The sequence below is a fragment of the Coenobita brevimanus genome, chromosome 54, assembly GCF_032717465.1.
Source record: "Coenobita brevimanus isolate Jiangsu-jjx chromosome 54, ASM3271746v2, whole genome shotgun sequence".
Classification (NCBI taxonomy): Eukaryota; Metazoa; Arthropoda; class Malacostraca; order Decapoda; family Coenobitidae; genus Coenobita; species Coenobita brevimanus.
The window spans coordinates 6,608,125-6,680,213 of NC_137007.1; the positions used below are offsets into that span (position 1 = coordinate 6,608,125).

Below are 72,089 nucleotides of genomic sequence, written 5' to 3' on the forward strand. Positions count from 1 at the left end.
AGCTGACTCCTGCTCCTCAACCCAAGACTCAGAGGGAGTCCCCAGCCTGGAGGAGTACTGGAGAGGCCCCGTGACTTCCCCCGGCCTCTTCTCCCTGCAACCAGCTCTGGGGAGGACCCACCTGACAGACCCCGACGTAGGCCAGTGCCTCAGCCCCTACCTGACGGCGCCACCAAGCACCGGGGACCGCAGCCCTCGGGAACCTCAGACTGCCCCCAGGACCCCCGGGCGGGATCTCCCTACACCCCGATGCCGGAGATCTTAGTCCTCCGTCAGGCGCCTAAGCGAGAAGTTCAGGCAGTAGTTCGGCCCCAGCCCTGAAAGCTCAGGGCTCTTCACCACCTGCAGCCCCGAACGAGAGAGGACGCCCCTGCGCATGATCTCGTGGCCTCTGGATGCAGAGGCCCCCGGCGGAACCCAGCCTCGTCAATAGTAAGGCTGTGACACCTCTGCCACCCTTGTACCTGACCGCCACGACGCCCAGAACAGAAAAGAGTGACAGTAATAGCACAGTGTCTGTGACTCAGTGACATGAAGGCAGAGCAATGAACTAACCACATCACGGAAGTCAGTAAGAAAGCACCAGTGATAATATCGAATTGGTGGAGTAAGTAAAAGCGACAGTGCAACCTTGAACACGGCCACGCAGTGAGATACGGGTCTATTATAGTGAATACGCTACCATCTGATAACACCTAATACTAAAACCGTACACAGACCCCAGTGCTAAAGTAACACTTACCAACAGTCAAGCAATACCAGCTACTCCACGAATATATAAAACTTAGACTTCCTATAACTAATCATACATAAACCTCTGCCCCAAGTGCTACTCATTTTGACCCGAGCAGTATCCTGCGCGATACTGATAACCCATAACTAGACGTAAGAGTTGTAATTGTCCAGTGTATCTGTATCCGTGAGTCTACCCGTTCCACTATACAACTTAGTAATACACGTGTAAGGTTGTTGCCTTAAGTTTTTGTGTCCTGCCTCTCTCCTATTTGTCCATGCTTCGGTCTAGAAAGAGAGCCCCGCCACACACTAGGCGTTTACGGGACGGGAAGCCGACCTCTAAAACACCAAGCACTACACAGGTAATGATATCAGCCAGGATAAAAGCATTGATGTTGTATGATAATTTGATAATGATAAGTCTGGATATACGCGTTAAGATTGTGTGATAATGGTAACGATAACAGTAAAGGATTTTCGTACAGTTACTGTGTTATATTTTAGCGTTAATAATACGTAGTCCCATATGAGCCTATCTGTCGAGTAACGTCGAACAAGCCAATCTGAGGTTAGACAACATTTCTTTTTGCCTTTGGAGCTCCTCCATGGATCATCGTCATAAAAAATGAGGTGCTCCATTGAGGAATTCCGAAGGCATCAAATGTCTAAAATTCATCATTATATCCCCCATTATCTCGGTTTCAAAATTGGCGCATTCGTTGTTACATCATGGGGCGCTCATATGTGAAGTGCGAGGGTCCGAAGGGAGACTGCCTGTTACTTTTTTTTTTTCCTTTTCCCCCGGATGATTGACCGACATACGCCATTGGTGGCATTATATGACCGACATCACCCCCCCCCCTTAGGAATTCGAACCGATGCTCTAATTACTTACCTTTCATCGTGACCGGCGTCTTCGGGCCGTATTCTATGATGCTTTGGTAACACAAACTTCTTGGCAATTTATTCTGCGCACCACATCTCAGTATCCCCTCCCATGTCATTAATGCAAACTACGTCGATATTACAATGATAAAAATAATATCCATAATAATTTTAAGGTGTAATAATCAAAATAACTGAGGAACAGGTTCTACGAAGCCTCCTGGCGCAGGCACTTTGTTCAGTCCTATATATGTACAGTATCTATCTATCTATCTATATATATATTTATTTATTTATTTATTACAGCAAAACATAGGCAATGGTAGGTGGATGTTGAAGTGGAATGAGACCAATTTTTGGTTTACCTATCTATCCGTCTGTCTGCCTATCTAGCAACCTGTCTGTCTGTATTTATAAATATCTCCGTATAAAAGTTCTTGCTGACAGGTGACAAAAGGGTGATGACTGCAGTGGGACGGAACGATGCTTTCTTTCTTTTTTTCCTTTTTTTGTCTGTCCCTCTCGCGCTCTGTCACCGTGTATCTGTTTATTGTATAAGGCATCTGTTGGCAGGTGGTAAGACTGTGTTGATGGCAATGGGACGAAACGAGATCTTTTGGGCCTATCTGTCTACAGTATAAGGTACTTGGTGATAGGTGATAGTAGGGTAGTGATGACAGTGGAATGGAACGAGGCCTTCCTTTTGGTCTCATTTATCGCTCTGTCAGTTAATCAGTTTAGCTATCTGTCTACCAATCTATCTACCTACCTCCCTACTTACTATGTAAGGCACTTGGCAGGAAATAAGATTGTGGTGATGACAGTGAGTTTCCACGATGCCTTACAATTCCTGGAGAAGGTGGATGTGGTGGATGGGCGAAATCAACTGACGAAAGACCCTCTGGCATGCATCAACGCTCTCATACGCGGCTTCTCCGAGCATGTGCCCTTCCAGGTGAGGTCATACTCCCAGCAAGTCATACCATCAAACAGTTCATAATAGATAATTGTTAATATTTCCACAGAGGTCATACTTCCTATTAGGCCCATGCCATAGTTGCATAATGCATATACTGTACGTAGGTCATACGCCCAGTCTGCACATTTCCTGGCAGATCACACTTACTTGCATCCCACTTCCAGGCAGATTACACTTCATCCAGACAGATCACACTTCCTGATATAACAGTTCTAACAGATCATACTCTCAAGTAGATCAGTCTTTTATGAGAAATAAATTTGTTTCATGGTAACAAGAAGAAATAAGAGAAGTCGCCATCGTGTTCAAGGGTATTTATCTTTCCAAAAGCTGGTCAAGAAAACAGAAGAAACATATACAAAAGTAGCACGTGGTGGAACTTAGGAACCATTCAGTATATGCTCTACAATAGGTGTGGTGTGGTGTGGGAAGGTGATGCCGTGTGGCGCGGTGTGACTTCCCTGAATTGCTAAAAGGCAAAAGGACAGGACCGCACCTGAAGAGGCTCTTGGAGGGGTACATGTGCCGTGGGTTGGAAACAGTGAGTTAAAATGAAACACAGAACAACCGGACGGGTAAAGCCTGGGTGTTGGTGTGTGAGGGACGGTGAGCGTGATCAGGTGTGGATCCTGAGCATGATGGGGATTTGTGAGGACGAGTGGAGCTCTTATCGGGTTTTGGGTGAGTGGCGAATGTTGAATGTGTTTTGGCACAATGCTTTAACTCTTCACCGCAAGGAAAGGTAGGATATGGTGTCTCTTTAGAACTGAGATATGCCTCTGACGGCAGTAAGAATAAAAACAAAAGAGCCTTTAAGGTTAGACTGTTAAAGGTGTTACTGGAGGTGGCTGAATACATTTCATCGAACAGAAACATGAATAAATCAGACAGTAATCTTGATGCTGTTGGGAGGAAGGAGGAGGGGGAAGTATTCTGAGTGACGGGAGCCTTAGTAGCGATGTATTTCGCACATAATACGGTTTTACCCTCGTAACTGTTACTGGGAAACCAATGTCGATCATAAAAACATATAATTAATATGAAAAAGAACATCAAGGTGAAATGTGGATAATAAATCACAAATAAAAAGGAGCTCCTTATGCCCTTAATGTGTAACTTGTGACAGACGGTGAGCCTGATGGCGACGCGTGCGGGTGAGCGCAAAGTACCCAACCTGCAGGAGGTGGTGGAGGCGGGGCTGAGTCTAGAGGGAGGACTGTGCTTCTCACTCAACGCCTTCATGTGTTTACTGCTGAAGGGACTCGGGCTGCACGCTGATATACTACAAGGTTAGATGGGTAGCATGTTAATGATTTAGTAGAAGTAGGTGAGGGCGCCCATCATCCACTCACTCATTGTAGGGATGCCTTATAGTCTCTACACAGAGTGACAAGCCAAATGGTTTCCTGTATCCAGGAAACCATTTAGTACGCTGGGTGGTAACCATATAACCGAGGTGTCTGGCTGGGTTAAATATCCCCCAGATTCCCCTATCTAAAATCACTTAATCATGGCAGACGTTTCGGAGAGCCTCGGAGAGCCCAATATCTGTCCAGAGCCCCAACCAAATGGGCAGATTCACATGACCATGCGGAATGTGAGAGGTGCAAATGAGGAGAGCAAGAGGGTGGAAGTGGTGAACGTGTTCAAGAGTACGAGATATGCCGTGATGGCATTGTGTGAAACAAAGATGAAAGAGTATGAAGTGGAGGAGTAGGAGGGTGTGAAATGTGTAAAATGGGACATGAATGGGCGAGGAAGATGCAAGGAAGGAGCTGCTTTGTTGATGAATGAGTTGTGGCAGAGTGGAATGAGAGATTACAAATGGGTCAGCTCGAGATGTATGTATGTCAAGTTCAAGTCTGAGAAGGTGAAAGTGGCAGTGATTGTAGCGTATGCATCGTGTGATGACAGGAGTGAGAGACAGAGAGAGAGAGTAAGACAGGTTTTGGGAAGAACTGGATGAAGCAGTGGGAGAAATGCCCAGGAGCTATGAAGTGATCGTAATGGGCGATATGACTGGAAGAGTAGGCACTGGTCCTGAGGATGACATAATGGGTTGTAATGGAGTACCAGGAGAAAATGATATTGGGAAGCAACTGAAGGATATGTCAGGAAAGGAGGTTGTGTATTTGTAACTCGTATTTCAAACACAAAGATGCACATACATATACATGGTATAGAGGGAACGGGGATCGTGTTGAAAGGAGCCTGATTGATTACGTCGATGCTGGTGACGGTTGCAGATGCGAGGGCCGTGAGAGGATGATAAGGAGGTCTGTCAGATCATATGATTGTGGTATGCAAGATCAAGCTGAAAGGAGTAAGGTGGACCAGGAGAAGAGCAGCCAGGGAGAAAGACTGAAAGTCGAGAAGCTGAGGATCAAAGAAATGCCAGATGAATACAGGACCAAAAGTAGGAAAGGAGTTGAAATAAGTGAATTGAAATGAAAGGGATCTGGACAGCCTGTGGAATGCATATACGGATTGCATAGTTAGGAATGCTAAAGCGGTGTGTGGTGTGGCAGAAGTAACAACAAAGAAGAAAGGTGCGGCATGGTGGAATGAAGAGGTTAAGAGAGCAGTGGAGGAAAAGAGGAAGAAGTGGCTAGAGTGGTTACAGAACAGGTGTTCAGTTGAAATAAGAATTGAATGTACTGAGAGCAAGATGCTCGTTCCCTGCCCCAGCCGGGATTTGAACCTGGGTCCGTTAGGACCGCACGCCACGTCTCTACCGGTTGAGCCTAGCCTAACTCAGAAAAACACCTTCCTGCTGCACATGCATAGCTCCTAACACCCTATTCACACCAATAAAGGACATTAAAGAGTGAAATGAGGTAAGTATAGTATGGAAAAAAGTACAGTATGAAACGGACGGGAAAAAAAATCGGTTTTATTTTTTATTTTTTGGGGTTTTCGGACCATTTTGGGAATATAGGATCCCAGGACGATTATGTCCGGGTAGTGGGGATGTTCGGATATTGGGCGTCCGGATATTAGAGTGATTACTGTATCTATCTATCTATCTATATATCTATATCTATCTATATCTATATCTATATATCTATATCTATATCTATATATCTATATCTATATATATATCTATATCTATCTATCTATATATATATATATATATATATATATATATACATACAGGATGGATGTAGATGAGAAGATTCGGAGAAATATACTGAGGTGGTTTGGAGATGTGGAGAGAATGGAGAATGAAAGACTAAGAGGGTGTATTTAGGTGTGGTGCAGGGAGGGGAAGACCAAGGATGAGGTGGAAGGATGGAGTTGAGAGGTACATGAGGGAGGGGGGGAGTGAGTTTGGGGTAGAGTAGTCAAATGTTGGGTGACAGAGCGTCTTGGAGTGGTTTTGTCTGCGGCTACCCTTTGTGGGATTAGGGAGTCTTGGCTATAGATAGATAGGTAGGTAGGTGGGGGTGCCCATCATTCACTCAGTGCCGGGATTCCTTATGGTCTTTACACAAGCCAAATGGTTTCCTGTACCCAGGAAACCATTTACCACGCTGGGTGGTAATCACATAACGGGTTTTTGTCCGGATGGGCAGATTCATACGGCCATGTGGAATGTGAGAGGTGTGAATGTGGAGAGCAAGATGGTGAGAGTGGTGAATGTGTTAAAGAGTGTGAGATATACTGTGATGCCATTGTGTGAAACCAAGATGAAAGGGCATGAAGTGGAGAGGGAGGGTGTGAAATGTGTAAGCTCGGGCATGAATGGGGGAGGATGATGGATGGAAGGAGTTGCCTTGTTGATGAATGAGAGATTAGAAATGTGTCACCTTGAGATGTTTTGTATGTCAAGTTCAAGTTTGAGAAAGTGAAAGTGGCAGTCATTGTAGCGCATACAGCATGTGATGACAGGAGTGAGAGAGAAAGACATGTTTTGGGATGAGCTGGATGAAGCAATGGGAGAAATGCCCAGGAGCTATAAAGTGATCGTAATAGATGAAGAGTAGGCACTGCTCTTGAGGATGACATAATGGATTGCAATGGAGGACCAGGAGAAAATGATAATGGGAAGCAACTGAAGGACATGTGTTGGGAAAGGAGGTTGTGCATTTGTTACTCGTATTTCAAACACAGAGATGCACATAAATATACATGGTATAGAGGGAACGGAGATTGTGTTGAAAGGAGCCTCATTGATTATGTGCACGTAGAGAAGTTGATGCTGGGAATGGTTGCTGATACAAGGGCCGTGATAGGATGATATGGAGGTCTGTCAGATCATACGATTGTGGTATGCAAGATCAAGGTGAGAGGAGTGGAGTGGACCAGGAGAGAGAGGAGCAGTCATTTGAGATGCTGAGGATCAAAGAAGTTGCAGATGAATACAGGACCAAAGTAGAGGAGTTGGAACCAGTGAACTGGAATGAAATTGATCTGGACAGCCAGTGAAATGCATATAGTGACTGCTTAGTTACGAATGCTAAGGCAGTGTGTGGTGTGGCAAGAGTAACAACAAAGAAGAAAGGTATGGCATGATGGGATGAAGAGGTTAAGAGAGCAGTGGAGAAAAGAGGAAGAAGTGGCTAGAGTGCGTACAGAACAGGGGTTCGGTTGAAATAAGAACTGAATATATTGAGAGGAAGAAGCACGTAAAGAGACTAGTGAAGAGGAAAAAGGAGGAGGTAAATGATGATCTAGGAAGAAAAATGAACGCAAATTACTCTGAAACTTAAAAGTCATTCTGGAAAGAGGTGCGGAAATGAAGAAGTGACAACGGAAAGAAATGTGAATGTGTGAAGGATGTACATGGTAGATTATTAACCCAGGGGGATGAAGTAAGGACCAGATGGAAAGAATATTTTGTAAGCCTGATGATTGGTAATAGAGAAAGCAAAGTGGCTGTAAACATGATTGATTTTGGGGGTGTGCAGAGAAGGAATGCAGTGCTGAAACATGACAATCGTACAGGTGAAGAACTCCTTGAAGTGGCTGAAAAAAGGGAAAACAACTGGGGTTGATGAGGTGTATGCAGAGATGCTTAAGTGTATGGAGAGAGTGGAATGAAGCGCATGTTGGAGATATGTAAGAAGGCATTGAAGAGTGAAACTGTGGCAGTAGAGTGGAAAAGGCAGTGATTGTACCCCAGTACAGAAATAAAAGTGAGCGAGATGAGTGCAAGAATTATCGTGGCATAAGTGTATTGAGTGTTGTAGGGAAGGTAAATGGAAGAATTATTATAGAGAAGGTAAGAGAGATACCAGAAGTCCTAGTGAGTGATGGACAGGGTGGCTTTAAGAGTGGCAGAGGAAGTGTGGACCAAATATTTGCAGTAAGACATTGTGGAGGAGGCTTGTGAGAAGAACAATAAGGTGTTAATGGCATTTATGGATCTGTAAAAAGCTTACAACAAAGTAGACAGAGAAGGATTGTGGAAAGTTTTGCGCATGTACGGTGTGGATGGTAACCTGCTAGGTGCCGTCAAGAGTGAGGCATGTGTAAGGGTAAATGGGCATCTAAATGAATGGTTCACGATCAGTGTGACAGTGCAACAAGGTTGTGTGATGTCCCCATGGTTGATCAACATATATACAGTATGGATGGACTGATGAGAGAAGTAAAAACACGAGCAGTGGAGAGAGGGATGACGGTGGTAATGAATGGTGATGGATGGAACATCTCAAATTTGTTGTATTCTTTTGATGCAGTGTTACCTGCAAATACCGGACAAGAACCTGGTAGACTAGTGTAGTTTTGCTGAAATCTGTGAGCTTCGTGCCTTGAGAGTAAATGTAGAAGACAGTAAAGTAATGGTAATTGAGACAGAAGGTAACTTCACTGTGTGATGTTACAGTGAATGGAGAGAGAGACTGAAATTGGTGAGAGAGTTCAAATACCTAGGTACAGTGATAGAAAAGAGGAAAATGTGCGCAAGAAGTGGAAAGTAGAGTGACACAAGGAAGAAAAGTAGCTGGTGCTATGAAGGCCTTGATAAGAAACAAAGGCTTGAGTGTTGCAGCTGCGCGAGGCTTACATGAAGGAGTGTTTGTGCCAACTCTAATATATGGACATATGGATGTGACACTATGGTGTGGCATGAAAATGAAAAGTCAGAGAGTGAGAGCAGTGGAGGTGGGACAGCTGAGGAATGTGTGCGGAGTACAGAGTGGATAGGATACGAAACAATGAGATTTGTGAAAGATACAGAGTGAGGAAGTCCGTGGATACGGAGTGAGGATGTCTGTGGACGCCAGAATCGAAGAGAGCGTACTGAGATGGTTTGGTCATGTGGAGAGAATGGATAACAATAGAGTGGTGAAAAAAGGTATATCTGAGCGAATTTGAAGGAGAGAGGAGGCGAGGTAGGCCAAGGAGAAGGTGGTATATGGTGGATTAGTGTGTAAGGAAGAGAAGTATGGAAGTTGGTGAGGCTCGGGGACTGACGAGATCGAGCTGGCTGGATGAATGCTGTGAGAAAAAGTGCATGATCAGGGATTTGGCACCCTTTTTAACGTGACAGCGTTTGGATTGACTCTATCGGATACGTTTATGTGAAGCTACAGAATGTGGTGAATGTTTCTGGCGTATCAGATAGAACCAGGATCCCGGGGGCTTGAATGATGAGTGACTGGAAGCATGGCCCACTGGACTGGGCAAACTTGGTCTGTCTGGACGTTGCTGCTCACCCTGCCCTAGGGTGGGAAAGGAGGTCTGGATGATGATGATGATGATTACTACCACCACCTTCGCTGCCGCCACTGCTGCTGCTGCTGCTAGCATTAGTATTATTATTGATACTCCTCACCCTGCCCGGGGAGCGCGGTAGCTCAGTGGAAGGGTGTCGGGCTTGTAATCATGAGATTGCGAGTTCGCGCCCCGCCCGGTGGCTCCCGTGCTGGGAGGGGTAGCGCTCTCCTGTAACCCTAGCAGGGCTATATGATCTGATGAGGTCTAGCTCGGGGATTAATCCCTCACCCTGCCCTAGGGTGGGAAAGGAGGTCCGGATGATGATGATGATGATGATGACTACTACCACCACCACCATCACTACTATTACTACTGCTGTTGCTGCTATCATTAGAATTATTATTTGTCGGGTACATAAAACGTGAAGACGGACTGAATAGGCAGGCTGCCAGGGATCAGTCAGCGTTGAGAGTCGTGATTAGGCGACCAGGGTCGACGCATGCAAACATGATAGAACCTTAATGAACGATACGATTATTATTATTATTATTATTATTATTATTATTATTATTATTACGGGTGTTTTGTTGTTAATATGATGATGATGATGATAATGATGATTGTTGTTTTTGTTAAGACGATGATGATGATTTAGATGAAACTGACAATAATTATGGTGCTGCTGATAGATTACCACTTTCCACAGGGACTCACCTAGTCTCCAGCAATCCCAACACCCACCCAGTTATTCTTCTCAAGGATCTCAGGTAAGGCTCCCCCCTCTCTCTCTCTCTCTCTCTCTCTCTCTCTCTCTCAATAACGGAGTGTGTGAATAACGTTCATCATCGTTGCTATTCACTCCGGTACATTTTCTATACTGCCTTGAAAATATAATACTAAATCCCCCCCCCACTTTTTTTTCTTACGATCATTATCCTTGCTCATCACACCAGTATATCTTTTACAGTTTCTCCTTGTAATACTCATAAGCACATGAATCTATAAATGCAAACCTTTACATATGTTCATGATTTCCGAGCGTGCATTGATCATCTTTGCCTCACCACCCACAGGTGTACCCACTAATGTTTAATAATATTCAGCTTAATCATGCATCATCCTTGAACATGCTTGGGGTTTCATTTACTCGGGACTTGTCTTGGAAAGGTCATATTACATCTCTTGTAAAATCTGCTTCCAAGAGATTGGGTGTGCTAAGCCGACTCCATTCCTTCTTTACCCCTACACAATTATTGACTCTATACACGGGTTTTATCCACCCCTGTGTGGAATTCAATTCTCATGTGTGGGGAGGTTCCCCACATACAGCTCTTCTCAGTAAGGTGGAGTCAAAGGCCTTTCGTCTTATTAACTCTCCTCCTCTTAATGACTCCCTTCAACCTCTGTCTCTTCGCCGCACTGTTGCATCTTTATCTCCTTTCTATCGATACTTCAATGGTCACTGCTCCTCTGAACTGTTTGGATGCATTCCTCCACCTCTACGACGGGCGCGTAGCACCCGTCGAGGAGCAAACTCTCATCCCTTTTCTGTCCGACTCTCTAATGCAAGAGTTAACCGTTACTCCCAGTCCTTCATTTATGCAACAGGTCAACTCTGGAACTGTCCCTCGGTCTGTATTTCCTGCTTCCTATGATCTCCAGTCTTTCAAACGCAGTGTGTCCAGGCCTCTCGAAATGGTCGGATCTTGAATTTGGCTCTCTCTTGCATTTTGTTTTTCTCTTGGAAGGAACAGTTTGCGGGCTCGTTGCTTTTGGTTTCTTCTTCCATTAAAAAAAAAAAAAAAAAAAAAAAGAGACTATTACGGTAGTTTCTCGCGGCCTATTATCTCCATTTGAGGAAAACCCCTAACAAGATAGGGGTTAATGGTCTGCGTAGTGAATAGAGGTGGAAGTGAGGAGAGGAGGCGTAAAACAAATGACACTGCACAATCACTGTATCGGCACGCACCTCCAGCACGACACTAACCTTCGTCTCCGGGTATTTAAGGTTAAATGTAGAGAGCTGCAGAGCCTTCTGAAACAGTCACCGCTACTGTATATGCATCTCTTTTATGCCAAGCTAGTATACTTTGAAATGCTGGCCATCTTTTTCGGTTACCTTATACAGTTTTCTCTCCCTCAGTAGCCATTCAGTCATTTAGTCTCCCCCAGTACCGCATGGAGGCAGCAACATCGGCCACAGCGTACTATCAAACCCCACACTTTTTTTTGGTCATTTTTGAAATTTAGTTTGACGAAGATCGCGACCGGCTTCTTATTTCCCTGGCTGCTGAATTTGTCCTGTAAGGTGGCATACATTGGTCAGTGTCCATACCTTATGTTTATAACTAACAAAATTAATACCCAGTAGAAAGTGGGATGTAGCACATATATTTGTCAGTTAGGTATTAAGATTGTCTGTTTGTGTGGTGTGCGGTGACTGGTGAATGGTGACGGTGTAATGATTGAGATTGTGATGACTGGCGGAGGGGTGGTGATTGGTGACATTGTGTGATAACTTGTGAGTGTGGTGAGTGGTGATTGTGTGGTAAATGGTGACAATACGCTTTTTAATTTAACTTGGCCTAAAATTACCATCTCTCCTTCACAAATGCCGAGATGTAACAATTTATTAATCCTAGAAAATAGCGCTAGTCATGAAGAGCAAAAAAAAGGGGTTTAGAGCTGTAACGTAGCCTTTTTTCAGTCAGTGAGTTACATGAAAAAGCTGTAAAAGGAGAAAATCTGTCCCAAATTAGAATGAAAATAGTATACAGTAGTTCCTAGTTCCAATCTTTCACTAAAATACGACTTGCAAGACTCCAGGTACCATTTTGTACCGCTCAGTGAACAGAGACAAGGGGGGGGGGGAACAAACTTAAACTACGAGTGTGACCGGCTAAAAGGATGACTCACGGTGATGCAGGTTCCCCGGTGACGCGCACATCATAGACGTCGGTGGTGGGTATCCTCTGCAGGAAGCGGTGGCCCTGGCGGACCTTCCGGCGGAGTACTGCCACGTCGGAGACAAGTACCGCTTCCAGAAACAAGGCGACATCGTGCACATTGTCTTTTACATCGTCGATCACACCCAACCTAAGGTGAGATGAAAGTCAAGGTTACATTCTAAGCAACACTGGAAGTTTCATAATACAGGATGGCTAATATACAACTCTCCTTTTCCATTATGTCAGGTGTTTTCTTGTGTGTTGTGGGGACGGCTTAGTCAGCGTTATCAGTATCTAACTTGTATCATTTATTCATTTCGTACTTACACCGCCACATCCACACCCACATCAGCAGACTGAGCCGTCCCCGCAACACATAAGGGTCATCTTATAGTGAAAGGGTTAATTAGGAAAATGTGTAACCACTTTAGTCTGAAAAGTCTCTCCAAACCTGAGTACAATTGTCTGGAGGAATAAAGACATTCTTATCTATCTGACAGCTGTTATTCTGCATTACAACAGCGAAATTCCAATCTTTCAAACAACTGTTATGCTGCATTGCAGTAGCACTGAAAGGGTTAATCTCTTCACTACGATGATAATTTTTAGCATTTTATTCCTGCTTCCATACTATTTTATGCATCTTGGGAAAGACCCTTTATAATGAATGAGTTAATAAAGGTTGTATCCACCCACTGCAGTTCGAAAACTTCTAAGTTAAAGTTGTCTAGAAGTTGTTGTTGCTCAACCCAGGTCATGCCTGGCACAGCAGACCCGTCGATCGCAGGTAGGCAACTGTTCCTTTGGGACCGTCCCATAGGTTCCCTACACCAGTGATGTGTCATCGTATTAGTGTGGCATGTCCTGCGCAGTGGTCCATAATGTGGGCTATGTTGTAAGGGTCTATTTTGCAAGAGGGGCATGTCATATGATTCCACCCAACCCGAAGCAGCAGTGACATGTGACGTGATTATTAGAGGATGTCCGTCATATGCTTTAGTTGTAAATCGGCTTGTTACCGATCTTGTCATTGCTATGACAATTGCTGCATCAGAAAGGAATTGGAGTGGGTGGATGGAAAAGAGTGGACGGAATGAGCTGAGATGATGGTGAGTCGTGGGCTACCATGGAATAAGAATAGTGTATCTAGTGAATATGGGTAATGCAGGGCGTTTGATAGTCGAGGCATTTGTGATTCAGTACATCGCAGGTGGAGGGAAGTGTGTGAGGGACATGATGAAGTGTGTGAGGGTCTCTAGTAAAGACTAGCGTTGTAGATAGGACGGAAGATGAAAGTCAAAGGCGGAACCAAAAATGGGTGGGATGGTCAGAACAGGGGGGATGGGATAGGCTAAGATGGTGATGGGTGATGAGGCAGGGCGGGATGACTGTACCCTGTGAGAGGAATGAAGGGAAAGGGGCAGTGTTGTCGGTGGTCGATGTGTGTGTGGGGAGGGATGGGGCGGGAGAGGGCAGAATTAAAAAAGGTGGGAATTGCGGGGATGGTATCTAATGGACCGGTGATGCTGGACTGAGGTAATTCAAGCAATTAAAATGGGCTATGTAGGTTGGTCAGTATGGGCGTGTCAGTAGTTTAATAAAAAATATAAATCTGCAGGCAAAATAACAGGAAAAATGCAGACGCCGCTTTCATATAGCTTGCTTGCGTGGCGCAGACAAAAACATACTGTATATTCTGTACGTTGCCTGAAATGCAACATGCTATTCTCTTACGCTATGGAGGAAAATAATGTTTGAGGAAATATTCTTAAAACTGACGGTTGAGTAAAGGTAAAATTTAGTACAGTAAAAAAATACGCTTAAGCTTTTATTGGTTCTGAGAGTTGACTTTCAAGCCAGAATACGTAATAGGTCAGATCCGTTAGCGACTTCTCAACAAGTATGTTTGAGTCCTGACTCTGCCTTCATAATAATTAGTGACTTAACAAGTATGTTTGAGTGCTGACTCTGCCATCATAATAGTGACTTAAATATGTTTGAGTCCTGACCCTGCCTTCATAATATTTACATTCGAGCAGGCAGCTTGCCTCTTCGCCACGATGACAATATTTTGCATTTAATTCTCAGTACTATCATACATTTTTTTCATTACCCTATTTTGCATTTAATTTCCATTACCATCATACAAAATTTTTTCATTACCCCGCTCAAGACATGGGGTCATCTCTAAATACGGAATAAAGTCGTCTGTTGGTAGAAGAAATAAACTAAAAGTACGTCATTGCACTTAAGAGGTTCAAAGCAACTTCATAACTACTTTTCAACCTATAACAGAATGAAGAGAACGGAGAATGGTGCAACATGTTCGAGTTCAACCTCACCCCAGTTGACTTCGATGTTTTCTACCCCTACTTGGAAGCAGAGTACATGAGGGACGATGCAAGGTTTCTCAACTGCCTTCGAGCCGTCAGATTCCCGAGGGAGGGGGGTGACAGTGGAAGGCAAGTGATGGTGGCTGTAGTGAACTATAGTTTGCTTCTGGGACCGGAGGACAACGCAGAAAAGACCAAAATTAGCGAGAAGGACCTGGCGACCACAATCCAGCAACACTTCCCCAACATCCCGCCCGCCAAAGTATACCTGGCCGTTCAGAGACTGGCCACGCTGGAGAAAGCATCATCCTAGTATTGTCGAGACCAGTCGAAGCAAGTGGATGCTTCAAAAAGGTTGATGAAATAGTTCGTAACTTAAAGACTAGCTATTTACCCTTGGAAGCCCATGATGTGTTGTGTAGTTTATTCTTACTGTTTCCAGACGGTTATATTCAGCTTAGGAGATTTTCGAACTGGGAGAGTGGGATAATCTCCATTAACCCCTCCACAGCGAGGGTGTCTCCTAAGTTGAAGAAAATAGACACTGGCTGGAACAAAATTTAAAGTCCTCGGGCATATGAGGATACGGGTTTAGACAGATACAGACGATAATAAAGGTACTGGATGAGAGGGAAGATATGTGGATTCATGAAACAGATGCTACAGTTTGGACAGATGTAGATAACTGAAGGGAATTGTTTGGTGAGATGAACTTGAGGCGTAGAAGAAGGAAAAAAAAAGAGTTTAGGAGAGAGAGAGAGAGAGAGAGAGAATTTTTATAACTTTACTGCAAAGTTTCTGAAACACGGTAAAAACCACAGTAAAAAAGACGGCTGCGAACTGAAAGGAATAACATGAAATGGAAGGGGTTAGTATTGGGACTTTTTGATTTGTATATTTTCCAGCTACAGCAGCTAATCAGGGATGAATAGATATAATTTTTTTTATTTTTATTTCTGCAGATATGATTAATGACAGGGGAAAAAATGTCCTGGGTGACCCCTATCTCATCAACTAGGTTTGATACATGTGAGATCAAAAATGTTAATTATTTTGTTCACATCTATACACGGTTCGAACTTTACCCTGCAGGCACGTCTTTGTCCGGGGAGGGGGAGGGGGGAAGAGGGCATGGAGGAATGGGGGACATAGGACTCCCTTATTTTCCGCAGGGAAATGATCACTTGTAATAAAAGAACAATGTTATTAGCCAAAATATGTGCAATAAACGTTTTAAATAAATGTGATAATGGAATCACTTCTGTGGAAAGAGAGATTTGGTAGCAGGTTTGGGGGAATTTCGTAATACCTCAGCATGTAATCATGCATCCCTCTTCTCTACAGTGCTGGATCTGTCCCTACGCTGTGATCTTGACCTTTGATTGAATGTTCCCAAAATTGAATTTTATTTTTGCCTAACCTTTAAGCATTCCACCAGTTTAATTAATATTAAATAAAAACTGAGTTAATCATCTCTGTAATCCTGGCCTTTGACCTTCCTTTGTTTAAAAAAAAAAACAACAGGTTAACCCCTTGGATGATCCTCAACCAGTCCACGAAGTTTGGTTCAAATGAAATTAAATCTGCATTATTTTATTCAAACCCAGATATATGGGTCAAACTTTGCCCAGTGACACTGACATATGGCTCAATCGGTAGAGAGGTGGCCTGCAGTCCTAGCGGACCCAGGTTCGAATCCCGGCTGGGGCAGGGAACAGTTTAGGGATTTGAATTTCATTAAATCAGGCTTTACTGATCTACCAGAAGACCCGCCGACATGTCGTAAAAATACCCCCGCTAATAACAATACACCAGTTCTGTATGAGACAGCCCTAGCATGTATTCAATATGGACGGTGGGTGTTAGCGCCGAAGTGGTGACATGTAGAGGTGTATGGTATGTAGGAAGACTGCTGGGCCTTGATAGCAGGCTGTGAAGCCTATGCCCAGAGTCGGACACATAAAAAAGAAAAAAAAAATGACAGGCTGTTATCCAAATTGAATCCCTTCGTTCCTGTTTTACCCTCAGCCCATTTTCCAAGTTTGGTCTAAAATGGATACAAACTGTAAGCTGACTTTGTAAGGACAAACTTTAACCTAGCCCTGTGACCTTGATCTTTGAGCTATTGTTATCAATAGGTTTATTCATTGTCATCCTTTAACTTTTCCAGCAAGTACCAAGTTTGGCTGAAATCAGATAAAGAACAGCTTGCATTATATTGTTACACACACACACACACACAAACGCGCGGGCGCGCTCTGATCAGAACATTTTGCTTTACGAGCGCGGGTGTAAAAAGTGATGTTATTATACTGAATGAGGGTAATCATCCAGCACACTATCTGGTGACCACAAGTGTTCATGAATATCGTGGCCAAAACCCTTAACCATTCACCAAGACTAAATTCGTGAATATGTAGGTGTCATGAGATAACAACATGGCGGGGGGAGTGTGCCAGTTTAGTGAGCTTACACACTGAGTAAACAGTGTTTAAAACGGGGCTAGTGAAAACTGAGTGACTAGGCTTAACACACTGGGCGAATAGTCACACAGGTCATGTGGAAACTATATTTTGTGCACTTAAAACTGGACTAAAAGTGCTATCTGTTCATCATGAATACAGTAAAGAGCTATAACAAGATGCCGAGACAAGAATATAGAAGAGTACTACTGATATACTGTCTTATTCTGTCACTGAACTATGGGAAATGAACTACGAAAAGATGACAACCTTCGCCACAACAGTCAAAGCAGCTGAACTGATGAACTATAATAGGTGACTATAATTGCTATCTCTTGGTTAAGCAGAATTTATTTTTTTTCTATGCGAGGAAGAAGGAATCAAAGGCCAGGGACCTGCAAAATGCTCCCTTCAAGAGGAAGAAGAAAAAAAAAAGCCAAGTTCAAGATCCATTCATTTCGAGATGCCTGAACACATTGTTTGAAAGACTGAAGATCGTAGGCAGTAGGAAAAACAGACAGAGAGACGGTTCCAGAGTTGACCTATTGCATACATGAAGGACTGGGAGTGGCGGTTAACTCTTGCATTAGAGAGTTGGACAGAAAGGGATGAGAGTTTGTTGCTAGACGGGTGCTGCGTGCCCGCCGTAGTGGTGAAGGGATGTAAGCAGACAGTTCAGAGGAGCAGTGACCATTGAAGCACCGATAGGAAAGAGATGAAGATGCAACAGTGTGGCGAAGAGACAGAGACTGAAGGGAGCCAGTAAGAGGATGAGAGTTAATGAGACATAAAGCCTCTGACTCCACCTCATTGAGAAGAGCAGTGTGTGGGGAGCTTCCTCACACATGAGAGTTGTACTCTACATAGTGGGGCGAATCAAACCGTTGTATAATAGTCTGGTGTCAGAATGGTCATTTTCGGGTGAACCTCGTTCCGAGACATATACAAAGTTTTATTGCATTTCCTGATACCTTGGGATGTAACCATCAAAATAAAAAAAGTGCACCCAGCTGGCATACATGAGTGTTTCAAAATGGAGGCCGAAATCCAATATGGCCACCTACCTGAATGATGATGCTAATAAACCATGTTTAGCTATCTTTTTCAGTTTTTAATTTTCTTCATACACTAATAATATTAACTTTTCCTATCAGAACATGCACTAAACAAAATGATCACCTGTAAACTACACATTGTAACATTTTATTTTAACGATTTTTAAGTTTTTATGATCATTTTCAGGTGCTGATAGAAGAAATTCTTTTTTAGTGGTAATGCCAGTTATGCGAGGTATGCCTTGTATTACCTTAATTCTATGAGCAAACTGCCTGATGAAGTGCTTCAAGACTTCATGGACGGAGGTCTTGTATTGCGACATCAACCAGACATCTGGAATGGCATCTGGTCTGACCAGTACATTGAGACAACTTTCATGCGTTATGGCTATAGTCCAGGAGGAATTATTGGAATAACCCATCAACCAACAGCATTAAAAAGGTGGGCTCTTGGACTACATATCTGCGCTCAACTGAAAAAAGATGTTGTATCCATTCTTGATGGAAACGCACAATCCACAGTCATGACCCATAAGGAAGAAGGTCCTTCAAGGATACAAAGTGAAAAAGAACCTGTAGACAGAGAAAAAATTCAGAAGCTTCAAAGCTGCATAGATCCACTGAAAGGAAAGTGCCATCCACCTGGACATATTAATGTGGTTACAGGTAGGATATGTGCAGAGCATGTCAGTGTTGACAGGGCTGTTGAATTGGGAGCAGCTATGATGAAAACATTTGAGGAAGGATGGCCACAGAGTTTTCACAAGCCACTCACAAGACCAATTGTGCTCATGTCAACTTCAAGAAAAAAAAAAAATAAAGTGGACAATATATCTGTGTATGATACCACATTGATCTATTCAACAGTGCTTTGTCTTCACACCTCGAGGAACATCAACATGAGAGATGTTCTCTCTTATGAGTTGGCTGCATTTCCACCCTCAATATTCCAGGAAAAGACAGGTACTATAAGGCTGTCACCTTCTAAAGCCACCCTGAAAGCCAAAATCCAAGTGGAAGTATCTGATCGCAGAACGGTCCCAGCTGATGCTATAATACTTGATGGGTGTGCAATTCTCTGGGTTGTCAAATGGCCAAGCAAAGGTGTCATAGAAGATTATATACCGAAGTTTGTGCAGTACATATGTCATTGTCTTTTAGCAGCAAACACACGTCTGGTCTTTGACAGATATCACAGTGGAAGCATAAAAGAGGCAACACGAGCAGCTAGAGCTGGGAAGGAAGCAAGTAGATGCCACAGACTGTCACTGGCAACACCTCTGCCACCACAGAAGGTCTGCTTATCTGTTACACACAATAAATCCCAGGTGATTAATCTCGTTTGTGAGTATCTGTGTGAGCACACTGATCTACTGCCACACAATGACAAACACCTTGTGATTACAGGTAAGGAACCAATACCAGTAGAGCTTTGTAATGGAATCAGAAGAAGCAGGCCTGACTTGCGCACTACACATGAGGAAGCTGATGTTGTTGTGGTGCAGCAAGCTGTCCATTTCGCAAGGTCAGGAAGACACAGCATTAGAGTTGTTGCTTATGGCACAGACATATTTGTCCTGCTATGCCACTTTTATAAGCGAGAAAATCTTGCCTGCAATATGGTAATGGTTGGAACAAGCCCTTCACGATCAAGTGCAAATATCAAAGCAACAGTTGGGCAAAATCAAGATGTCCTCAACAGTCTGTTACCTGCCCATGTTCTTACAGGATGTGACAGTTTCATATTTATGGAGTATTGGTAAAGGAGCAATGTTAAAGGCAATACAGAGTGGGAAGACACTTACTAGATTAGGGTGGCAACAAGAAGAACTGACTGATGTTACTGCTGAAGTCACAAAATTAATTGCAGCATGTAATGGCTTTCCAAATGAAAACAACATGACATCTTTAAGATGTGTGGCAATCAAAGATGGGCAATCTTCGGCTCACCACAGCACCAGAGCTAAAAGCTTTGCCACCAACAACAGAAGCATTTGAAGAACATGTTTGCAGAGCCCATTTACAGGCAGCAATTTGGAGAAGCTCCCTTGATCCAGAGCCACCAGAAATGAACCCTCTTCATTATGGATGGACCAAGGATCCTGATTCAAACATGTTGGTTCCAATTGGCTTGCCACCTGATGTTTCTCCTGCACCATTTGATATCCTAAAACTAATAAAGTGTGGGTGTCAATCCCGCACCCCATGTTCAACAGCCCGTTGCAGTGCTGCAGCACAACTTTCATGCTCACTGTTTTGTGCATGCCATGGAACTTACTGCCACACTCCTCAAAGTAAATCAAGAGTGTCAGTTGAAGAAGAGAAAAGTATGGACATGGAAATGACAGACACTTAATATATTAATTGTAAATGTGTTTAGTTTATCAGTGTTTTTATATTTATAAGCAACGTATATTTTTGAAGTAAAGTATTTTGATCAATTTTGAAGGGTGTAATTGGTTTAACATTCTGATATAAGGGATATGAACATTTTAGTCGTGAAAAAGATTATGGTTTAAATATGTTTGTTGGAACAGACATGTTAAATATTTAAAAATGTTTATTGACAGAAAGACCTAATTCTCCATCCATTCCCTGTATAGTTTGTTAAGAAAATTAAATATCGTGGTAATACCTGGTGATAGTCTAACAGGGTACGGTAATCACATTTGGTGCCTTTTATAAGCAATTATAATTAATTGAGTAATTTATCTTTTCACAATTTGCACATATGTAATATACTTTATGCCTAGAAATTCTTGAAATAATTCTACAATTAAATAATGTAATATTAGTAAAACTAGTGACAATAGTAATCAAATATTGTAATTTTTCTTTTTTGGGGGGGCGGCCATTTTGGAAAAAACAAAATGCTCAAGTGTGCCAACTGTGTGAACTTTTTTATTTTCATTAGTAGGGTCCAATGTATCAAAAAATGCAATAAAACTTTGTATATGTCTCGGAATGAGGTTCAATGAAATTCCTCCGGACTATGAAGTCACAACTGTGCAGAGGTAAACAAGGTACGGAGTTGACTTAGCACACCCAATCTCTTGGAAGCAGATTTTACGAGAGAGGTAATATGTTCTTTCCATGATAAATCCCGAGAGAATGAAACCCCGTGTACAGTATGTTTACAGATAATGCAGGATTGAGCTGGATCTTGTTAAAAATTAGAGGAAACTCTTGTGGAAGATTGTGTCGCTTTGATAGATGAAAAAAAAAAAAAAAAATGAGTTTTTGATGCGTTAAAAACTTTTTTTTTTTTTTTTTTTTTTTACCCCGGTCACAGATATGAGCCAAGTCAGATTTTAGGTGTGCCATTGCCTTATCCCTTGTTTGTTGAAGCAGCTGCTGAGATGGACGCTACGGGAAACGAATGGTAAGGTGAAGGGTGGAGTATCAGTGTATGAGGGGATAAGGTTAGATGCACAGCTTAGAAGGCCATTGATGAATAAAACGAAGAGAGTTGGTGACAGGACAGAGCCCTGAGGAACACGACTATCGATAGCTCTAAGGTGCGGCCACACCGACCGCAACGAGCGGGGCTACTTGAGCGGGGAGGGATGAGGCGACACGATAAAACACACTAAATTCTATGTGGGTTGCCACACTGAATGAGCGGGGAGGTTTGTCGTCACACTCACCCTCCCCGCTCGTCGCTACACGATGCAGCATGTTCCAAAATGTCGCGCACCGCCTAGCGACATCCCCACTACCCACGCATTTGCATCATCATTCATTCGTGCTGGTACTGCATGTTGGGGCGGTTAGGTTTGGTAATTATGTCCACTGAACAACTTATTGGAGCCGTATACCACAGGAGAGCTGTGTGGGATCCAACTGATCCACTCCACAAAAATACTGGAGTGTTAAAGAAACACTGGGAGGATATCTGTGAACAGCTGCATACAGATTGTAAGTTATAATCGAGCCATTATTTTGTCATAAGATTGCTTAAGTATTGTTTGTTCCATTGTTGTTATAAAACCTATCAAAAACCAGTAATGTCTGGAATTCATACTAGTATTTAGTGCTCAGTTCACTTTGTTACAATGTAGGCTTAAAACTAATAAACATAAGTGTATACACTGAAAGTATTTGTGTACGTATATATGTAATGAACATCGAAAATTTTGTTATTTATCAGTACAGAAATCTATGAAATATAATTAGCAGATAGTGAAATGTCCAGTGGATATTTCATTATAGGCAATCAATAGAAACTGGTATCGTGAAAAAGTATACATGAAAAATCAAGAATAATTAATCACATGATATATAATCTTTAAGATATCGTCAAATAAAGACATTAATATCAGTTAGACATTGAAACTTTATTCATTCAACATCAAATCCAGAGTTGCCCCATGAGGAGCGTAGGAGCCCGGGGCTAGGCAAGTTGGTAATGACATTTAAGATGAGAGTGACCAGCCTCACTCATCTGAGTAGCATTTCGTAAGCAATAAACCCCAGCCATCCCTTGGATATAGACTTGCACCGGCTCAATCCGATTGGAGCTCCCTAAGTACCCACTAAACCACTAAGGTGCCATAATTTGGTCATATGGTTACCACCCAGCGTAGTAAATGGTTTCCTGGTGTACAAGAGACCATTAGGATTGTTACTCAGTGTAGAGTCACCCATACACAGAAGGAAGGGGAAAGAATGAAGGAGAGATAGACAGAAGAGGAAGGAAGGAAAGAAGGAAGAAAGGAAAGGGCAGGCACCCGAAAGCAGCACTACATCGAGTGAGTGGATAGTGAGCGCCCACACCTACCTTTATGTGTACAAATACCCTATTACTTTTGTAACTGATAAACTAAAATGCTCAGGAGCGATGGGCTGTCTGTAGTTCATTGTGGCTTTGGCCTGCCTCACTTCAACTTTGGTGAACAAAAAATCAAAAGTCCCTTGGCTCATACGTAAGAACTCATGAAATTTATCATCAAACAACCGAGATTGTTGGTACACATGATAAAATTCACTACGTTCATCTCTCTCCTCATTATATTCGTGAACCCAAGGTCTCTTCACAGGCAGATGATCTAGTTTCAGATGTACATTTTCAGTAAGGAACAATTTTCTTGACATCTTGGACAATGGGATGTCTGCACCGATGAACAGCTTCTGACTATTTGTCGCCCGCGAGGTTGCCTCTAACCGCTTCGTATCTGGACATGCATCGCGTTGACGCTTACCTCGCCGCTCATCGTTTGACGCTACCTCCCCGCTCGTCGCGCTAGGTGTGGCCGTAGCCTAAGAGAAGAACGGTGGCCGTCTACAACAGCAGCTGTTTAGAACGACCCAGAAAGGAAGCTAGAGATGAAGGCACAGATAGAAGGGCAGAAACCGTAAAAGGGTAGTTTAGAAATTGATGATTTATGCCCGACTCATTTGAAAGCCTTTGAGATGTCAAGTGCAATGGAAAGTCCCGAAAGGTGGATGACCAGGAGTCTGAAAGGTAGTTGAGAAGATCACCAGTGGAGCATCGCTTGTGGAACCCATATTGACAATTAGAAAGAAGGTTGTGATAGGAAAGATGCTTTAATTTTTCGTTTTCAGAATAGATTCGAAAACTTTTGAAATACAGGATGTTAAAGCAATTGGGCGACAGTCAGGGAAGCGTGGTAGCTCAATGGTAGGGTGTCGGGCTCGTAATCGTGAGGTTGCGAGTTTGCGCCCCGCCCGGTGGCTGCTGTGCTGGGAGAGGTAGCGCTCTCCTGTGACCCTACCAGAGCTATTATGATCTGATGAGGTCTAGCTCGGGGATTAATCCCTCTGGGCGATAGTTAGAGAGTTGGGAATGGTCACCCTTCTTTGGGACTGGCTGAGTGACAGCAAACTTCCAGCAAGAAGGAAAGGTGTAAGTTGACAAAGACGAAAGGGTTTACCTAGGCAGGGTGTAGGCAGAGTACCACAGTTCTTGAGACAACAGGAGGGACCCCATCAAGCCCATATGCCTTGTTAGTATTGAGGCCAGTGATGGCAGGAAATACTTCAACTGAAGAAATTTTAATGTCAGCCATAAGGAAGTCAGAGGGGGAAAGGGATGGAGGAACAGCACCAGAATCGTCTATGGTGGAATTAGAGGAGAAAGTCTGAGTGAAGAGTTATGCTTTATCAGTAGAAGAAATAGCTACAGAGCCAGCAGAGTGGAAAAGATGAGGGAAGGATGATGAGGTGTTACCTGTGCCCCAGGTCCTCAAACGTCAAGTCAAGGGTCACCTGTGCTGTCTGCAAGAAGTACATGTGCCCTCGGCACTACAAGATCACCCGTGACACCTGTGATTTTTGAGGTAAGAACAAGATACACTGTTTTCCATTACAGGAAGGTTTATTCCTTGTGCATACCCAATTTTGTGGTCACAGATTGCCTGAAATGTATGTCCAGCACCTTAGAGTTTCCATAAATGATAGGGCCCTCTGAAAATTGGGTTTACATAATTTATTTTTTTTTGCATCAAACCAACTCCAATTTCTTTTTTAGTTAGTGTGTTGTAGGATGATAAGGGCACCTGCGTACCATATTTCTTGCAGATCCGTCCATATTAAGGTACCCTTTAGGCAACAGGCACAAAGACTATGATTTTTGCCAACAAAAAAAATTGAACTTTTTCTTTTTTTCTCGACACAGCTCTTTAGTGGTTGGCCCTAAAAATCTGCCCCTTGGACATTTGAGGAGCCTCACCCTTCCCCTCCATGGCCCTGCAACCAAAGTCATCTCAGGAATTGACATATGTGAGATAAGCCTCACATTTTCAAAGTAATTTTTTAACACCTTTTTTTTTGTACTTGTAGAATAGAGTAATTTTAAAATTACTTTTATTTGCTCCTGACATAATATTAAGCAATGATTGTAGTTTCTAGTGGTAGAAAGAAATTTAAAATCCATCCAGTAGTTCTCATGTGACAGGTATTTGAAGTGCTGGTCGCCACTTGGGGTCCACATCTTCATCATTGACACAAATCGGAGATCTTATCTAAGCAAGGTTAACAAAAGAGTGTGATGCATCATGTGATTCTACTTTCAAGAGCCCCACCCCTCTCCTTAAGCCACAATGATTAAAGCAAGAAAAAGCTGATAGGGTTTCAGTGTGAACCTCATAATAACTTGCAGCTTGTTAGATCTCACCTTCCTTTCTCGTGGATAATGGTGTGGGAAGGGCTCATCTTTTGAGTGGCAGAGATTTCCCTAGCTGAATAAAATTGTCTGATGTCATTCTGATGCTAAAGTGACACACTTCCAAGTTTAATATGGGAAGGAGGTGGTTGAGTAGAAGACATATATGGATGCATGACTCCCTCACTGGAGCTTTTGAGAGACAGGTTGAGGTTGCACCTGCACTTGAGGGACCTCCTCCCATTGCACAGCCATATATGTTGTGGACATACAATGACTGAGTTCAAGGTTTGTGAATGAAGGATGATCTAAGAGCATAAATAAACATATTAATTATTACATACAGTAATAGTAGTAGCTGTTGTTGTTGTTCCCTAGGCAGTCTGGCCGAACAGCCCCGAGTCCTTAACCCCTGGACACCAGGCGATTTATACTGCCGCCAGTCTCTCTGTGCGGGCATTTTTCCCAAAGTTGCTTGTTTTCAAACCTTAATATCTAGGAATAAAAAATCATATTACTCAAGAACTCTTCTTGTGAGTAAAAGCATCTCCAGTTTTCTAGGTGGTTGCGTTATTGACTATGGACGTGAAGAATATATGTAATTTTTCGCCACGAAGCAGGCTGTATTCATGAGTGTGCTTGTGGCCCTGACTTTGGCTTTGCTTTCAACGTGATAATTTCTCCATAACTAGATAAACAAAGTCGCGGCACACGACTCTGAGGTTGTCATTATCGTACCCTGGCAACCTACAGTTCAAAATGCGTCCGATTTCTTGTCATATTATACACGAATCATATTATTATGCACGAATATATTATACACGAATATTATTATACACGAACATATTATACACGAATCACATGGGTCTCAAATTATACACGAAATCAGACGCACTTTTGAATGGTAGTTTCCAGGGCACGATAATAACCTCAGAGTCGTGCGCCGCGACTATAGTCACAGTTACATCCAAGACACACCCTATGGCACTATCACTTAGCCCTTTCCTAGTATCCTTGGCAAGAAGCTTGACAGGGGTGGTTGAGGCAAGGGGTCCACGTGAGGTGGGAACGAAATTAGACAAGAGACTTAAGAAAACATCATCCTACACCTGGCAAAGGCACTGAGACAACTGAGGTATGCATGCCTCAGGTGGCAGGTGCCGGGAGGCTACACCCGCCCTTTGGTGACGAGATCAGGTGGCGGCCATTTCTGACTGTGGAGCGAAAACACTTGTGGTCATAACCATCACCTGACGTCCCCGCCCCACCAATTTCACGTCAGATATAACCGTCACCCAGCGCTTAGGGGCTATGGAAGGCTATGGTTGAGACCGGGTTTTCCCGCAGACCTCTCAAGGAGTGTATCTTGTGTTGTTGGCACAGGCAATTGTGTGCAATGCAGTCTTCCAGTGGCGTAGCGTGGGGGGGGCCACAGGGGCGGTTGCCCCGGGCGCAAAATTCTTAGGGGCGCAAAATTTAAAAAAAAAAAAATCTGTCTATCTATCTGTCTATCTATCTGTCTATTATCTATCTGTCTATCTATCTATCTGTCTATCTATCTATCTATCTATCTATATATAATAAAGTAGTGATCATCATCATCATCATCCGGATCTCCTTTCCCACCCAAGGGCAGGGAGAGGAGTAGCAATGTTCAGACAGCCCAAATTTGACTAATCCAATGGGCCACGCTTCCATTCACTCATCATTCAAGCCCCCGGAAACCTGGCTCTATTGGATACGCCAAAAACATTCACCACGTTCTGCAGCTTCACATAAACGTATCCAATAGAGTCAAAGTAGTGATAATAAATAAAAAAAGAGCGCACCTTCCCCCTCATACACAAAACCTCCCAACGTTCGGACATTCTACAGTTTTTTTCAACATGACGGGGCAAATATACGTTGCCACGTAACATTTACATTATTTTTCTCGCTAATTACAGCCATACTGTCCTCGTGTAATCCTTACCGGTGAATTACATAATGCCTGTTAATAGCGTGATTTCCCGTTTGAAGATACCGGTACTGAAATGTTCCCTAACTTACACAAAAATCATAATTAAAAAAATCATGATTTCACCGAGTTCCAAGGGCGCCTAGATAGCCTCGATCCTCCTCCCCTACCCACCTCGTCTCCGTGATGTGTGACACTGATACGTTGCGTAATTTTTAAAATCCACCTCACGCCTTAAGTAATCCTTAAAATGCATATGTGTATACAAGATTTTCTACTCAGAATGACATATTCTTTCACCTCACAAATATCCGCAGAAACTAGTGTTACACATTGTATTCATGAAACATGATGTGGCCTCCGTTATTTGTGCATGTGACGACAATCCGATCGCTAAATTAATCTATCTATCTGTCTATCTATAGCCCGAAGCCCTAATCCCGCAAAGGATGGCCGCAAACAAAACGCCTGCAAGTCACTCTGTCAACCACCATTTGACTGCCATCCCCCCGACTCACTCCCCCCTCCCTCATATACCTCTCAGCTCCATCCCTTCACCTCATCCTTGGCCTTCCCCTCCCTATCCCTCCCTCCACTTCACCTACATACACCCTCTAAGTCAGTCTTTCATTCTCCATTCTCTCCACATGTCCAAACCACCTCAGTGTATTTCTCCTAATATTCTCAACCACATTCACATCCACCCCACAACGTTCCTTCACTTCTTCATTCGTCACCCTCTCCCTCCATGTCACTCCACATGCTCCTCTCAAGTAACTCATTTCCACTGCTCTCACTCTTGACTTGTTACCCTCTAGCGAGGTCCATGCCTCGCTTCCATACGTCAGGGAAGGGATCACAATACTATCATGCAGTGACTTCTTAACTTCCATACTCACCTCCCTATTTCTCATCACTGCTTTCAGTGAACCAACAACCTTCCTTCCCTGCAGTGCTCTTCACGCTCTTCATCCCCCAAACTTCCATCCTTACTCATCACACTACCCAAGTACTTGAATGCACTCATATTTTCCATATCCTCACCATCCAACCTCACTGTGCATTCTGGGACTTCATTCCTCTCAAACACCATAACTTTACTCTTGTTTACACATTATGGAAGACTCAGTCTTCCATAATGTGCTTAAAAATATGGGGTGCTGTGTTGCATCCTGGACAGGCATCAGCAACAGAGTCATCCAGCCTCTTCTGATAACTCAAGAGGACTGGATGATGCCCACATCTCAGCCTGGCCAGGTGGACCCTGTCTTCACGAGGGAGGTAGGATTCAGAAGGGTGGATATCAGGAGGCTGTGCATGCAGTTGTGTGTTATCTATGAGTGACTGAATGGAGCAGCGAGTGATCTGAGCACGGATATGCTTCTGGGAGCTGGATTTAGCAAGGGGGAAGAGACGACAGTATTTGTGTATAATATTGTCTGCTGGGTGTTGTTTTGATGTTCCTTGGTGTGTGTGGATCTGCTGCCATGTAGTGTTATGGATGGTGTGGGTCTGTGGAGGCAGCAGCAAGAATTTCTATGCCTCTCATGTCTAGACGATCCTTGACTTTTACGACTTTGGTTTCTTGGTGTAGGTGGTCTGTAGGTGTAGTAGCTGTGCAGCCTGTGATTATTTTTAGGGCCTTGTTCTGTACGGTGTCGTAGAGTGTTTTAATGAGGTTAGAAGCCCAAGCAGGGTTTGCATAATTCATCACTGAACGTATATATCATTTGTATACTGTGGTGGTGGTTTCTTTGTTGTGCCCGAATGTTGTATGGGCAAGTGACCTTAGGGCGTTGAGTCTTGATGTTAATTTATTTTTAATGTTTGTGATGTGTTGTTTAAATGATACTGATGTATTCTATGCTATACCAAGGATATTGTGTGTCCTTACCTAAATGTTCCTACCTTATTGTATCTTTACAGAAATGATTCAAGCTCGTACTGTCCCGTGAATTAAATCACTTTTATCATACATATCCTTAAATTTATTTATTGTTTTGCCACACACTATTTCATATGGTAGTGCATTCCATTGATTAACTGCCCTATTTGGGAATCTGAATTTCCATACGTTTTTATCACCTCTCTTTTTATGTATTTTTTTTTTTTTTTTTAGTGCTCTCTTGCTGATGCTTCCCCATAGGTTATGTACTCATTTATGTATATTTCTCTTTCCCTGAGACGCATTTATATAGCATACTCATGTCTCCTCTTTTCCTTCTCTTATGTAATGGTGGCAGATTCAATTTTTCTACCCTTTCTTCGTAGCTTAGATCTGTTAAGGTTGGTACCCAACTTGTAGTGGCCTTTTGTACCTTTTCAAACTTATCTATGTATTTTTTGAGATGAGGATTCCAGACTACAGATGCATGCTCCAAGGCTGGTGTGATTAATGATATTCCTTTCTCAGCAGGTCTTCATTTATGTATGTGAATGCTATTCTCATATTAGCAACCATTGTATACATGTTCCGTACCTTCTCACTGGTGTGGTCAGCCGGAGATAGTCTGTTACTGATAATCACTCCTAAGTCCTTCTCTCTTTCTGATATGTGTAGGGTTGAACTTCCTAACTTATAATCCCAGTCTGGTCTTTTTCCATTTCTACCGAACTTAATTACATGACACTTGTCCACACTGAATCCCATTTGCCATTTATTCCTCCATTCATGAAGTTTATTTAATTCTTCTAGTAGCTCTTTGCAAGAGTCTGTGTTTGTAATTTTCCGTTGTATATTTGCATCATCCGCAAACATATTTAGATAGCTCCCATTTCCAATGTTACTGGCTGTCATTTATATACCATATAGAAGGCATCCCTTACTCCATGTTTTTTCAGCGCCAATATTTTCCTTCTAGGTGCATAGGCCCTCTTTTTTCATCACACGTTCCTTAAGCACCATGTCACATGTCAATAACTTATGTTGCTACACACACCTCTCGCTCTGTATAACTTTAACATCCCTCACTAACTTACTATCAGACCTCCTGACCAGGAAATAGTCTATCTGGCTGTTATTTCCCCCTGACTCGTATGTAATCAACCTACTTTCTCTCTTCCTACAATGTGTATTGCACACAATCATATCCATTGCCTTCCCAAACTCGAGTATCCTTTCTCCTTCATTTCTTACCATATGCACATCCCCTATGTACTTCTTCATACAGTATCCTTAAGCTGCTTCACCTACATGACCATTTAAGTCCCCTCCCAAAACTACAATCTCATCATCCCCCATACTTACTACACGTACCTAAGTCATCCCAAAAATCATCTTTCACTACCCCATCCAAGCTTGCCTGTGGAGCATACGCCGATATGAATGCAACCATTTTCCCACCGAACTAAATTTTCACTACTATTGTCCTATCATTTACTCTCACAACATTCATGACATAATCCACCCATTTCTCCCCAACCAACACATCCACACCACCATATCCGTCTGTCCCCTATCTACAGTATCTATTGTCAGACGCCTTAATCCCGTAAGGGGTGGCCACAAACAGATCGCCTCCATGTGGCCCTGTCCCCCACCATTTCATTGCCCTGCTCCCAGCTCACACCCCTCTCTCTCATATACCTCTCCACTCCATCCCTCCATCTCATCCTTGGCCTCCCCCTCCTCCCCCCTTCCACCTCACTCACATACACTCTCTTCGTCAGTCTCTCACTCTCCATCCTCTCCACATGGCCAGACCACCTCAATGTGTTTCTCCTAACGTTTCCTATCACATCTACATCCACACCACAACGCTCCTTCACTTCCTCATTCGTCAGTCTGTCTCTCCATGTGACTCCACATGTAACCCATTTCCACTGCTCTCACTCTTGACTTCTGTCCCTCCAACAAGGTCCAAGCTTCACTTCTATACCTTAGAGTTGGTATCACAATACTGTCATGTAGTAACTTTTTCACTTCCATGCTCACTTCCCCGTTTATCATTATGCTTTCAAGGAACCAGCAACCTTTCTTCCTTGTTGTACCCTTTCAAGCACTTCACCCTCTAAACTTCCATCCTTACACATCACACTACCCAAGTACTTAAACGCACTCACAGTTTCCATTTCCTACTCTGCCAGAACAATTCATCTTAATAATCTCTCCCAGCAATCTTTCTGGCTGATCCACCCCTATACCGGACTTCTTGCACACATCCCACATCCACCCACCTCCTACTCAATGTCTCAATCACTTCCCGCGCTCTACCCCTCAAACTTCCCACATTCCACGAAGCCACTGTGATCCCCAGGGTAATGTAGTGACCTCACTCTTGCTTTGAATTACTTTCTTTAACTTGGTTATAATCAGTAAAAATAAAGGGGAAAGACATGCCACAGGCCGCACCCACTGCACAGTCCCAGGTCCAGGCAATGGATCTAGGACCCCTAACCCACCAGCCTTGACTAGTGGCTGTGGTAATGGCCTCGAGACACCCTGGCAGGACAGCTACCGGGACACCCTCCAGTCACGCCTTCGCATTGAAAATGCCCCGCCATTATACACCCATTGATAGGACAGCCTCCTAAGGTGCTGCTCCCAGGTTCGGTCCCCTCTCTATTGGGAGGAAGCAGCAACCTGGGAACCGCAAAGCCCTGTACCCTCTAGCACAGGTTCGAGCCCCATCTCACCCCGGCCCCATGATCTATGCTGCCGGAGCCCTCGTCACGCCTTCCCTCAAAAGATCTGCCACTAGATGACGGGGGCAAAGTCTTCTGGCCGCATGGCTTTGCTGACGTCAACCCCTGTAATGCAGTGGGGTAAGTCGTGTGATATGCAATGCGCATGTGGTGTAGTGTATGAGACAGTTAGGGGAATGTTTGGGAGAGCATGCAAGTCTAATCTCCATGTTAGTTTATATATATATATATATATATATATATATATGAGGGATAGCATGCTGGTCTACTCTGTTAGTATATATATATATATATATAGATATATATATATATATATATATATATATATATATATATATATATATACATATATATATATATATATATATATATATAGAGAGAGAGAGAGAGAGAGAGAGAGAGAGAGAGAGAGAGAGAGAGAGAGAGAGAGAGAGAGAGAGAGAGAGATATGGGAGAGCATGCTGGTCTACTCTGTGTTAGTATATATATATATATATATATATCAGCCGTTGAGGTCCACTGCAGCTAAGTCTACTAAGTCGGATCCCTTCCTTCTAAAACAGCTCCAAGCTCGCGCAGGGGGTGGAGCATCGGAGTGACGTCGACTGGCTCTGGCATGAAACCCCAGTGTTGTGTTCAGTTGACTCCTGACCATGACGGTGAGTGTGTGCTTGCTCCACTCACCAGACCATGACACATTTTTCAGTCCGGAGAAGTGAGGGAAGGGACTGAAATCTGTGAGGGAAGTAGTAGGGGTGTGAGGGAACCTACTGGTATATTATAGGGTTAAACGAGTCTGCACTTCTTCCCCTTCTTCGTTTTCCCTTATCATAAATGTTTAATTTGAGTCTGCCCTTTTATAAATTTTCTGTTACTTAAGCCAGCTGACGTCACACAAGCCACGCCTCCCTGCGCACTGGAGGAAAGTGAACCGATTTGATATTAGCAGACTTAGCACTGCAGGACCGGCCGATCCCTACTGAAGCAGGGACGATACAGCCTATGTATCTGTACCCAGTGGCTTAGGCTGTCTGGTAGAGACTGTATGTAGGGTTAGAAGTGCTTCTAAGTGTAATTGTAGTTTTGTAGTGGCAGGGACGATACAGCCAATGTATCTCTACCCAGTGGCTTAGACCAGTGCTTCTCAAACTATCTTATGTGGCGGACCGGCAGTTTTTTTTTTTCAATGTGCATACGTTTAATGTTTCCAAAATTAATTAACTACCATACTGTATTCTCATTCCAATTATTATTTTTTTTTTTTGGGGGGTCTCATGCGTATTCAGTTCACTGTTTTGCTGTTCATTATATCGCATTCGTTAGTTGGATAGCAATGACTTTTAACATGAGTGAGTAAATGAACAATGTAGCCATAATAATACAAATCTCCGCGTACCGGCAGACGATGGCTCGCGTACCGTCACCGGTACGCGTACCACACTTTGAGTAGCACTGGCTTAGACTATCTGGTAGAGACTGCATGTAGGGTGAGAAGTGCTTGTAAGTGATTGTAGTGTTATAGTGGCTTTGGATGTGTGTGTAGACTGTGTACCAAGTGTAATCAGCCCGCCTTAAGCCGATTGGGTGCAAGCATACTAGAATGTGACACTGGTTAAACCACAGCACCCCTTATGTCCGCCAAAGTAGCAAGTGGCTCGGTGAATGATTCCCAAAGTTTTTACAACTCTGGCGGGAGGTGAACCCTCGTCCACCAGCGTGTGAAACGCACACCCTACCGCTGTACCACAGAGGCTCCAATATATATATACACGCGATCGTCCTGCAGTATGGAAGTACTGGCCCAACCTGGCTAACTGGGACCGGAGTGTCTGGCGCACGGTCTAGTACATAAAATTGGCCTTAAATTTTGTACTTAAAATCCTTTGATGTGTAATATCCGAAGCAGAAATTGCACAAATGACAAGGTGTTTACTTCTACCTACTTGATTTGCTATTGGATTACTTAGCCGCAAGAGGACACTGGCTGACCTACAGGTGCTAGCTAAGCAATCCTGGTGACAAAGAAGTGCTTGAAAGTATGGCGGCAATTGCACAGTACCTGACTGAACTACTTTAGAAAATCGGAAAATAACACTGGGATAACATCTTCGCGTCCACTGGAATTAGCTGGAAATAGTAAAAGTGAGGCTCTGAAGATTGACTAGGTTGTTCTAAGGCAAAGAAGTCAGAGGAATGCAGACTGAATTGGAATTACCAGGTATTATAACTGGAATGCATAAAACTGCGTCACGTAGGCCTACAATTGCCAGGATCTCCTTGGTGTACATTCATAACAATGACTGTTCACCTCCTAAAACATAACTTGGTTATATGTGTAAATTTTGTGCCACTTCAATGTACTTACTCCAAGCATTAAATTCACAGACACGAGGCCGGGCTAACTGGGTCCTCATGGAGTAAGTTTTGATACTGTATGGAGAAACTAAGCCCATGGATCGATGGCTGCCGTGTGAACTTGTCTTTCTTTATGGAACAGTTAGAGACAAACTGTCGTAATCAATCTTTCCAAATGTAGCATAATGTGACGGATCTGTTGATGGAACCAAGCTTGGGTGTGGGTTATTAATTATGGATTATGAATTGCTCACACAAAACGTGAACACTGTAATTCAAAGACTCCCTGACTGACTTCTGCAACAGCTGAGCTAAATTTTGTAGAAGAGGGACTTGACTGTGTTGTATCTTTACCTTAGGATGTTTATTTCTTTGTTGACAATCAGGGAATTAATGTTTAATACTCCGACAGATTGTGATGTTTTTGACGTTTATCAAGCATCTGGTGTATCGAAAACACAGCTCATAAAGTCCACTGAACATGAATTTCTTCCCATGCTGGGATTACCGCTCAGTGAAAAGGCTGACTACCTCAAAGCTGTGCTTCGGGATTCTTCTGATATTAGTTTTGAATATAGTTAAATTTGTCGCAAAAGTACAATCAACTCTGTAAATACTGGCAGCTTCATTCTAGCATAAAAAATACTAGCACTAGCTTTTTTTTACTATAAGAACGTGTCTCAGAATACTAAGATTACATATGGGCAAAGGGGCGGACTTTGTGGCATTGTTACTATGAGAACGAGACTTGGTAGTAAGTGCTATTGGGAGTTCTCTAGAGCTGACCCTGTCCCATGTGCAATTTGTAGCGCACCAGCATCACACGCATTGCATCACTATATTGTGGAATGCCCCTTAATTGCCATTAAATATAGGACTCCACAAATTCGTATGCTGACTGAACAAATTATTTTGGGTAATTAATGAAAAAATGCTAAAACTATTCTTCGTGATTATCCTGAATCCACACCAGGGTTCTGGTACTCTAATATTCATTATCTATAGTTACACATAAGATCAGTTGTTACTTTTAGATGCTGTATTAATTTTCTCAGTAGGCTAAGTATTATACAGTATCAAGTTTCTCAATACCTATTTCATTTGTATATTAAAATCGTAGACAACACCCTTTTGGCCTATTTATAGCCACTAACGAATTGAGTTCGTTCACATAAATCACGAAAAAATAAGCATTAGATTGTAGTAAGGAAGAGCAATTAGGTGACCGGATTGGAAGAGAGGTGAAGGTGTGTTTGGCTCTCGCTTAGTGACCACGTAAGACCCGGAGATAAGATAGTGTGTTGTACCCATGCCAGTACAATGCCACTCCGCTTATACTTTTATGATATTCTGTTAATACATTTCTCTGCCTTGTCAGTGAAACATCTAATGGATCCCTTTTCGTTTTGCTACATGTAAGCCTACCATGCCTGCTGACTTCCTCGCAGTATCTCAATTTGCAGATTAAAATGTGTTGCAAGATCCACCGCCTCCTTTTGTGGTATACTGATGTACAATACATTGTAACTACTAACTGCATGTAACTATTTGCAGAATGTGTTTGGCAAGACCTACCGCCTCCTTTTGTTGAATAATAAACTCCTGTAATTAAAGCATCCATTTTTTTTTTTTTTTTATCCACACTAGGCTACACGTCTTCCCTTCATTTTACTGAGAAGCCAATTACCTATCCAGGAGCGTAGCTAGATATCTGGGGGCCAGAGTGCTTTGCTCCTTGAGGGAGCCCTCGAAAATCTGTTAAGGTTTGTCGCAAAACTTACAGAACCCTCTTTTATTATTACTATTACCTTTATATCCATAATGCGAATAACTAAACAATAATAAAAACACTGTAAACAACACATTAGCTAATAAATAATGAAAACATGAGACTTTATCTCAGTGTAAATGAACAAGCTGTTACAAGCAAGTAAACATAAATTTCTTTAGGCTCCCGAAGCCACGGTAGCCGCGAAGAGCATTGTTGAAACTTCCCCAAATTTTCACTAGCATTCATTAGGCTAAATTTTCCCGGGCATAATTATATCTATATCATAAATGTCTAAAATTATCACTCAGTCAAGCACGGTATATAAGAAAGATTCATTGTAAAATCTCTAGAAAAGTAAGAAAATTAGTGAATTATAATAATTATAAATGTACAAATACCTGGCTAGATAACGCGTTTCCTTTGATTTTTTTTTTTTGGGGGGGTAAATATTTTTTTCTACTTGCGATATAAATTTTTATTAAAAACTGAAGGGCCCATATGGGTCCCTCATCCATTAGGGGTCCGGGAAGTTTCCATACAGCACCTCCCTGTCCCCCGTCAGCTGCATCATTATACCTAATAAAATGCAGCAGGACATTGAAGCAGACAGCAACAATCCACCAGAAGGAGCCCACAGAGGAGTGTACACGGCGCGAATGAGCTCCGGGCGGAAACGGCCTAAGTCCACCCGGGCCGCGCGCCTCTATGACGCGGAACTCGCCCGCCACCACCATAGCAGGAATACAAGACGACCTGCCGGGCGAGCTGCCCATCAATCAGACCGGGGTGGAACTGTTTTTCCAGTTTCAAACAGCACCCCTGAGACGGCTGGTAGCCGCTCACCCTCCTACAGGAGACGGCCTGAAGCCGCACTGGAGGAAATAAGGAGATGGCCTGAAGCCACTCCCACCTTCGTCAGGAGACGGCGTGCAGAAGCTCGGAAGGTGCCCCTCAGAGAGACGGCTTGTAGCCGCTCACCCTCCTACAGGAGACAGCCTGAAGCTGCACCGGAGGCTAACCAGGAGGCGGCCGGTAGCCGCTCTGCCTTCATCAGGAGACAGTTGGATGTCGCTCTGAAGGTGCCCTTGGAGAGACGGCCTGTAGCCGCATCCCCTCCTACAGGAGACGGCCTGAAGCCACTCCGGAGGTCAGTCAGGAGACGGCCGATAGCCCCTCCTGCCTTCATCAAGACACGGCCAGCAGCCGCTCTGAAGGTGCCCCCAGAGAGTTGGCCCATAGCCGCTCTACCCTCCTGCAGGAGACAGCCGGTAGCCGCTCCAAAGGTGCCTCAACACAGCCATGGCCAGTAACCGGGCCCTACAGCCAGAGATGGCCTGAAGTCGCTCCTTTGTCAGGTGCTGAACCCTGTCCACCCACCCATGACTTGGAGGAAGCCCCCAGCCTGGAGCAGTATTGGAGAGGCCCTGTGACCACCACCGGGCTCTTCTCCCTACAGCCAGTGGAGATGCCCCTGATGGACCCCAGCACTGGCTGATGCCACAGCTCACTCCTGACAGCATCCCCAACCGTCGGGGACTGCAGCTCCTGCGACCTCCCGGCCGCCCCTCAGACTCCCGGGCGGGACCTCCCTGCACCCAGATGCCGGAGATCCTCATCCTCTGTCAGGCGCCTGACTCAAAAGTTCAGGCGAATGTTCGGCCCCAGACCAGAGGGCCAGGCTCCCACCCCAAGCCCAGAAGCCTCAGGCCCCTACGCCCCCAGCAGCCCCGGACGAGAGAGGACGCCCCTACAAGCTGTCCTCTGCCCCCGGGACCTAGCTGCCCCTGGCGGATCCCAGCCCCTTCAGTAGGGAGACTGAGACTCCGCCGCTGCCCCTGTGCCTGACTGTGACACGTCCGACCTGACAGTGAGTGAAAGTGATCACACGCAGCATAAAGACAGAGTAGGAGTGACAGAATAAAGTGAGCCGGTGGTTAGAGCGTAAAAGAAAATGGTGGAAAAAGATGGTGTAATAGTGAGACAGTGAAGGACGGGTCTACCATACTGAACAGTGCCGCCGGACCACGTGCAGATCATACGTAGGGCCGTGTTGAAATTCCAGTACCGCCAGCTTCGCCCAGGTACATAGTGAAGTAGTGTTATGGTGATTTGTAGGCCGAGGTACAGTGAACACTCTATCCAACAGTGACGGCACATCTCGGTAAGACCACGCTTAGGCCCAGTGTAAAATATTAATGCAACCCAGGGAAATCAGAGAACACCACCACCGGCCTAGGAAATCTAAGCTCCCCCACCAACATAAGTGTCTAGCTCAAGTGTCGTTCACCCTAACCAAACTGGTCCTGTAGAGTATCCTGCGTGATACTATTATTCCATATCTGCAGCCCAAGAATTATAATTGTCCAGTTTATTTGTATTTGTGACATCTGCTCGTTCCTGTGTAAGATTTAGTAATACACATGTAAGGTGTTGCCTTGAATTTTTGTCTCCTGCCTCTCTCTTAGGTCTAGAAAAAGAACCCAGCTATTCACTAGGTGCTCTAGGACGGAAGGCCGACTCTAAAACACCTAGCATAGTTCAAAACTGGCAGTGGGGGCCTGGGAAGGGAGGGCTGTCTCTGAGCAGATTTCAGTGAAGGCCTTGTGCCACCCCTGTTCCCCTCCCCCTTTGGATCCGCCCTTTCCCGATTTTGCAGTTTCCTTCAGTTTTTTTCTTTACCAAGGTCCTTAATGTGAGTTTTTAAAGTTTTCGATATTTCTTTTATAAATAGTGAATCTCGTTTAAAACACAGTCTTTATAATCACAATGGCACCGTTATTGTTGTTGTTGTTGTAAAGATTTTCCCTCCTGACATAGTCACAGTGGAAGCGGGCCTAGGGTGAGGCCCGCTAGTGGAGAGCAGACGATAAGAGGTAGCTGGTGCTAAGCGGCAGGAGGAGTTAGGAACTGCGGCAGCTGAGGTCAAAGAGATGATATTTGGAGAGCTGTAGCCAGAGTTGATCAGTGAGTACTTGGGTGTCGATGGAATCTAAGGAGAACAGCGGGTGTTCAGCATTGGCTGGAGGTGGGCTCCTGGGCGTGAGGCCGTTGGTGTCTTGAGACAAGGCAGGTGGCTTCTCTGTCGTCTTCCCCTTCTTCCCTGGGCGAAGGGGAACGTCGCACCTCCTGGGTGGACTGGAGGCGTTCAGCCGGTGGCATACCGTCAGCAGTGGGTGTTAGAGGCGATTCCACATCCTGGATGATGGGCGGGACGGGAAAGGCGGTGTCAGTCTCAGTAGCTGGCAATGAGTGGTGCAGGTTGATGTCAGGGTGGGCGTGGTCAGTGTCCACGGGCTGAGCAGAGGTGGTGGTGGTGGTGGTAGTCGCCTTGTTTAAAGAAGAGTCGAGCTGCAGCCTTTTCCGCGGTGTTGGGGAGGCTGCACCGGAGGGGCACAATGGTCCTGACATGAGGCTGACTGTGCACCACGGGCGAAGCTCTGTGGGATAACAAGGCACGGCAGCCCATTCTTCTTGAACATCTGAGGAAGAAGACCAAGTATTGCAGCCTTGTCATCACCACAGAACGCCCTCATCTTCGCGATGCACATGGCAACAATCGTTTCCATTTCACCAGGACACTGGGGATACAAAGGCTGGTGCCCCTGGGCCGTGGGGCGCGGCCGTGCATAGGCAGAACCTTGCACAGCCGCACCCCCCGGTCCAGTGACGTCCCTAGCCTCGAAACCCTTCAGTGTCTGGTGAAGACAGAATACGACTGTCTTGCCCTCGACTAATAAGTGGCAGAGGCACCGTGAAGTGGGAGCAGCGATCTCCAGATGGCTCCAGTGTCCTGGCGTCTGATGAATTCATATCTCCCCTTCACATTGTACCATTTCACAACTCCTGTGATTGTCTGCACTCGTGGCAACTTCTCTTTGCCTGTGGTGGCCCCCCTCGATGGGTTGAACGCCGAGGTAGCTGGAGAAGGCATGACTGAGGAGATGCCATCGTCTCCGCTGCTGGACACGAACTGAATGGCGCCGAAGACCACTGAGATATATACACTGGATGGAGCATGCCACATACGACTACATGTGAGCGGCTGAAGACTGTGCGCCGCTGCGGCGGCGCTGGTCTTGGGTTGTCCCATCGAGCCCAAGCACCCATGTCACACACGTAAAGCTACCCAAAAAGCAGAGAACTTTCATCAGAACTGAGGCACCTATACGTTACTAAATTGGGAGTTTCTTCTCATTTACTGCCATAAATAAAGTCACTGGTAATGAAAAACCTACTTGCTATACCATTACCGTCCTTCATGGTGTCATAATACGAATGACGCCGATCCCTGATCACTATCAGTGTCCCGTCGGTAAACTCCCGATTAGCTAGATGCGTCTACGCCGGCCTTTTTCGTGCTGTCAGATATTATTTTAGCGTACGGCCTTTTTTATGACAAACTGCACACAAACACAGTTTATTGAAGAGAAGCCAAATATCCGAGGCTATTGCGAGCGAGTAGGAGTAACCGACGGTGGTGTGGTGAGAGATTGCATATACAGTATAGCGTAATACAATAGTCATAACATAATCCAACATATATCAACAATAACTCATGCCTGAATAGGATCAACTTGGACAGTTGTTTCCTTAGTGATGGTCCATTCAGCTTCTCCGTGAAGCTCATGGGTTGTCAAATATTGCCTGATCAAACTGCCTGTTTAATCATCAAACAACAAAGTTTAAGTGAGAATAAATAAGACCCACAATTGTTTGTAGTGTGCAACAATTTTAATGACATTAAAGTTTTGGTGTGAGTGGCCACTGATCATCAAAAGTTAGGGCCATACTTTGTTGTTGTTTGTCCAATTATTAGAAAATGCAACCAACAAATACACTGACAGAGAGAATAGAGCAGCTTGGATAAGAAATCCAGTGCCAGTTATTCCGTTTCACAGTAATTTTTATAGCACATTCGAGTGTTGTCAGCAGAATTTGATCTCTATGAATACATACATAAATTGAACCTGAGGTAAGGCTCAACTGAACATTGTACTCAGATATCTCATTAATCCAGTTTTTCAAAAGACCTCAGCCAGACACTGTATGTGTCTTATGCATTCCTTGGTCCCCTAAGATATAAAATAAGGAAAATTACATTGAGACTGGTAGGTAGTTGATATAAATCAGCGGTAGAGATCCTCACCGATAAAACGTCTGTCCACAGTCCTTAAACCGCCCTTTGGTGCAGTTGATCGCTCCACACGATGGCATGGTGTTGAATATTCACTGCATCGGTTGTTTGATCCCCAAACTAGCATGCGTAGCCTCAGCTTCAAGCAAGAAACACAGAAACCGTACACTGTTGAAAGCGTAAACACGTGCGTCGATATTCGTCTTGGGACCACCAAGATGGCGTCCGTTGGCCTGAATGCAGTCCAAATGGTGATGCAGTTTCCACTTGTATATATATATATATATATATATATATATATATATATATATATATATATATATATATATTTATATATATATATATATATATATATATATATATATATATATATATATATATACTGTATATATATATATATATATATATATATATATATAAAATCAATGGTCGAAGACAGACGGTCGCCATCTTGTGCCCTGAAGACGCCAAGTCGTCAAGTAACGATTTCGGGACATACCTTTGATTCGGCTCCCTTTTTATTTATTTATTTATTTATTTACTCATTTTTTTCGCATTTGTGGAGTTTATGCCGGCTGTGCCTGTTCAATTATTTGTTTTCTTTTTATCCATAGTTGTTTAAGTATTCTTTTTCTAACCGTATTTTTTCCGTCCCATTTCGACATTAATCTACTCTCGTCATTGCTGATTTATCGATATCTAATACATATTATCCTAACAACCCAATTCCTTTATTCTAGTCTGTCCATACCTAACTTAATTTACCCCAGCCCAAATTTTTGTAACCTAACCTAAGTTATCCGGAAGTAACATTATCTAACCCGGATCATTCTAACCAATTGACAGTTTTTCTTAACCTAACCTAATTTACCTTAACTTATGTTTAACCTGCAGGTTTTGGCATTTATAAACTTGTGATACCATCATATTGCAGCGCGTGATGCCCCTTCCCTCTATCCGTTTTAAATTCGATTTTTTAAAATAGATACTCCTCGTTCTCGAAACCGCACGTCTGTACACCTTTACAAAGTCCCGGAATCAATCCAAAGGTAGGCAATACTTTTTATAAATATTTAACAGGTGGCCCCACGTCTTGAAGCATACCAAAGTGGTCAAGCGTCCAACAGACTTCAGACTTCATCGAGTTGTTTTTGCAGTGTAGAAATGCTTGGGATCCAAGTGGTGCTAATGCAGTGAAGAGATAGCCGTACGCTAGTGGTGGTGCCAGTGTAGTTCGGGAATGCTTATGCTTACCTATGAATATATATATATATATTAAATAACAGAACAGAGGAAGGGAAATCAAATGAATAAAAAAAAAAATCAATACACCAGATTACTGATGTCCTTCATTCATAAAAAATCTGTAACAGTTGGACATGAACAGCTGTGGGTTAAAGTTTGGGTTGAAACAACTCTGGAGAAGCGCGATTTCCAAAGAAATGCAGTTCGGGAACAAAAGATTCCTGAGAGACGAAAGTTCAGCAATATGGCAGTGTGGCATTCCAGTCATGAGGACTACCAGATGCCCGAGCAGCACAGGGGAAGGCATGGAGAGGTGGCACAATGGATGCAACTTCGTCTGAGCATTTGCCATAGAAGTATCTGTAAAATAATGCAAGAGAGCCAACATTCCTTCTTACCTGTAGGTGAATGATTTTTAACAGAAATATTAATAATTCTAACAGCTTTGTTCTGAATTTTGTCTCGTTGTTTTAATGCAACCTCTCCACATCCATTCCATAAGAGTGCAGTATTCCAGCAAAGAGCGCACTTGACTCATAAACTATAGCTAACTACTCATCAGTGTAGAAGCTACAAACATTGTTTAGTAATCCAAGCTTCTTTAAGGCGGTTTTAGCGTGATCTGACATGAGAGGTTCAGCTAAGGGCATTGTTAAGTGAAACACCGAGAATTTCAGTACGTTCGGAGATAGGAATATTGGTAGAATTGAAGGTTATATGGGAATCTGGCAATATCTGTGTATTAGTAAATTGTATATAATTGGTTTTACTAGTATTAAACGATACGAGGTTATTTTGTCCCCATTCAGTGATCCTAGATGAGTTTGATTTATGGAGATGGCTGTACTGAGTTGTGAGTTAGAGATATTAAACTTTGCGAATGAGTGTTTCAGTGTGAATGAAGCGTGAAGTGCAGAGTCATCTTCATGTGAATGGATGGAATTATGGGTGACATATAAGAGATCATTAATATGTATTAGGAATAGGGTTGGTGCCGGAACTGATATTTGTGGCATGCCGGCATTAATTGAGTGGAACTGGAATCTACATCACCTACATTTATCTTTGTCACTGACATATGAGGAAATCAGAGTAAAAAGAGACGTTAGTCCATGGTAAAGGAGTTTGGATAACAGGGAACGGTGCCACACTCTATCAAAAGCTTTATAAATATCAAGGGCTACAGCATGAGTTTCTCCATGTTGAGTCAGGAGACTGAGTATATCAATGGTAGATCTTTCGTGGTGAAAACCATACTGTCAAGATATTTAACTATGAGCTTATTCATTATAGTTTCAAATGTATACTGTACCAAGAGAAGACGTGATAGCCACTGGTCTGTAACCAGAGAGGTCAGAGGAACTTTCTTTCTTCGGAACTGGGTGGATCTTGGCTTCTTACCTATTAATATTTAATGTGGAATAAGAAATAAACTTCTTGTCTAGTCCCACCTCCTAGTACACGTGTCAGCCTAACCTAATCTAACCCAATACATGCTAACCTAGTCTATTTTTTTTCGTAATCCACCCTAACTTTTCTTTATTGTAAACTGTTACTTGATTATGCTAGTGTGGTTAAAATGCCCGCCGCCGGACCACCCACCCCGCCACCCCCCACCCCACCACCGGGCCACCGCCACACCACCACCCCAGGAAAACACAACGGGGGGGGCTAGTGACCCAGGGCAAGAGGGTCACCCGTCCACTACTGACCTGCGCCCCTTTTCCCCGCAACTGCCCCGACACCAGGTGAACAAGAATCGGCAACGACCTTGCAGGCGGGACAAACGTCGTCCACACACACCACAAAGCCAGTCAGGAGACAGGACGTGTGTGCTGGGCAATCCCCAGGTCCTGTCCTCCCCACTTACTGTTTTTTTTTTAATCAGCCCATACACCACTGACCGGGCTAATGTATGGCCCGGCCTGCACTATATGTGCAGGGAATCTTTCAACGAACGAATGAACGAACTGTCGTCAGCAGTGGGGTGGGACTGAACAGGTTTCTGTCCCAAGTAACGTTTTGGCGACGGCCATAGTTACACCCTCAAGGGCAGGAGGCCCAAGGCTGCGGCCTAGAGTGTGCACAGAGGTGTCAGTGCCCTCAGCCACTTCCAGGGCAAGAGGCCCTTTAGTGAACACAGAGGTGTCAGTGCCCTCAGCCACGTCTGGGGCAGGAGGCCCAATAGTGTGCAACGAGGTGTCAGTGCCCTCAGCCACGTCCAGGGCAAGAGGCCCTTTAGTGAGCACCGAGGTGTCAGTGCCCTCAGCCACGTCCAGGGCAAGAGGCCCTTTAGTGAGCACCGAGGTGTCAGTACCCTCAGCCACGTCCAGAGCAGGAGGCCCAATAGTGTGCACCGAGGTGTTAATACCCTCAGCCACTCCAAGGGCAGGAGGCCCTAGCAGACAGCTAGAAGTGGGTCCCAGGGTAAAAAGACCTGGAGCCATGGCTGTGACAGACCCAGGAGAGAGAGTCGCCTCTGTGCTTCCCTCCCTGTATGTAGGAGAGGACACGGTCTCCGTGTACACTCAGCCTACCTTGTTCCCCTGTGGGAACTGCTCATCACCACCCGGGAGTGTTGCCCCGGAGATGTCGCCAGAGTGGTGGCAAAGTCCGAGACCGGACCTGCCTCCCACGCCTGGGAAATCTCTGTCTTTTGCAGGCATCAGCAGGAGACGAGGCGGCAGTCCAACCCTGACGGCGCGTCCCCTGGCAGACGACCGCACCCCCAGGACCCCCAGGCGAGCCCAGCAGACTACAGGCGAGGGCAACCCCAACTCCCTCACCCTGCGGAGCCACCGACGCCAGGCCCGCCTCCTCCAGCTGTTTGGCCCCAGTCCCGAGGGCCGCCTCTCAGGTCAAGGCCCCCAGACAGGAGGGCTTTCCTGCACCCCACCAGCGAGGCCCCGAGGTAAGGGCCTCCCTTCAGGTCGAGGCCCCCAGACAGGAGGGCGTCCCTGCACCTCACCGACGGCCCGGACCCGGACAGTGACTCCCCTGCGGGTAGTGTGTTGCCCGTTACAGGCAGAGTCCCCCTGAGGTCCTCCCCTCACGCCCGACGACAGAGTGAAACAACCCAGGAAACACGGGTAAATAAGTGACGCCCCTTATACCGAAAATAAGCCAGGGGAAGAAGAACAGTGAACAGTGATAGAGTGTGATCAATGTAAAACCAGTGACTATTGTTATTAATCCAAAAGAATTACATACCCAGCAGAGTAGAAAACACTTAGACCCCTAATCATAGAAAGTAGAGTAATTACACCTGCCCCAGAATAAAAGAACTTCCCGTAATTGTGAATGACGATCAGGGTGCGCGGGAGAATCAAAAGCCTGTGTAAAGTGCCGCCGCGACCAGGTAACTGTGTCAATTGTCGTGATCCGCACCCTGTCTTCTTTATAGTAATATTCCCCCCACGGACTCCTAACCTTGTTTATTCTCCTTGTTATCAAGTGCATATATGTTTTGGGTTTAAGTGAAATACGGGTATCCCCATATAAATAACTAAAGACATTGGTATACATGTATCATAACGTGTGTTAAGTGCAACTGTATTTTGTGCTATCAAAGTCTAACTCTGTGTCCTTGTATCCTGTATCTTAAATACCACTCTGTGTTATATTGTAACGGTTTTAGAATTAAGGCAATAGATGTGTTAAGGTATACTGCCTAGTTTTTATGTCCTGTTCCTCTGTTGGTGCTTTACTTCCAGTCCGGAAAGAGGACCCCGCTCAGTCGCTAGTGTTTTTAGGACGGGGAGTCGACCTAAAAACACTCAGCATAACAGTGGTAATAGAAGTAAGCCTAATCCCAGTCGTTCTATTTAATCAAGGCAGTTTGGGTCGGGCTCTCTGGGACCTCACACTGTTAGCTCTGTTGTCACATCGCCGCCGACACACGTGTAATTATTTGTGTTCACCTCTCTCTCTCACTCTCCCATTTTAAGCTAGTAACTACTTATAAATGAATTTTAAACACTCTGTATAGATGTAATTCAATAAAAAAGCTGTAGTATAGTATACATCTCATAAGACTTGTCAGGGTTGCCTTTGAGACGTTGTCAGGTGGTGACACAAGGGACACGAGGGACAGCCCTGCGTGAGCGGGTCATACTCGGTCAGTCTCTCGCCATGGAAGCTATTAAAAAAAAAAAAAAAAAAAAAACTCACCTATAGACTTTTACCTCAGGGGTGGTGTGGAAAAAAAGTCGAAAACAAGAGGAAAAATTAAGAAAATACAATTAGTAGTAGTTAATATATAATATGAGAGAGAGAGAGAGAGAGAGAGAGAGAGAGAGAGAGAGAGAGAGCGCACGTGTGTGGCGACGATGTGGCAACAGAGCTAACAGAGTGAGGTCCCAGACAGCCCGACCCAAACTGCCTTGACAAAATAGAACGACTATAGTGGGGTAAGTACTGCCCCCCCGTACTCCCCTCCTGGGATTGTGGTGTCCAGCTCACCTCGCCGTGCGGATATTTCATATATATATATATATATATATATATATATATATATATATATATATATATATATATCCCTTAGTGTAATGCTAGGTCAGCGTTTCTTAACCTTTTCCGACCTCAGCACCCCCCTTGTAATAAGGTATCAGTCCAGCATCCCTCTACATCTGGTTACTGGGACTGCAGTTGCTACACTACTGCAGGGTTAAGGTAAAATGAAGTACTGCCTGACAGTTTATTTTATACGGTCTCAAAAAAAAAAAAAAAAAAAAAAAATCAAGGATGCCAATACTAAGCAAATCCAGTAATAAAAAATATAATGTAGCATTTTCCAGCACCCCCTAAAATTGATTTCAGCACCCCCCGGGGGTGCTAGCACCCCAGGATAAGAAACGCTGTGTTAGGTGTTTAAGGTTCGACTTCTCGCTCCTACAACACCTAACGTGGAGCGGGGTCCTCTTTCGAGACCGGGGGTTAGGACAAATAAGAGAGAGGCAGGACACAAAAACTTCAGGCAATAACCTTTACACGTGTATTAGTCAGACAAAGGACAACAGCAGATGATACAGCACAATATTTTGTCAATTACAAACTCTTATAACTAGATTCTCAGTATCTCGCAGGATACTACAGTAGTATGTGGGATAACACTCCAAGGGTAATGTACAAGGTTAGTATAGTCCAGGGTGTTGGTGCACGTGGAGGGGTGAGTGACAGGGCTCACTAGGGGAGGGTATAAGGTCTAATTGTATTTATGGTAGTATGAGGCAGAGGTTAATGACAGCAAGTTCACTTTATATTTTCTAAGTACAAAGGGTTATTTGTTAATTATCACAATACGATTCAAGGTGGTGGCGTGCGTGGGGGGAGGGGAAGGAGAGTTTAAGGTAAAGCTCACTAGGGGAGGGTGTAAGGGACTGGGGTCTAATTATGTTTATAGCAATATGAAGTGGAGCGTACTGATAGCGTGTTCATTATTTTCTAGGAGCAAGGGACGTTTAGATCAATTACTAATCTGAGTTCCACGGCTTTGTTATTACATTGAGGATAATGTGGAGGGAGTCGTACACGAGTCTTATGCACTGTCACTTGGGTTTCACAGTGATTGCTCACTACTCTGCCCTTTTTGTATTTTAGGCATTCATTTCCCTGTCACGTAAACACTTGGCCTGGTGCTAAGAGAGTACACTATCACCTTGTCACTGTTCCACTATACTTAGGGCAAAGTCACTGTCTCACAAGTTACTGAGGAGCGGGTGTGGCGGGGAGACACGCCGGCGACAGCTCAGTCGGGGCAGGGGCACCGTCAGGGCACTGTATGGTGCACGAGGGCGTCTTCTCTCGTCCAGGGCTGCAGGTGGCGAAGGGGCCCGATTCCTCTGGGCTGGGGACAGGAGTATGGCCCTCAGGACTGGGGCCGAACAATTCCCTGAACCTTGCAGTCAGGTCTCGGCCGGATTTGGAGGTCCTCCATCGTCGGGGCGTAGGGAGGTCCTGCCCGGGAGTTCTGGGGGGGGCCTGGAGTTCCCGAGGGCTGCGGCCCCCAGAGTCAGGCGGCGCTGTCAGGGAGGGGCTGCGGCACTGGTCTGCATCAGGGTCCGTCAGGTGGGTTTTCTCCAGGGCCAGGCGTAGGGAGCAGAGGCCAGGGGAGAAGATGGGGCCCCTCCAGTACTCTCCCACCTCCACTGCGTCGGGGGACAGGACACTCGTCTCACGCTGGGGTGGCATGACTGCTCTCTCCTGGTTCCAGCTGTTGGGCCCGGCTACTGGCCATGGCTTCCCAGGGGCGCGACCATAAGGCGCTGAGGCCCAGCTGCTGGCCATCGCCTGAGAGGGGGAATAGGAACCAGTGCACCTCGGGACACCTTCAGAGCAGCTACCAGCCGTCTGACGAAGGTGGGAGCGGCTACCGGCCATCTCCTTCAGGAGGGGGTGTGGAGCGGCTACTGGAAGTCTTCGGAAGGACACATTCTGACAAAGGCGGGAACGGCTACCGGCCGTCTCCTGATTACCCTCAGGTCGGTGCTGGAACGATTCCTTTACAAGGGGCAGGCAGCTACACGCCATCCCAAGAGGGAAGACACCTTCGGAGAGGCTACTGGCACACTCCTGTGGAAGGTGGGAGTGGCTACAGGCCAACTCCTGAGGGGCACTGACAGGCCCGCATCCAGGACTGTGCACAAGGTGCACGTGCACAGGGGCCCCCACATCAAGGGGGCCCCCACCAAAAAAAAAATTTGGATGTTTGGAGAGAGTAAAACTCCATCATTAATAAAAAAAAAAATAATCAAAACAAAATAAATCAAATCAAAACAAAACAAACCTAACCTAACTTAACCTTGAACAAGCTTACATTAAGGCTTTTGTTCAAGGTTAGGTTAGGTTTGTTTTGTTTTGTTTTGTGTGTCCTTGAATGATTTTTTGTTCTTTATCGCATGTATCGCTAGCCAGTGCATTGGTACTGTATAGATATTAAAGATTTTATGTTGTTCACTGATGAAACACAAGAAAATTGTTGGTTTTTCTTAAAATGATATTACTAAAAGACTTTAGCTAGCGTGCATGCTGTAATAGGGGATAAAGCACTGGGAAGTAAGAATACCATACTTTTTCTCCATTTTGTTCTTGAGTGACACACACCAAAACCTGTCCAGAAGTATCCCTAAAATGCTCAGAATGCATCTCAGAGCATCTTAGAACCGTTAGCTTCTGGGGGCCTAAAGCGGCCCCCAGACCCCCTGCCTAGATGGCTTCGGCCCTTCGGGCCTCGCATTTGCCTTACCACTTTCGGGGCCCCCACATAACCTTGTGCACAGGGGCCTCCACACACCTTAATGCGGGGTGGAGCTGTCTGTTTGGCTCCGATCAGTGCCGCACTGATCGGAGCCAAACAGACAGCTCCACCCCGAGATGGTTTGGTGGAACTTCGGCCGGAAGGTAGTGACAGATTCCTGCTATGGCGACGGCGGGGCGGCTCCGGGTCACAGGGGCGTACGGCCCGAGCTGGCTTGTGCCGTTGTCGCGCTGAGTCTCGATGTGCTGCTGCTGCTGCTCCCCCGTGGGTTTTTTGTGGGGGTGTCGGTGAAATTCCGGGGGCACTACGCTGGAGCTCTGGTGTGAGGGATTGTGCACTCCCGGGGACACTATGCTGTATTTCACTTAGTTTACATCAAACCGAACTGAAAACAAATAAGTAAATCTACCAGATAATCACCCTTTTGGCAGTCAGGGAAGTGAGGAGGTGAGGTGAGGATGCAATATGGCGCCCATATGTCACGTGACGGGTTCTCGGCCAATCACAGGTTACCGGGCGAGGTGAGGTCTGAAACCGAGTTGGCCACTCTTCCTAATCTATGGCGCTGGCTTTGCCCACTGGTTTTACGAGTCTTAAAGCTGCCCGATTCTTTTGGTAAAACCTTTCCGTGCAAAGTTTTTGAATTTCAGTCTGTTTTCACCAGCTACGACCATGTATGCGCAGTGTGAAATGATTTATAAACACTGGTGGTCTGGGGGCAACATCCTTCTTCCCTCAAGTTATGTTTTGTATAGTACCTTACGTTAGCAGTGGTTAGGCTTCCGGTCATACGTAGTGTCAGCGACTGTCAGGTGCATGAGTACTATAGCACCATGTATAGCATCTGGGGATGACGTCTGGCGCCTTTATTTTGCAGTCATTTCAATATATTGTGTATAAAATATCGCATATCTTGAGGCTGGGTAAGAAATAGCCAAGAATAATTATAGAGCCTTATTTTATGCCCACTAAAAAAATAAATAAAAAAAGTTTGCTGAGTGAGGTGTGTGGCAAAATCCACCACCTCCCTTTTGTTAATTTTATAATCACAGACTCATTTTACTTGCTGAAGAAAGTGTGTGGCAAGATCCACCACCTTCTTTTGTTGATTAAGTACTCTATAACTAGGCAGCCGCAGTTATGTTTTCCCTAAGCCCATTCAAATCCGCGCATGTCCAATCACTAACTGTATATAACTGAATTGGCTGAAGATGTGTGGCAAGACCCACCACCTTCTTTTCTTGTATTAGTGCTCTGTACCTTTTATAACATGAAATATTTCAATTCTATCCAGTTCCGTGCATGGTTTTCATTTTATAAATTTTCAATCGTGTTAAATTTCAGTAATTTTATCAACCAGTGAATAAATATCAGACTACAGAGTATCAGTATAATAACAATGATAAATCATAGAACATTTAATTTAATAATTTCTGGAAGCAAGTTTGGATGTGTTTTGTAAATAATGCGAATATTGAATATACGAAGATTTGGCGGTCGGCTCGCAGCTGCATCCTTTGGAGGCAGAAGGCGCGCTCTTACTAAGTGGCGGGTGCCAGGTGCGTATTGATGATTTTATTAAGATAAAGGGTTATGCTGGTCGAAGCAAACATTTTCGCGCAGTGGTTTAACAAGAAACTGTTACATTCATCCAGAAAGATGCGTTTTGGTGCTGAAATAATCCGTACTTTATGCTTTATTGGCATATTCGGTCTTGCGGCACTTGCGGTAGTCTCGTCGAGACGAAACGAAGTTGCCTTTGAGCAGTCAGCCAATATTGCATGACAACGGTGAAATATTTATATAAATAGAGCCCTAGAAGCGTGAACCACTGTGGCCAAAGGTAAGTGTTCGGGCTTGAATCGGGAAGGTACGCCTGCGACAGACTATAACGAAACCGCCTATTATCACTTATTTAGGTCGCCCATATTCCCAATTTTCAGGCGATGAAAAATTTTAAGATTTTTTTTTTGTGTGTAGGGGGGGGGTAAGAACAATGTATAGAAAAGGTATCGTAGGGAATAAGCTGCCCTTTTGGATGTACAGGTATAGATTTCGTTATAGAGTTTATGTATGATTCTCAGTATGATGCCAGGGTTGGTGCTGAAGGATTTCAGAGTTAGGACCAAATGATGCCAGTGTCAGGTTGATTTCAAATCACCCTGGTCCCTAGTCACTCCGGCCCCTCGCCCAAGTCTCTCTGCCGAGGTTAGAACGGAAGAATGCCTATCTTTGGGCCAAAGAAAACCATGGTTAGGATGGAAGAGTTGAATCTCAGGATGCCAAAGTTAGGACTAAGAAATTCATGCTTAGGACCAAGGAATGCCAAGATTAGTATTAAAAAATGTCCAGAATGAGTCACAGCAATTGCATGAATAAAGAAATAAAAAGGAAAAACTGAAGAAGGTTTGTAAAAAGATTAAATTACACACAAGGCAGATAATATCTAGTGGATCAAGTGATGACATTGGGTGGTGAGCCGTGTTGGAAGGAATTTTTGCTGTTTAGAGTGATCATATAGATCTTTTGCCCTTGATTTTTCTGGTTACTTTTCATGTGTTTCAAGAACTCCCCAATTTTGTGCAGTGTTGAAATAGTCGCTGGGCATGATTGAACTGAATTGCTAGCAAACCACTCTTTAGTATATTCACCAAGCAAAAATAGATACAAAAATGAAAATCCAAACCACTTCTCCATAATTTGAAATTTTAAAAACCTAAATGGGAAATCCAAGCCAAGTTTAAACAATTTGCGTGTACAGTAAAACCTCGAGACCAAAAATTGGATTTAACGGACACTACAAAGCAGTGAACTGTCATCGGGTGTAACAAACAATGTCTGTTAAATGGGGCAAAATACATGTGTTTCATGCAGAAGTGCAATAACAAGGATGTGAATTAAACTGCAAAAGGGCAAAATTATGGGTCATGTTACTGTAAACTGGGTTTAGTTTTCATTTTTAGTACTAGAATATGCCGTTGCACTCATTTATTTTCAAAAACTGTATGTGCTTGAAATTCCACCTCAGGTGGGGGTATCGGATATCATGGGTTTTAAGCCTAATCGGATCAGGCTTACCCCCAATTGATCTGGTATAGTGATGTTCTACTGTGTTCTGAATGGAAGCTGTGAGCCAGGTTTCGTTGGGGTGAAAATTGCCTTTGAACCTGATCTTTACATCCTTTAGATCTAACCATTGCATCCTTTAAACCTAACCTTTGCATCATTTGAACTCAACCTCTGTATCCTTCGAACCTAACTTTTGTATCCTTCAAATCTAACCTTTGTATCCTTTGAACCTAACCGTTGCATCCCTCAAACCTAACCTTTGTATCCTTCAAACCTAACCTTTGGTGTTCAGTCATTTCGCCCACAAGTCATACTGGAGGTGCATTGTGTCAGGAAAATCACGTACAGAGGCAACTCCTGCCTAGTTTATGCAAGTACAGACTAGGTGATGTTGGCTGACCCCGAACAGCACAGCAGGTCTGAAGGGTCAGAACATCCAGTTATTCACGTAACAAGAGAGCAAATTAAATAATTTAAATAGGTCAGGATCCCTAAATCTGAATTATCACGTGTTTCCAAGCGAGTAGTTCACGTCTTATAGGTTGTACAGGAGGTTGTAGCTATATTTTTATGTAGGCTCAACAGGTCTGCATCTTACCTGATTATATATCAGTAACCTCTGTTTGCCTGACTGGATTGTATCTCAGTAACATTTGTTTACTTAAGGTAAAAAAAAAAAAACTTAAGGACCCAGTGAAAAAAATATAATAGTAGGCCCAAATATTTGCTCTTTGGGATGAGTACACAGGGATGAGAGGTCAACATACCAATTTTTGAAAGCTTGTTCCTGTATCATTGACCCAGCCAGCAGATGTGTGACCAGATGTTCTATGACTAGACATCTTTTAATTGATCAATACAGTCATTGCTTAATGCGCAGTCCTATAGTGTGAAACACATATCGCGGAAGGCAAAATTTTATGTCAAAATCTAGTCACAAAGCGAAAATGATAGACATTATGCGGGTGGAGGTAGCTGCCCATTTTTTTGAGACCCATATTACATGACGAGGCCCCAAATTATGGTTCAGACAGTCATAATGCGGCAAATTAGGGTCATAATGTGGTGGGAACAGACAACGCGGCCAGTGATAGTCATAGCGTGGGTTGCGTCAGCCTATGACGTACGGTATGGCTGTCACTTATCTGCATGGAGTGTCATCACGGTCCACTGAGCATTCATGCCCCAGTGGATCTTACCCTCACCTCTTGCATTGGCTGCACATGTGCTATGTCCTTTTTATGGCCATGGAACCCATCTTCCTGTCCCTCCAGCAAGCCCACAGCCTCTTCCATTCAAGGTGAGGAATCCTCCAGTGTTTGTATGTTATAAAGTCTATTAGGTAGGTAAATGCCCTGGAAAAGAAACCTGAAAATTGCCTTAAAAGATGAACTTGGGGCTGACTTGGGTACCATGAAACCCTTTAACCCGTTAACTGCGCATGGCGGTTGTTTGAAGGTGTCTGTGGTGCGTAGACATAAGGGTAAAAATGGAATTTCCCAAAGGCCAAATTTTGTCTTAGGAATTGAGGGAACACATGCCAAAGTATATAGTAACGAAATATTAGTTCAATATTTACTTTGGTAAAGCCATGGATGGACATCAAAGTGTCAGATTCCCTATTGGAATGTATGGTTTTCATTTTCTTTTTCAGTTTTGGTTTTGAAGGCTCAAACATGCTTGCATGGCGCTATATTTGAAATTCACCTGCGCAGCGAGGGCTGTATTGAGCAGTCGCACTTGGAACAGCTCAGGCTGTATAGAGCAGTTAACATGGAAACATATGTCCTTATAAGGCAGAAATCTCATAAACTGGGACCTTCTGGGTACAGTATTCGTGTGTTATGTGAGCACTCGCTGTGTATAATTTTATAGGTTCAAATACCAGCAGTTACTAGACTTGTTTTGAATATACTGTATATCTAGCAACTTATGCGTTGTGCACTGTATATAATTTTATAGGTTTTAATTTTAATATTATTAAATTTACTTAATTAGCGTAGCCTGTATATCTAAATAAATATACAACTTTTGGGCAAACTGACCAGTGTTGGTGAACCAACTTCCGTTTGTGGGCGAATAAATTCGAAATTTGAGCAAAAGGACTCATGGGCAAACTGAGCAGTAACCTAACCTTTGCATCCTTCAATCAGCCTATGCACCCAGCAAACCTGACCTTTGCATCTGTTGAGTCTAACCATTACTTTCTTTAACTTTAACCATTACATTCTTCAATTGTAACCATTGCGTCCTTTGGATCTGACCTTGGCATCCTTCTGATCTAACCTTGGCATCTTTTGGCTGTATCCTTGTCATCCTTTGGCTATATAACCTTTGCAGTTTATCTTGACATTCTTCAAATATAACCTTAGCATCCATTGGACTTAACCTTCGCATCTTTTCATCTTCACCATGACATCCTTAGGATCAAACCTTAGCATTCTTTGGCTCAAACCTTGGCATCTTTTTATCCTAACCTTAGAATCCTTTATACCTATCTTTGGCATCTTGTAGATCTGACCTTGGCATCCTTCAGATTTAACCATGGCTTTATGGTGCTAACCCAGGACTTCTTCAGTTCTAACCTGTTACATCCTTGCTGGCCTAACTTTTATATCCTTTGTGTCAAACAGTAATGTTTGTAAGATTTTTTTTTTTTTTCTTTATAGAGAGAATCACCCCATGGTATATTTGGTCTCTTCTGTGGCATCATCTCATCAAAAAATGAGAGGGAGGGTCTTTATGACATATCCTTTGGAAGTGCGTCCATGTGGGTTTTATATTTTTGTCATGTAGCTGAATTATTTTGCACATGCAAGGTGAGACCTTGGCCCTATAACATCTGGCACATGTTGATTTTGATCATACTGCCCCCCATCAATTCATCACTTCTGATTAATGGAAGATGCAGTAAATGAGGTGTTGCCATACCGTTGGCAGCACCTTGGTTCCTGCCTGTTAAAGGCTGCTTACAACCTGACACAACCCAGCAGATACCAAGGTGACAGGAAACCCCCAGCTAAGCTGTGTCACGGCATTTAAAAAAAAAAAAAAAAAAAAAAAATGCATGCCTTCAGCTTATAAAATTATTAGCCTTTGTTTCCAGAATAACGTGGTTAGTCAGGACATTTTAACAGGTAAGGTGAAGGGACTGAAGTGTGGTAATTTGTGTAGGTACCATACAGGGAGAAGTGTTTGTTGTAGTTGTATCATATGTACCTTCTCTCCAGAACAAGACAAAAAGTTCATATTTTTGGGAGATGAGGGCATTTTCATCCCTGAATGTGATGAGTTGGTGCCAAAGTAGCAGCTTTCACAGTTATGTCAGTTTCCGAGATGGTAAGTGCGTGGAGGATGTAAATGGCTTTCAAAGTTAGATTTAGTGGTAGTCCGGATGGTTAATGTTACAGAAGGAGTTGGGGGGCATATAGTCCCCCCTGTTAAGTACTTTTTTTTTTTTTCTGATGGTTTTTCATGTGTTTCCGTTGATTTGATACTCATTTTTGTTGGAAATGCCTTAGTTTGCCCTAGTGGTGATGGAGGGGGAGGGGGAGAAATTGGCAGAATAAGGCATTTTGAATAAAAAGTAGCATAAAAAAACATTTAAAGCATATGGAAACCCCATCAGAACTGAAAATCAAAACTAAAAAAATTGCATTAAAAAGAAAAATATAATTATTTTGGATCATCACAAAAATAAATTAACAACCTAACCGAAACCTGCCCATCTGTAATGTTGTTTTCCTTACAAATTTTAAGGTTGCTCGTATAGACGAATGAAACTTCCAATTTCCTATATATAATTTTATCCTGTTTTTCAAATACCGGTACTTCTTAAAGCTGATTATTCTAGTGGAAGCGAACATGATATGGGTGGTGCCTTATCGAATCTCTCTGTTGTGCAAGTTCACATCCAGCTGCTCAGTCTCGACCAGTATAGGACTTATTTGATGATGTAAATAATAAATCAGAAGCAACTTCAAAGTAGGTAATTCACATACGCTGTTAAACTCGTGACATTTTTGTTCTTCAAAATTTGTATAACGGTTCCTTAGTAACATAGTATATTGTCTCAGGATATGGAATCATTGGTAGGCTCTTTAATTTTTCATGATTGTTGATATGCTAAGCTGGCTGTGAAAGCTTTGTCTTTCAGTCTTAATTTTGTTTCCATCAGTTCTAACATTAACCTGTGATCTGTAGCATGCATTCTGAGGTGCACTGTGACATACAGCTCTGGTGTCAGGTTTAAAATATACTTTTCCACATGTTTTGTGGTAGATTGTTGACAATTTGAAATATGTGTCACACAAACATCTGGATCCTGTCCCATGTGTTCCACATTAATCATTTTTTGGTACGGTACAATAGAAGGCCAAGGGCCGACCCACCAAACTTCAAAAATTCAATACAGCAACAATAAGGTATAAGCTGTACTAGGCTGATTTTGTGTTCTATAGTATTTATGCTTGAACTTTTTCATGTGGTGCTCATTAGATTTATTTATGATGAATGTTTCTTGTAGCAGCTTTTTTGCCAAAGTCCCACTTTCAAATATCGAATATCCAACCTCTTTACAACCAAACTACGGTTAATATTGACCTGAAAATTTGCACATCCATACTGCAGCATGTTGTCTTCAATATTTTAACCGAAATATTAGTTTTTGGATAAAATATATACTGGTATGCATATTTTGCATCAGACCAGAAGTACTGCATCGAACTTCAAAACACTCTAGCAGAATCGGTAGGAAGGTGGCCTGCAGACCTACTGGATCCAGGACTGAATCCTGGCTGGGGCAGGGAACAGTTTAACCCACCCTATCCCGACATTTTCTGGGCAGTGGTATGCCCCAGTCCCGACATTTTTTGGACCTTTTTTTTTTTTTTTTTTTTTTTTTTTTTTTTTCTCAAACATCCGCTTTTGGTGAGAAACATCGAAAATTCATAGAGAAATCGCTCACCTGAGGTTTAAAATACTTGATCTAGGTACAAGTACCTCCTTACCTGACTGGGTTTTCTAACAGGCTGGCACCAAAGAAAATGAGTTCTATGGGAGGGTAACTATTTTATCCACTCATAAACAGTATTTATTTAATTTACTTGGCACGAATTTATGTGTAGTACAAGAGTATGTTGGTTTTCAAACAGTAATATAGGCATTTTAAGCATTGTTTCACTCACTAACTCATCACCATTCATGACCTTTTTTTCCCACATTACCTGATCATCATTTCTGACTGTTTCTTCCTCTAATGCTATGTAAACTTTGTCCTCCACATTGTCATCGGTTGGGGAATCACTCTGGCCCTGAATGTCTTTATTGGCCAGGTCACTGGTAACAGGTGAATTGCTGAGACAATGGCGTGCAGGGGAGGGGGGGAGAGGTTATGCGGTGTAAGGCATTGTTCCTGCTTGGCATCTTGTAGAGGAATAGAGGAAGGTGTCCCGTGTATACTTGCCAGAAATCACTCGCGAAAATTGAAAATTGTGCAAATTAGGGACCTTGCAATGTTTGCCGCGTTAATTCACGTCTCCGGGATATGAGTGCACATCATGTGAGGACGTGAATTCACATCTCCGGGACGTGGCGGGTTAAGGGTTTGAATGCTATAAAAGCGGACTTTACTAATCTACAGAAAGACCCACCAACATGTTGCAAACATACCCCCGCTAATACCAGTCCTATTTGAGAGCCCTTGCATGTATTCAATATGGACGGTGGGTGTTAGCGCCAAAATGGTGTTATGTGGAGGTGCGTAGGAGGATTACTGGGCCTTTGGGATAGGCCTTGAAGCCTTTGCCCAGAGTCGGAGAGAAAAAAAAAGGCAAATATTGATCTGAAAATTGATACCAAAATACTCTCATCCTTTTTAAATTAGCAGGACAAGAAAACAAATTCCCCCTCCCCCCCTTCATGGGATGCGCTGTGGATTTCCAGTTTGCTACAGTTTATGGGTTAACATTCTTCGGACCTAACCCTGTCATCCTTTGGAGTAAGTACAGTATTGCCTGAGAGATGTTTTTTACTTTCATTGTTTAATTTTGATGAAGCAGTGCCTTTATTTGTAATGTACTTTCAATTAATGAAAAAAAGCTTTAATAACTATTTCTAAGGGAAATGCATATTGCTCAGGATACAACACTCTCCCCATCAGTCTTGGACCCAAGTGAAAGGGAGAAGGGCATATGGAAGTCTGGATAAATGTCAAGTCGGGAAGTGGCAGAATGAGGTGAATGTTTGGAATGAAATGAAGCGTCAAAAAGCGGGAGCCAGTGCTAAATTTATCCAAAGGTTGACTCAGGCTTTAAACAATTTATAGTAAATGTGGGGCCTATTGGTTTATCACTTTAAGCAGGTGTAACCCATAAGGGTTTTAGTTCATGGTCTGGTTGGGTTTAACTCGTCACATGGTGCTGTAGAGAGGCTAGTCACAAGATCACTCACACCATCGCACATTTAGGGATGAGTCGATTAGTTTATTTAGTTTGTGCCATGGCACATTGCACTTCGTGTTTTCCGCATGCGCGCGCTGGCCCATAATTCATTTATAGAGCTTTTTGCTGAGCATTCTAATGTCGTGAGATGTAACAAGGGCTGAATTTTAAATGAATGCTGCAGAAGCATAGTGGTTTGATTAATAAAAACCATTTCAATGAGTAGATGCAAAATTGCGGAGTAGCACCAACATCCCACTTTTTTTTTTTTTTTTTTTTTTTTTTTTAGGAAAAAGGAACTAATCTTGCCACTAACTGGTGTATGTGCCTAATCTAGTACAGTAAAATTCCTCCAGTCTGGCCACCAATAATCCAAAAATCCCAGTACTCTGAATTTTTCTGGGCAAAATTTTTTTTAAATTTTCTGGTCTGTTTTCAAATTTTTCTGGGCAAAATTTTTTTAAATTTTCTGGTCTGTTTTCAAATTTTTCTGGGCTTTATCCAAGGATTTATCTGGCTTGGACTTGCTCATGGACTAGGATGTACCTACCTTCAGCTATTCATCTACAGTTCTGTACATTTCCAATGAGTAGAACAATAACCCATATCATTTTAAGTGTTTATTTAATGATCATGCGTACATATTTCTAAAGTTTTCAGAGGTCCCTCCCAATAGTCAAAAAAAAAAGAAAAGAAAAAGAAAGACCCTCGGTCCCCTGCCATTCGGGTTACAGGACTTTTACTGTATAAGTGAAATGAAAAATTACCTCTTAGCGCAGTGCAACAGACAGTTGAGATAAACCTAATAGTTCGGGAGCTATAAGAGTTTTAAGGAAAAAACAAAAGTTGCGTGCAAAATGTTCACATTCTATGGTGCCTTTTTAACCCTACGGGACTTTATTACTGCAGGATGGTCAAGTATAGCTCTTTATGAAGAGCATAAAGCAAACTAGACATTTCAGTCATAAATAGGACTGAATTTGGAAATAATGTTATGAGAAAGGAGAACCGCTTCTTGTGCAGTGATGCAGTGCCAAGTTTTTGAAAAAACACAGTAGTGCTAACTTGCCACACTTCCTGTATCACCACTAAGCGATGTACCAGTATGTGCATAAATCTGGTATGGATAGGAAGAAAAGAAAATACTTCACAGCATAATGCACCCCAATAGTTCTGGAGCTATAAGTGTTTTCAGAAAAAAAAAAAAAAAAGCATGCTTTCTGTACACTGTACTCTTGGCTGGTTTTCACTGAAAGATTTGTGATGTGTGTTTTTATTACAGAATTGTAAAGCTTAACTATCAAAGAAGATTATAAAGCAAATGAAGTTTGTTATAATTAGAACTGGAGAAACTGAATTCTGAAAAATGTCACTGGGACCCACTAATAGTGTGATGTGATGCTTTTTTTTTTTTTTTAATTTATTTTTTTGTACACAAACTATTGGAGCCATTCATATGAATTTAGTTTGGATGAAAAGCAAATTTCAGCGGCTAAAGCTTGAAGTAACCCCAAACTGATACGGAAATTTATAAAGGAGCTTGATAAGTTTGAACAACAGTATATGCCATCCCAGACTACATGTTTCCTTTTTTTTTTTTCATGAAGAAATGTGGGAAATTGGTATTTTTATATCAAAATATTTTAGTAATGCCCTTTAGGAAGAGAGTGAAACCACTTGCATGTTTGTAGGGTAATTATGTACATTGTCTTGGCACAACCAGTTATGCATCACTGCATTGTTTTTGGCCATTTTCATTGATGTACTGTGTATCCCATAACAATTGCAGTGTTACTCATTGAGTTTGTAGGTAACAAATGGATCCTGCTAAATACGATGACACCAAATACAGTATTGTAAATGATAAAAACATCTGTGTAATGGAAATGCAAAAATGTGGCTTTGCACCTCCGATGACTGTTCTGTTTTGTCTGAAGATTGGCAGTGGCTATCAGCATTTATGAGAGCACAGTATCATACAGCTGCTTCAAAAGAGAATGCAGCCAACTGCATGTTAACCCCCAACCACTGGGTAATGTGTATACACGTCACAATCAGGCTGCCACAGGGCCGCTGGGTAGTGGCTATACACACAAGTGTCTTCCCACCACTGTTTGAACCGGCCGCCATTTCATCTTACCACCCAAGGATAGGGAGGGAGTTCCTCTATACCACACAGGTGAGAGTCAGTCTGTCTCTTGCCTTTGCCAGGTGTACAACACTTTCTTCAGGTTCCTCTCTGATTCTGTCCTTGCTGCTTGTAGCCATATTGCATCATCCACCCTTGCCAAGCCTCTTTCCAAGGATACTAGAAAAGGGCTCAGTGATAGTGCCATAAGGCATGTCTTGGATGCAACAGTGTCTAGTTTATCTAATAGCGGAGTAAGTTATCACGTTGAGAACAAAGCCATAGTTGGCGCCACGGGCAGATGCATGAACACATCCTGCAAGCTGCTCGCGGCAAAAATTGATTCTCTTCCTCACGTCATGATTCATCAACACAACGACCTAGGGGCCTGGGGAAGAGTTAGTGAGTAAAATGGTCATTAATTCGTTTCCCTGAGTGCTATAGTTTCCAAGATATTAAGGTTTGAAAACAAGCAATTTTCTGCAGTTTCTGAGAAATTGCCCATAGTGTGGTGACGACTCGTTAAATATTGCCTGGCATGTGGCGGTTAATACAGTAATCCCTCAATTATTTGGATGTCCATTATCTGAACAATCCATTATGCGGAAGCTGTGATCCGGTTGTTCGAAACCATTGTACTGTACTTACATTTTTCCATTTTATTCAGACAAAATGCTTGCATCCATGTGGAAATTATGGTCACGTGAACATTTTCACCTGGCTGGGCCTTTTTTTGTGTGTGTGTGTATGTGCTTTTTATGTCACTGCAGGGTATGGGCCTGCAATGGTGATTGCTCGTCTGTGGTTGATGGGTCTGCTTGACCATGGTACTTGCTCGGCTGTTTCTTATAAGTCTGCTTGACCGGATAGAGTAGTGTAAAGCACCAGGAGTAAGTGTTGTATGATATACTATAGTGGCCTTTTACACTGGCTTTCAAAGATAGGGTATGTACGAAAAGGGGCCAGGGGAGAAATCCATTATCCAGACGGATCCATTATCCAGACATGCCTTTGGCCCTATTATGTTGGATAATTAACCTGTTAACTGCTCTATACAGCCTGGGCTGTTCCGAGTGCGACTGCTTAGTACAGCCCTGGCTGCACAGGTGAATTTCGAATATGGTGCCATGGTGACCAAGGCCGACCCATGCAAGCATGTTTGAGCAAAACCGAAACAGACAACGAAAACCATACATTCCAATACAGAATCAGACACTTCGATGTTCATCCATGGCTTTACCAAGGTAAATATTGAGCTAATATTTCGTTACTATATACCTTGGCATGTGTTCTCTCAATTCCTAAGACAAAATTTGGCCTTTGGGAAATTTCATTTTTACCCCTATGTCTGCGCATCACGGACACCTCCAAAAAACCGCCATGCGCAGTTAACGAGTTAAGGGATTACTGTATATGCACAATTGGAGGTACAAATATTTTTTAGAAAGTGCACTTAGCTTGTGTGTGTTGTCATGCCAAGAATATTTTCAGCATTTTTGCAGGTGTGTGATGTACCCTATAGTGATTGTATAATTATGCATCGGTTATGTAATCGAGCTATGGATTATAGTAGAGATGAGTAGGTCAACTGGGATATTGCAATTTGAAAATAAGTAGATGGTAGAGCAGTGTAAATGCAGGGTTTTACCTCAGGCACACAAAATAGCTGACAGTCCTGTTCAAAGGGTCATACCTCTCTGCTCGTAAGGCACTGATTGCAGGGACAATTTACTGCCTTCCCCATCATTCACTAGTGCTACGTATTCTGTCACGTTACTCTTGTCCATTTCATTTGAGAGAGCATGAGGCAGAGTCACATCCCCAGCTTTCAAGGCATTCACCCACACAGTTCACAAATAAATTAGCACTAGTGCACAAATGTGTTACTCTCTCTTCTATCTGGTTCCTGGGTCGGAGATGGGTTGCCAATGAAATGAAGCTGTGTTGCCTTTGGGGGCTTCGAACATTTACCGTTCGCGCTGCACATAACGTGTGTACACAGTTTTGCTTTGACGCAATCTACCACCATTTTATTTATTTACATATACTGTATATATATATACCACAGTGCTCATCAAAATTATCGAGTGCCTACCGCCGGGCACGCAATACTTATGGCCAAAAAAGAATCACCCATTTCTGGGGGTAAAAATTGAGCCACAAGTTTGTGGCGCTAGCATGACGTCACGGTACCCTGAGGCCTTCTGACGTGCTGGTTGGTTCCCGCCTCAGTTGCCCACAGGCTGCCTGAGGGAGAGGAACTCCGCCGCGTCTCCCTCTCTTATTGCGTCATTTTTTACTGAGTGTCCTGCAGTGTTTTGGCCTTCACCACTTTGTTATGGCACCTACCCGTGAACTATCGAGTGAAAAAATATTCCAGATCATTGCTCTAAAGGAGGCAGGCCACCAGACAAAGGAAATTAGTGAAATGGTTGGTGTGGCATGATCGACAGTGCATTGTTGGTGCGTGCGGTTTCGAGTGGAAAACAGTGGTGAAGTTCCCACAAAGAAACTGCGGTCTGGTAGGCCTAGGAAAACTTCCCCAAGGTCTGTTAATGTTTTAAAACGTGCAGTGGAGTTTAATCCTCATGTGAATGCAAGGAAAATAAAGGAGAGCAACCTGGAAGTGTTTGGTGAGGTGTCTGTGAGAAATTGTCTCGTAGGGTCCATGAACTTGGTTACACAAGTCACAGGCCTGTGAAGAAGCCTCTTCTCACAAAAAACCAGTGACTTCGTAGGCTTGCCTTTGCTAATAAATATCTTAACTGGGGTGAGGAGCAATGGTTGTCAGTGTTGTTTTAGTGTAACAGAGGAGCACGTGTGTACCAACACAAAGGTAGTTACCCACTTGACCCACAGTATGTAGAAAGCACAGTTAAACATCCTGATTCACTCATGGTATGGGCTTGTTTTTCTGGTCAAGGTTTGGGGAAGCTTGTGCTTCCCAAGAACATAAGAGTGAATCAGGATGTATACCTGAAGCTTCTGTGTGATCATTTACCAGACTCCTTTGACCTAACAGGTGCACGAGTGTTTCAGCGGGACGGTGCACCTGCTCACAAGGGCAAATCGGTCACCAATTGGCATTGTGACTGTGAGGTATCATTCATGAAAGACTGGCCAGGAAATAGCCCAGACCTCAACCCGATTGAAAACCTCTGGTACCTCGTAAAGAAGAGTCTCCAAGGGAAGGACGTGAGCTCTCTGCCTAAGCTGGAAGCCGCCATTCGTGACTCCTGGGAGAAAATACCCCTCCAGCACCTCAGGAGCCTCGCCCTTTCACTTCCAAGACGTCTCAGGTCCGTGAAGAAGCGTAAAGGATATCCTGCGAAGCACTAAAGGTAAATAAAATGCATTATTTATATGTTTTTTCAGTGTTGAAAGGTTTGTTTCGTAGGAGGGACGCAGGGCGCTCGATACTACTGACAAGTATTGTATATATATATATATATATATATATATACAGTAATCCCGCATTTTTTGCGGATTTTTTGTCTACGGTTTTGCCCTCTCGCGGATTTTCTTAGCATTAATAAGTTCAACAAAAATATCCTTGAATATACAGAAAACAAAAAATTTGAAATTCCCGCAGCTTCCAATTGTAGCGCGGTAAACTCACGCCACCCTCTGTCCCTTTCCCGTGGCCCCTCTGCCAGTGTTACCATATCTAGCATAATTTTATTCTTTTAGCATAATTTTGATCAAATTTTCGAGTCTGGAATATTTTTTAGCATATTAGAAGTTTTAGAATCATTCTAGCATAATTTTAGAATGGAATGGAATATTTTTTGAATAATTTTATAAAAGCTACAAATCAGAGAGAGAGAGAGAGAGAGAGAGAGAGAGAGAGAGACGAATAAAGTAAGAAGATGTTTGAATAGTTGGTTACTTTCAGTTTGGGCTTGGTTGGGTTGGGTTAGGTTAGGTTAGGTTGGATTAGGTTAGGTTCGGTTAGGTTAGGATAAGTTTGAGCTTTGTACTTTACCCATGAAACCTAGGTTTTTCCGATGGATTTTGGTATGATTCATTCGATTTTCAGCTTCATTTCAGTCGGAAATGACCATTTTCTGTGTTTCCCCCCGTCCCTATAACCCCCAATTCCCCAAAGATCCCCCATTATTTCAGGGGGATGGGGGGGGTCATATCTCAAAATCTGGTTATTTCCGACGGAAATGATGCTCAAAATCGAATGAATCACATCAAAATCCATCAGAAAAACGTGTTTTGTGGGAAAAAGCAGTATGGGCAGATACCGATATTTATCCTCTTACTGTATGTAGGTTCATTTTAATATTTTCATAGTAAACAATACATAATTAATATGTTGCACGAATATGTATAGAATTTTATCATTTAGCTTCAAGTTAGCATAATTCATTTTTTACTTGGAACAAATTTGCTCAATCTAGCATAATTTTTTCATTGCCCTAGCATAATTTCGTTGTTTGGATATGGCAACACTGCTCTCTGTCCCGCATTCCTCAGTTCAGTTCACGCCTGACTGCCATTAGTGGCTGGTGTGCTTGTAACCACACTATGATATGAGCCTCTTGCCTCCCACTTGCTTTCCACATGGCCCCAGGACGTAAGCCAGCCTCACCAAAGGCTAATAATACAATTAGTAAGAACTCCAAAGTGACAAAACGATCAAGAAAAGTTATGACCTTAGCAGAGAAAATTGTGTTACTGGACAAGCTAAGAAACGACCGTGCGAGTGTTTGCTATCACCAGTTAATGCATCTTTTTATTTTGTACTGTTTTGTGAATAAATGTGTAGATAATTGTGTATTACAGTACGGTGTTTACGTTTTTCCGTCATAATGGAGTATGTGCTTTCAATCTTGTAAGAAGGTATTTCGGGATGAGTATAGAGGTTTCGGGACAATTCGCAGTCACAACAAACACAAAACAATTCGCCTTCATTAATGAAGATAAATATGGGTGACGCTAGAATATAATTCAAAGGCGACTACAGCGAGGAAGAAACAAGTTAATTATTGACTAAAGGTGCAACTAAAGTAATATCCAGAACCTACGCTACTGAACATAGACTTTGCTGGATCCCCCTGAAATATAGTTATTAAAGTATTGATTAATTAATAAGTATATTGATGAAAGTATTGATTAGTATATTTATAGAATGGCGGGGAATCGTCCAGGGTGCGAATTGTTCTGAAGGGGAATCGTCCATGTTTTGACGGGGAATTGTCTGACAGCGAATTGTCTCGCAATCAGTATGGACGTGGACTGTGTGATGGGCAGCATGGTGGATACAAGTGTAAGATTCAATTGTTAATAGAGTATTCGCGGAATTGAATTTTCGCGGGGGTTACAAGAACGTAACTACCGCGAAATATGCGGGATTACTGTATATATATACAGTGCTCGTCAGAAGTATTCAGCGTTGTCCGCCTGGCGCGCAATACTTATGGCCCAAAAAGAATCACCCATTTTTGGGGGTAAGAATTGAGCCACAAGTTTGAGCTCCGAGCATGACGTCACGGTAGCCTGAGGCCTTCTGACGCGCTGGTTGGTTCCCGCCTCAGTCGCCCACGGGCTGCCTGAGAGAGAGGAACTCCGCCGAGTGTCCCTCTCAAATTGCGCCATTTTTTACCGAGTGTCCCGCAGTGTTTTGGCCTTCAAAACTTTGTTATGGCACCTACCCGTGAACTATCGAGTGAAATCATATCCCAGATCATTGCTCTAAAGGAGGCAGGCCACCAGACAAAGGAAATTAGTGAATTGGTTGGTGTGGCACGATCGACAGTGCGTCGTTGGTGTGCGCGGTTTCGGGAGGAAAACAGTGGTGAAGTTCCCACAAAGAAACCGAGGTCTGGTAGGCCTAGGAAAACTTCCCCAAGGTCTGTTAATGTTTTAAAACGTGCAGTGGAGTTTAATCCTTGTGTGAGTGCAAGGAAAATTAAGGAGAGCAACCCGGAAGTGTTTGGTGAGGTGTCAGTGAGAACAGTGTCTCGTAGGGTGCATGAGCTTGGTTACACAAGTCACAGGCCTGTGAAAAAGCCTCTTCTCTCTAGCAGCCAGAGAATTCGTAGGCTTGCCTTTGCTAATAAATATCTAAATTGGGGTGAGGAGCAATGGTTGTCAGTGTTGTGGTCTGATGAGGCAACGTTTAGTGTTACCTGTAACAGAGGAGCATGCAAAGGTAGTGACCCACTTGACCCACGGTATGTAGAAAGCACAGTTAAACATCCTGATTCACTCATGGTATGGGGTTGTTTTTCAGGGAAGGGTTTGGGGAAGCTTGTTGTACTTCCCAAGAACCTCAGAGTGAATCAGGATGTTTACCTGGAGCTTCTGTGTGATCATTTACCAGACTCCTTCGAGCTAACAGGTGCACGAGTGTTTCAGCAGGACGGTGCACCTGCTCACAAGGGCAAATCGGTCACCAATTGGCTTCGTGACTGCGAGGTATCATTCATGACAGACTGGCCAGGAAATAGCCCAGACCTCAACCCGATTGAAAACCTCTGGTACCTCGTAAAGAAGAGTCTCCAAGGGAAGGACGTGAGCTCTCTGCCTAAGCTGGAAGCCGCCATTCGTGACTCCTGGGACAAAATACCCCTCCAGCACCTCAGGAGCCTCGCCCTTTCACTTCCAAGACGTCTCAGGTCCGTGAAGAAACGTAAAGGCTACCCTACGAAGCACTAAAGGTAAATAAAATGCATTATTTATATGTTTTTTCAATGTTGAAAGGTTTGTTTCTCAGGAGGGACGCAGGGCGCCCCATACTTCTGACGAGCACTGTATATATATATATATATATATATATGTATATACTGTATATTCAATCAATCCTCGTAAATCGCATCAGTTTGGGTCTGGATCACTGCCGTGATTTACGAATCCCGTGATTTACGAATAATAACTTATGTGAAAAATTAATTTGGGTCTGGACTTTGCCCAACCCGCCCCCACAGCACCCTACCTACACCTATCTAAGCACCATCAAACACAAACATACAAATTTAGGATTATTCAGTGCATGTATTAAATAGAAATAAGCCATGTTAAGGGATCTCACATTAATCGTATGATGAAATTGCTTAAGTGAATGGAGTGGGGTGGTGGTGGGAAGAACTTAGAACCTCTCAGCACTTGTTCTTTCCAAACTCTTTCGCCAGCTTTGAAAACTTCTCTTCCCTCTCAGCACGACGAATGAGCTCCAAACGTTTACTGTACAACAATGGCGGAAGCTTCTTGACGCCATACTGCTTAGAGCGCTTCATCGGGGGGTCGGGAGGGGTCATGGCAGGTAGGAGGCGGAGGGAAGTTGCACAAAAAGGCAATGATCTGTAGTGTGCGGACTGGCGGGACAAGAACAACATCAACATGGCGACAGTAGTATGCACACATGCCACCAGGGACGCGTGGTGATTGGTTGCTGGGTCGCAATTTTCAGTTTGAATGCCGCGGTTTACGGTTCTCCTTGGAAAAGGCCCACTTGGGTGCCTAGGTCCGCGATTTTCGTGACTTAACAGCGATTTAAGGTTGCTGGCAGTCTGACGGCCACATAGCCGTGATTTGCGAATCCGTGATTTATTAACATGCTATTTACAAGGATTGAGTGTTTGTGTACTGTACATTTATATGATTAGAGAAAGAGTGAATATTGATGAGATGCAGTTTGGGTTTATGCCAGGTAGGGGGACCACTGATGCCATATTCATTGTTCGACAGCTTCAGGAAAAATATATTGGTAGGAGAAGGGATCTTTATTTTGTTTTTGTTGATTTGGAAAAGGCCTTTGACAGAGTCCCTAGAGAGGTGGTGAAGTGGGCAATGAGAATGACAGAGTCCCTAGAGAGGTGGTGAAGTGGGCAATGAGAAAGCTTGGCTTGGAGGAGTGGCTGGTTAGGGTGGTTATGGCCATGTATGTGGGTGCTCACACCCAGGTGAGAGTGAATGGAGATTTGAGTGATGAGTTTTCCGTGAATGTTGGTGTGCATCAGGGGTCAGTCTTGAGTCCCATGTTGTTTATCATGGTACTTGAAGCCCTTTCACGTGACTTTAGAAACGGACTCCCGTGGGAGTTGTTGTATGCTGATGATTTGGTGTTGATTGCAGAGAATGAAAGGGAGGCGGAGGAAAGGTTTAGGAAGTGGAGAGATGCTATGGGGCAAAAGGGTTTAAGGGTAAATGCAGATAAAACAAAAGTGATGATATCTGGGGTTGGTGGCGGTACTGTCAAAGACCAGGGAGAGTGGCCATGTGCAGTTTGCCACAAGGGCGTGGGAAGTAATTCCATCTTGTGCGGTGTGTGTGATAAATGGGTGCATAAGAGATGTAGTGGTATCAGAGGTAGACTGCGAGATAATGCTGATTTTATGTGTACGGCATGCCAGGGTGAGCAGGTGGAGATCGTCAGACGTGAAAGAATTGAACTTGCTGGTGAATCTCTTGAGTGTGTGGAAGAGTTTTGTTATTTAGGAGACATGTTGTGTGCTGGAGGTGGGGCTGGAGCTAGCTCTGTGGCTAGGGTGAGAAGTGGTTGGAAGAAGTTCAGGGAGCTCTTGCCTCTCCTGACATTGAGGGGGCTCTCCCTACGTGCTAAGGGGTCTTTGTATGCAGCGTGTGTTAGGAGTGTAATGCTGTATGGCAGTGAGACCTGGGCAGTGAAGGAGGAAGACATTCGCCGGCTCAGACGTACAGAAATGACAATGATTAGGTGGATGTGCAGTGCGTCCCTGCGTCCAAGGCCTGGAGGGGCTGGGTTTACAATGGAAGAGTTGAGAGGTAGGATGGGACTGGACTGTATTGGTGTTGTGATGAGGAGAGGTAGATTGAGGTGGTTTGGACATGTGGAGAGGATGGGGGATGATAGTTGGGTGAGGAAGGTGAGAAGTGTTAATATTGGGGGTGGGGTTGTGAGGGGTAGACCGAGAAAGACATGGGACAAGGTCATTAAGTGTGACCTTAGGGTTAAGGGACTGAACAGGGAGGCTGCAATGGATTGTGCAGCATGGAGAGCCGCCATTAGGTGACCAAGGCCGACACATGCAAGCATGTTGGAGCCTTTAAAAACGAAAACGAAACGAACATTTATATATATATATATATATATATATATGTATATATATATATATACAGTAGAACCTCTTTGGTCCGGACCCCTTTAATCCGGACTTCTGTTAATTCGGACAAAATTTAAAAATAATTAGCTCCAAAATTATGTTGAAAGTAATTCTAAAGTCATTTTCAGTATCGGCGCGGAAAGCGATCATCATTCGTTTAGTCTCGGATCACGCTAGGTCTCAACATGGGCGCCTGTTTAAATGCACGCTAGCATTCGTTCCATCAACTAGTTCACCAACCACTAATATTTTTACGCTTTATTTCAAAAGTTAATCCTCCTTACTATGCCCCTTAATGCAAGTGTAGCTTCTGCAATGAATAAAGGTGTTAAAAGGAGGAGTTTGCTTACACAGAAATGGGTCAGAATATTCTGCAGTGTTTAGTGATTACTGTAGGTTATTTTTTGTACTTAAATGTGCTTTACTTGTACATCAAACATTAGCTTCTTGCCCTTATGGGCGTTATCAATATGCCAAAGATGACAATGTATTTTTTGCCTACATAAGTTTTATTTTTATTCCAAATATTACAGTTAACTAATCAATTTATTTTTTTGCCTGCATGGGCCTTAGTCACTTACTACAATTTAAAATGTAGGCTAGTTTCTTGTCATGACCTTACCTGTAAATTATGCAATACAAAACTATCGTACATGATTAGTTTGGTTATTTTAGTATCCTTTCATCTTTTGCAGTTATGTAGGGTTGACATATGCCACATATGTTAATAATTAACAAACATACCATATGTAGATAGTTTTTGGTATGAACTGGAGATTACCCTGATGGTCCGGACAATCTGCTAATTCGGACAACCCTTCCCCCCATATAGTCCGAATGAGAGAGGTTCTACTGTATATATATATATATATATACTGGTATGTATATATCTATGTATATATATACAGGTAATCCCTTAATTCATGCGAGGGTTAGGTTCCCAGACCCTTCACGTATGTGGTAAATTCGTGTATATGTTCTGACCTTGTGTGCACATAATTACGCATGTCTATACGTATATTACATCTGAATAATACTGTTTATATACTACATACACCTTATAAACTAGCATAAAGTATTAAAAACAACAAAAATATAAGAAATTTAAAACTGAAACCTGACAAGCACAGGTGTAGGTGGAGACACTTCAGCAGTCTGGTGCACTAGCCCTCACTGCCTCCCGTATGCTACATTCTTCCTTCTTTATTGTATGAACAGTTGACTCATTCACCCCAAACATGCAGTTCCAAGACAATTCACAGGCGTAGGTGGAAACACTTTAGCACAGTCTGGTGCACCAGCCCTCACTGTCTCCCGTATGCTATGTTCTCCTTCTTTATTGTATGAACAGTTGACTCACCCCAAACATATGGTTCTGAGACACTTCACCATCAAGTCAATTCACTGTCAAAACATGGACAATTCCCTGTCATTCTATTAATATACTTATGACTGATTAATTAATGCTTTAATAACTAATTTTCAGGGGGATTTTATAACTCATATAAGTAAAAAAACTAGTGTACTGTACTTGCTAAATAAACTGGTATGTAAATAAATGACGGGGAATCGTCCTGACGGAGAATCGTCGCCGACATTCCACCCTGAAGTTTGTCCAACACTTTAACTTTGTCAGTGACACCACTTTACCAGCCTGCTTTGGTGTGTTACCACATGCATCACTAGCATTACGCTTAGGCCCCATGTTGGCAGACAAGGCAAGGAATCACTGGAAGGCAGAAAAATAAGCCACAAATAACGATTCTGGATCTTGAGTCACGCATTATTCGACCGTCGGATTCAAACTGACTGTGTG

General features: G+C 43.4%; 1 protein-coding gene across 2 annotated transcripts; it reads left to right on the forward strand.

The window, feature by feature from the left end:
- Nucleotides 1-2,424: 2,424 nt before the first annotated feature.
- Nucleotides 2,425-24,768, forward strand: LOC145400927 (uncharacterized). Of its 2 annotated transcripts, XM_080273289.1 has the most exons (6): nucleotides 2,425-2,575; nucleotides 3,726-3,888; nucleotides 9,969-10,029; nucleotides 12,189-12,363; nucleotides 14,506-14,897; nucleotides 24,698-24,768. In XM_080273289.1, the coding sequence occupies exons 1-5, from the start codon at nucleotides 2,438-2,440 to the stop codon at nucleotides 14,854-14,856; spliced, it is 888 nt and encodes a 295-aa protein (XP_080129415.1). In that variant the 5' UTR covers nucleotides 2,425-2,437; the 3' UTR covers nucleotides 14,857-14,897; nucleotides 24,698-24,768. The 2 variants fall into 2 exon arrangements, with proteins under 2 accessions (XP_080129415.1, XP_080129414.1); XM_080273288.1 differs by lacking the exon at nucleotides 24,698-24,768 and having other exon boundaries at nucleotides 14,506-15,108.
- The last annotated feature ends 47,321 nt before the right edge of the window (nucleotides 24,769-72,089 follow it).

Bases quoted from the DNA above. Each gene is read 5' to 3' on its own strand.
- LOC145400927 (XM_080273289.1), top strand. From the start codon at position 2,438: ATGACAGTGAGTTTCCACGATGCCTTACAATTCCTGGAGAAGGTGGAT. The intron at 2,576-3,725 runs GTGAGGTCATAC...AACTTGTGACAG, and splicing joins CCGAGCATGTGCCCTTCCAG to ACGGTGAGCCTGATGGCGAC. The intron at 12,364-14,505 runs GTGAGATGAAAG...AACCTATAACAG, and splicing joins TCGATCACACCCAACCTAAG to AATGAAGAGAACGGAGAATG.